At 38.4% G+C, this 72,089-nt stretch overlaps 1 protein-coding gene across 2 annotated transcripts; it reads left to right on the top strand.

Moving 5' to 3' along the window:
- The first annotated feature begins 33,395 nt into the window (after positions 1–33,395).
- Positions 33,396–38,467, top strand: LOC149206205 (uncharacterized). Of its 2 annotated transcripts, none has more exons than XM_089395347.1 (5): positions 33,396–34,245; positions 35,730–35,828; positions 36,038–36,163; positions 36,366–36,453; positions 36,551–38,467. In XM_089395347.1, exons 1-4 carry the CDS (start codon positions 34,028–34,030, stop codon positions 36,448–36,450), a joined length of 528 nt encoding a protein of 175 aa, XP_089251473.1. In that variant the 5' UTR covers positions 33,396–34,027; the 3' UTR covers positions 36,451–36,453; positions 36,551–38,467. The 2 variants fall into 2 exon arrangements, with proteins under 2 accessions (XP_089251473.1, XP_089251474.1); XM_089395348.1 differs by having other exon boundaries at positions 36,366–36,459.
- The last annotated feature ends 33,622 nt before the right edge of the window (positions 38,468–72,089 follow it).

Here is a 72,089-nt window from a genome sequence, read left to right as displayed (position 1 = left end):
TCTTGTATGCCTCCAGATGGAGTGGTAGGCCTACTTCTTTCTTCTTTTGTATTGGTGATCTCAGCTGAGCCTTCAGTGTATTCTTGCTCAGAGGCTGGATTTAGTCTTTGCCTCTTGTTTGATTCCTGCTGTAAATCAAAGGTGGCCATCCTTGAGGTGGAAGCTCCTTCTCTGTTTATTTTTGGGGCCTTCTCCTCATTCTGAGGAGTCTGCATGACTGGAGGAGTGCTCATGGTAGTTTCTGGTTTTTTTGGTACCTGCAGAAAAGAGCTGTCATCAAGCTGCTTTTCTAAATCAATAAGAGCATTCTCAATATCTACTCTGGTGCTATCCTGGTCTGCTAGGGTACCTTCCACCCATTCGGTTTGATTTGCATAAGCTTCTATCTTAGGTATGGGATGGTGAATGAAAGGTCCAAGCTTGACCTTTTGTCTTTTCTTTGTGATGAATTCCAAAGGATCGTATCTCCAGACAAAACTTCTTTGGAACTTCATCCTTTGTAATATTAGGTCTGCCTCTTGGCCAGCCTCTCTAGAGTTGCATATGAAGGGGCCTAGTTGGTCTTTTATTTTGAAATTGGCCTTCTTCTTGGCATTTACAAAATTTATCTCATTTGCATTGATGATTTTCCTGTAATATTCTAAAGCAAACAACCTCATAGGGAGGTATCTTGGCAATTTGTATGGTGCAAGCATGCAACCATATATCCCGATCTCTGTGTGGTTCTGGTAAAGGTACCAGTCACCAACTTTGGTTTGTTTAGATAATTGGAGGACTCTTTTTATTTCTGGACTGATCCTTGGAGGAGGGCTTCCAATCAACATTGTCATGACTGGGTGTACAAATAAATCAATAAAATAAAAGTGAGAGTATGGAGACTGGTACTGGTGGATCAATGGGGTCCAAAAAATGACTAACCTGGGCTGACCCTTGGTATCTAGCTTTTGAAGGGTGAATGGGAATTTCTCTGATTGATAATATAAAAACATGTGGTATAGAACTGAGGAGTACTTGAAAACCCTTTCATTTCCCATTCTTGTGAACTGCTCATGCATTCGGTCAGCTATGAATGTGGCAAAGTCATAAATAGTTGCAGGAGGTTGTCCTGGGGTATAGATGGACATGAAATCCAGGATGATTTCATTAATGTACTCACTTGTGGAGTAACCTAAAACACAAGATATCATGGATACAATATTTCGGCCCCAAGGAGAAAATATAGTTTCTACATATGGAGGGGGGTCTTTGGGGGTGTGCTTCTCTTCTATGATGAAGGTTTGGATCAATTGGGCCAATATTGCAGAGTTGAGTTTGGGATACAAGTCTAACAAGTCTCCAATTGAGAGGGGAGTTAGGTTTGGCCCTAGTTGGAGTTGCAGCATCTCATTGATAGGACTCAGGACTTTCTGGTCATGAGACATGATGGTTCTGTGACTGGGGACGTAGCAAGCATAACACATATGTACAATTTCAGGAAAAATGTGGACTTGGGGGAACTGGTACTTGGGAAAATTTGATTCCCAAAGGCCAATTTCATCAGCATGGTTTAGGAACCTGTCCCTACTTTGGCAATGTATTTTGAGCAGGAGCTCTATAACAGTGGTATCTTTTATCTGGAAATCTCTATCAGCTAAGGGAAGGTGGTCCAGGTCCAAATGGGGCGTGGAGATGGGTCTCACATCCATAGCAATAGGGGCTGCCATTCTCAGTTCTTGTGGATTTGAGTAATGGGGGAGGGTAATTTGCAGTATTTAGGGCAATGATGTTTCAGCAAGGTGTGCAGTTTTTAATTAATTTTTATCTTAACTAAAACACTCAGCAACTGGTTACTTTCGAAATTGACAGGGTATTTGGTGAATTCTAGTTTAAATACCTAGAACTGGGGTGAATTGGCTCTGATCAGGGTGGCTGGCGACTATAAGTGGTTAAATGGCCTTGTATAAGCTGCAAGGCTGATTGGGTTGTCTGCGGCGTCTTTTGAGTAAAATTGTACATAGGTTGGCAGCTTTGACGTTTGCAGGTGTCGTGCATGCGTACAGAGGCTTGCAAATGAAATGTCAGCGAAAATAAACAATTTGGGGCTTTTTGGCTTTTATACGTAAAAAGTTAGTTTTGGTGGGTATGGGGTGAACAATGGTTGATTTGTCGCGTAGCGGGAGGGTGGTAAACGGTTTATATCGCACCACTTTTTGGCGCTTGGTGGTATTCGGGAGGGGCCACCCAATTCCATTCATTGGATGACACGTAGCATTGGGGGCCAGGGGGGAAACCACTTTATCGGGTGGGTAAAGGGCAGACGTCGGGTTGGCCCGATATGGATAAGGGCCGTCAGATGAGGAGGGGGATGATCGCACGGTGATCATGCCGGGAAGCTACACGAAGGCTAGTGTGGGGGCCCGACAGGCACTTAATTATGGTGGTATGAGATTAATTTAGAGTTTAATATCATCAGGGTGCTTTAATGCGGGATTAAGGGCTAAGGTGCGGTTATTTATTTTTGCGGGATATGGGTAGTAATATAGTTCATAATTAAACTAAGGGGTAGGGCTAATTTATACACGGGAATTAAATATATACGGAAATTGGGTATACGGTGGAGGAATAATTTCCTGACTGGATGGACACCCTCAAATGTATGAAGGTTGAATTAAGAAGTTGCAAAGAAGATAATGATAGAATCATCATGACTCAGGAGAAACACACAGAAGTAAACACAATGATCTTGCAGAGCTTGTCAGAATTACAAAGTTAAAAAAATATGAGCATGGTGTCATTTACTTGGACAAACACAAATCCAAGTAAAGCCCCACTAAAATAGGGACGGATGGATTTGAAGTTGATAAAGTAGGAGACAATAAATAAAAAAGGCATCGAAAAGATAGCGAAGATATTATGAGAGGATAAACTCCATTGAATACCCTAGAGAAAAGAGCATATAGCCCTAATCAATCATCAAGAATGATGGCTCAAAGGTATTACCGACATGTAAGGAGTGACAAAAGTTGAATACTAGAGGAAATTAAGAAAGCAAAACCCCCCACCTTTAATGGAGAGAATAATAAAGTTGAAGAGGTAAAAGCCTAATTACTGGGGATGAAGAAGTATTTTAGAGTACATGACTATTTTGAAAACATGAAGGTTAGGGTAACAATATTCAACTTAGAATGAAAGGTGGATATATGGTGGGAGGACTTAAGCAATGTGAAATCCATTCGAGAGAAGGAGCTATTGTGGGGTGAGTTTGAAAAGTACTCCCAGGAGAAGTATATGTCAAGCATATTTTATGATGCTAATATCAAAGAGTTTCACTAACTCAAGTTGGGACAACTTACAACAAATGAGCACAAATTTTTTTCTTGAACTACTGTGGTATGTATCTTATATCAAGGACAAAAAAGTGAAAATTCAAAGATACCTCAATAGGATGCCTCAAACATTCAGAGATAGGATCAAGTTCAATGAACATAAAACATTGGAAGATACTATCTAGAAAACCCATTAATGTTACAAACAATCAAAACATAAGATTGAGAACCAGATTAATTGCAAGAAGAAAGATCATAGAAACTTTAAGGGGAAAGGATCAAAATCCTTCGGGCATAAGAAGATGTGAAAAGGGGGAGAATTTACCACTCATACCAAAGGTGAACTCCAATGGACACATCCCACTAACAGAGAGCAACCCTCCAAACTAGCAAGAGAAGAAGTCAAGGGGTACAAGAAACTGCAACGTTGGAATTGTGGGGGAAACCACCTACAAAGGCATTGCCCTCAACCATAAAAGTAGAATGACAAAGGTTATACAATATGGAAGAGGAAACGACAGTGAATGATGTGGCTCAGAGTGTTCCTCTGATTTAATTTACATTTTAGAATCGACAAGCAGATCATCAGGCCTTAGTCATCAAGATGGAAGGTAAAATCATCAATCAATTAGTTTAAATTTTAATTGATCTAGGAAATTACCTTAGTTAGATTAACCCTAAAGTTGTAAAATATGGCATCATGCAAAATAAACAACATACCAAACCATGGATTGTTTAGTTGGCCACAGGGCCAGCAAGAAAGTAACAGAATTGGTAAAATCATGCCACCTAGAATTGGATGACATGACTACGACAACAAATCTCAACATCCTTCCATTAGGTTCATATGATGTATTAATTGGTATGGAATGGGTGGCAGGCCGTAGGACAAAGGTTGATTTTTACAAGAAATCATTGGAATGCCTTGATGATGAAGACAAGGGAAAAATGTTACAAGGAACGAAGAAGCATGTCTCTGTTAGAAATATTTTGGCATTACATGTAAAGAAGTGCAATAAAAAAGGGCGTACTTTATTTATGATTCAAGTGAATAGTGTATCAGAGGATAAAAAAATAAAACTTGAAAACCACCCCATCTTACAGTAGTACAATGATGTATTTCTATATGGAATACTAGGATTTCCACCTAAAAGAGACATCAATTTCTCTATCGGGGCAATTCTTGGTTCGGTTCTAGTCTCTAAGACACGTTGTTGCATGAGCACCCCCAAAAATGATGGAATTGAAACTACAAATAAGGGAGTTATTGGATAAGGGTTATATCAAACTTAATGTATCACCTTGGGGAACACCGATTATGTTTGTGAAGAAGAAAGGGGACACATTGCAACTATGTATCAACTATCGATAATTAAACAAACCAACAATAAAGAATAAGGCATGTCACCTTAGGGAGCACCAATTATGTTTTTGAAGAAGAAGGGTGACACGTTGCAACCGTGCATCAACCACTGATAGTTGAACAAAGCAACGATAAAGTATTAATATCCACTGTTGAGGATTGATGACTTATTTGACTAGTTAAGAGGAGCTTCCATGTTTTCAAAAATTGACTTAAGGTCTTGCCATCACCAAGTCAGGATCAAGGATGAAGACATTCGAAAGACAACATTTATAAAAATATACATGCACTATGAGTTTGTGGTGGTGCAATTTGGACTTACAAATTCACCAGCCATCTTCATGTGGTTATTGAATAATGTGCTCAACCAATACCTAGACAAGTTTGTTTTAGTATTTTTTGGATGATATTATGATCTACTCAAAAAACATAGAGGAGCATGAGGAGCATTTGAATGTTGTAGTATGGTTACTAAGGGAACACAAGTTGTATGCTATGCTCAGTAAGTGTGAGTTATTTAAGACTCAGGTTCAATATTTGGGGCACGTGATCTCAGAAGAAGGTGTGGTTGTGGGCTTGAGAAAATCAAGGCCATCATGGAATGCCCACCCCTAGGAACATCAGAAAAAGTTAGATAATTTATGGGTTGGAAGGATATTATCGGAGGTTCATTTGAGACTTTTCGAAAATTTGCCATCCAATCATAGATTTGCATAGGAAAGGAGTAAAATTTTAGTGGAAACCAGAATGCACAATCATCTTTGAACAACTCAAGTATCTTCTCACGCATGCGCCCATCTCCAAAATTGTCAATCTAGAAAAAGACTTCCTAGTTTGCACGGATGCTTGTAAAGAAGGATTTGGCGAAGTAATAATGCACGAGGGACATGCAATTAGCTATAAACCAAAGAAGTTAAATAAGCACAAAAGAAATTACATCGCACATGACTTAGAACAAGTAGAAATCATTCATACTTTAAAAATGTGGATAAATTACTTAATCAGGTGGAAGTTCGTGTTGATGTCAGGCCATGTGGGAATGAAATATTTGTTTGACTAGTCTAAGTTGAATACATGACAGGTGAGATGTTTATCCCTCTTCAATGAATTTGAATTCAAGTTCAAGTATATCAAGGGTAAGGAGAACAGGGTGGCTAATGCGCTTAGCACAAGTTTACAAGTGAACCACTTGGCAACCCTACGTTCTTTTGATGTTAGCATCAAGGAAAATATCAAGGGAGCTTTCGCACATGGTGAACACTTCCAGTTTGTACAAGATTGTTTACAAAAAGAGCCAGATGCACCTTTGATTAAAACTACACACTCATAGATGATGGGATGTTAAATTTCAAAGATCAATGTTATCTAGCTAGTGTAGATGACTTGAAGAAGCTCATTCTAGATGAGTTTCATAAAATATCATATTCAGGTCATCTTGGGTATCGTAAAATGATTACTGCTGTCAAGAAGATGTATTATTGGCCAGATATGAAAAAGGAAGTTTCATATTACATTGCCAAGTGTCTGGAGTTTCAACAAGTGAAGGTGAAATATAGGCATATGACTAGACTATTACAACCAATCCCAATGTCGGAGTGGAAGTGGGAAGTCATTTCCATGGACTTTATCACAAGACTACCAAAGAATCCAAAGACAACACGATGCCATCATGGTGGCAGTGGACAAGTTGAGAAAAGCATCTCACTTCATACCTATTAAGTCTACCCACAAGTCCATTGATATCGTAGAAATCTTCATGAAAGAAATATTCAAGCTACATGGCATACCCAAGAAGATAATATGAGACCTGTATGCCAAATTCACATCCAATTTTTGGAAATCATTATTCGTTGGATATGGGACTAAGTTGGCATTTAGTACAACATACCTTCCTTAGACGGATGGGAAATGAAGAGAGTAAGAAAGGTGTTGGAGGACATATTGAGAATGTATGTGATGCACCAATTGAAGAGTTGGGAGGAATATCTTCCCTTAATTGAATTTTCATGCAACAATGGCTATTAGGAATCACCGAAGATTAGCCCCTTCGAGGCTCTAATGGAAGAAGGTGTAATACACCCATTAGTTGGAATGATCCAGTAAGCATGGTAACCCTCAGACCTAATATGTTAAAGGATATGGAACATGATATTATTAGCATCATCTAGAAGTTGAAGGAAACCCAAGAAAGACAAAAAATCTACACAGGTCAATAGAGAATGCATAGAGATTTTCAAGTGGGGGATCACGTGTATCTTCGAGTTAAACCAATGAGAAGCTCATTGAAAGTGGGGTCCTGCTCTAAGTTGGAACCCATGTTTTGTAGACCATTTCAGATTTTGGAGCGAGTGGTACCAATGGTTTATAGACTAGCCTTGCCTCCCACCATAAAGACACACAATGTGTTATGCATATCCTTATTGAAATGTATGTGTGTGATTCTTATTATGTGATCAATTAGTTTGTGATATAGGTGGAGTCAGAGGGAAAATTCCAAGATGAACCTTTGTGTATCCTAGACCAAAAGAAGATTGTGCTATGTAACTGAGTAATGGCACAGGTCAAGGAGCAGTGGAAGCACTTCAAACCAGATGAGGCAACCTGAGAGCATGCAGATCAGATAAAACCATTGTATCTTTTTTTGTTTAATGCATAATGGATGTAAAAGAGTTGTTTCTATAAAGCTCAAATTTTTGTTGTCTTTTCCGCTTTTCCATGAATATTGGGTATGATTTTCCTTTAAGGGGGTGGGGATTGTAACACCCCTACATTAACTACGATCTGTATAAAAAAAATATGTGATTGAGCATCTCAGGATAATGTCATATTGTTTGCATAGAAACTCGGTGTGGTTAACATAATAAAACTATTATTGGTAAAAGTTCATTTCTACCTCGATAATGATACCAAAAGGTATACATAAGTGTTTAAGGTTCATTATGCATTAACGACTAGTCAACACCAAAATCATAGTAATCATGCTAAACTAGGGAATTATGTTTTAAATTAATTAATATAACTAATTAGTCATAATGTTAATTAGTTAACTATGGGATAGTAAATTTAATTAAATATGATTAATTAACTTTTAATGTTATTGATTGATTAATTAAAATTTAAATGTTATAATTATAAACCTAATATGCGATGTAAAACATTTAGTATGTGACGTAAAACATTTAATTATCTGTTAAAAACCTGAGGAAGAGGCACACGGGTCGAGAGTTTGATATGGGCGACCATCAATGCATGTCAGTGTTGTCTAATTGCGTTCCTAAAAGGATAATGTGCCGAGGAGGGGAAGGGGCAAGAGGGACCTTGTAGTCACACTCAAGGGAAGCCCCAAACCACTTCAAAAACACTCATGATGATAAGAACATGAGAAAATTTCTTGGTTTTGGAGAGGACTCTTGGGAAAACTACCGGCGCAAGGATAGTTACATGGAAAATTCTACACGGGAGGATTGTTGCTCTCCTCCCAATTTCCTTTTTTGGATATTTCCAAGCCTGAGTGGGAACAAGTGTGATTGTATGTACAAGTGTTTGTTGGGACTAATAAACATGGGTGCTTCCTAGGAATGATAAACTGCGTGCTTATCCCTGTGTGAGAAATCACCTGCACAATGGGTCATAGGTTCTTGTTGGGACTAATAAACCATGGGTGATTGCTACGATTGATAAAACATTTTGCTTGTCTCTAATTGGTAAATCACCTGCAAGTGACAACACTCCTATAACTAATCTGGTGAATTTGCTCAGGGAATTCAAGATCTTAGACTTTAGACCTAGCACGGGGGTGGCAAGTTATGGATCAGAGTCTCGTGACTACCTATGATTTGGAGGTTAATGTGATGCCTCTTCTTTATATGCCAATACGAAATTGTTTTACTAGATAAGTAGTCCATCCTTGCATGTGAATTTTGAATATTAAATTATATTAAACTTGTGAAGAACCTATGTATAAGATGGTATGGGTCGTGCCTGTGTGTTTCAAATGTGTCATATATATATATATATATATATATATCCCTATTATTTGTTCAACTATGTAAGTCAACCACTTCCATAATCCTATACTTTCCAGACTAAGATTATGTTTTTTTTTTGTAAGCTTAATAGGACCTTTCATTCATTCGTTTTCAAAGCAGGTTACATCCATAAAAGACATTCCGTGGCCTCAAACTTCCCATCAGGAAACCAGGCTTGTTGGCCATTGGAACGCATTATAAGCTATCCAAAATATGAGTTTCTTAAGTTTGTCATACTCAGCCTTATAGGCATGAATGTCTAAAAACTAGTTCACCCTTAACATGCTAACATAAGTACTATTAATCGACATATACATACTCAAAATCTGACAAAAAAGGAAATTACTAAAAACTATTCATCTAAAGACTCCACCGCAGCTGGGTCCTTCGCACTGGAACCTGGTAATTCAGATTGAGGAAGGCACAAAATGTGCTTCTCAATATGATCCAGACAGAGATTCTGCAACTAGATTTGAAATTGAACACTTGGAATTCCTATTGAATTTCCTGAACTCCAGGATCAACTTTGATGGAACATGTTGCATTCATGATAGTTTTGGCTACTATTCTCTTCATCATCCAATAGAGATGGAATATCTTCTTCTATTGGGTGAGCCGACCACGGGTATGGCTTGGATAAGGGACCAGCAAGCGTCAATCCTCCATCTGAATTTCTTGTTCAGCCCGTTGGTTGAGGTCGGCCTCTCAACCCGCAATCATATGTCTTACCTGCTCAAGAGTACTTGTTGTATATTCTTGGGACGCGGAGGTGATATGCTGAGCATCTGGTTTTCGTCTGCTTCTCCTCAGTGGCTTCGACAAGGATGCTCCTTGTCCTCCCTAGGACTCACTCTTACGACTACGCTTGTGACCCGTAGTTCCTGACGGGCTTGTGCCCGTGGATGGTCTAACCATTTCCGTCAACCTCCTCTAATTTACAATAGACTTATCTAACTAGACTGCCAATCGAGTAGAGACCCTCGGCTCGTAGACTAGGCAGTCTCTCCGATTAATGAAACCTGGTACATTTACAGATAATAAGAGCAAGAAACAAGTAATATTAAACCCAAGTGAAGTGAAAGCAGAGCAGGTCATGATGACCAACCTCCATTGGCTCTTTCTTCCCATTACGATAAACCTTTGCTCAAACAACGCACGAAATAGATATAAGCCAGAGCTGGTCTGTCTCCACGAGATGACAGATCTACCCACCGGCTCCTCAAGCCGCTTCCCATATATACAAACATCAACACATTGAAAAACCAACATCGACGACATGCAAAGAGTAATCACAAGAAAATTTAACCAAATATAAAAACAACCATTCCAACCAGGCGGTAAATTATTCCCACACAGACAAGGAGCCCAAATTAAACCATACATTCCCATACATAGCAGTAAGATACCATAAGGAATGGATATTGGCTTGGAAACAATTATTTCAAGATAAAATTGAGCCACACAGACATGCTCATCAGACAAACAAAAATTACCAAGACGCACAATCACCCATTCGCAGGAGGGGGCAAAAATCTTACAGGCAACATTCAAAATATTAGTATGTTGCATGCAGGGATGAATGGAAAGAAATGAGACATAGCCTATTACCAATGCCATGAAGCTGAACTAGATGATCTCCCACAAACACTACCTCCCTGCCAAGCTTGCCACCAAAAGGGAACCCAAGTGCTTCCTCACAACTCTCAAGATCTCGTTAGCACAACTCAATTGCGTGAAATGCGGTGCAAGCATCCACCATCTGGATGGTTATTGCTCGGCGGAAATTAACCCCTGCCTTAATTCCTCCCACGCCTCCTCCCATCACATCAACCCAATCACACATGCCTTGCGACTCCTGGAGCTGCCCCTCCTCAATGTCTTCCATCTAATCACTATTAATGTGAGTCCCAAGTGGGACAGTGAATTGGCACGCACCCCAATCAGGGATAAACTAAGATTATGTCATTTATATGTCAATCATGTTATATACATACACGCAAACAGTGGAAGTTAGTGCATGCTTGGTCAATTTGTTTGTGCATTATTTATATGTCAATCTCGTAGAATACTTATGCCAACAGTGTTGGGAATTCAACGCAGGCTTGGTTAGGCTAATTATGTTATTTATATATCATTACGGAATATATATACACACCAATAATGTTGGGAATTCGACATAGGTCAGGTCAATTTATTTGTGTGTTATTTATATGCTAATCCTATAAAATGCATAAGCCAACTATGTAATTCAACTGCTTCCATTATTGCATACTTTCCAAACTGATACTGTGTTATTTATATGCCAATTACGTAATTACACCGAGAGGCATACCTATTTCAACCTCTAGATGTAGGTTTCTAGAATTTTAAAATTTTTAATTAGTCAACTCATAAGATTAAATGCAAGTTGAATATTCTTCATTGTATAACCATATTGATCGCTGTGATTTCAAAGAGGGTCATCAAAGGGTTTCATCTTGCGCGTTACTCATGAGTTTAATTAATATTTAAATAAAAATATGGTGAGTTGTCACATGTTGATGTGGAATTGGAAGAGCCACCGCTTCCAGTCTCTGACATTTATCCACATGGAAGAGCCACCTCTGCCATTCTCAATGGCTACATTATGGTGATCATGGTGCTTCTTTGGCGGTTACAGCAAGGCGATCATGGCACTTCAAGTGGAAGAGCCAAGGCTTTCATACATGCGGCCACCAAATTTTATGATATCTAGCAGTTCCTATTTCCACCTCCATAGCAAAGTTAATGCTATGTCCTTACACCCTCTGACAGCGGCAGACAGACTCCTTGACATCATGGCGCCCTTACATGCTTGACCATGGATCATGGCATGCATCCCTCTCCGGCGATTACAGGTCATGTAGCTCTGGCGACTCTGCCGTCTGCCGTGCTCCTGTCCATCGACCCTGCCCGCATCCACTTTGGCTTCCACTCTCTCCTTTACCATTTCAAACCTCCTCGGTTTTCAATTTCAAACTGGCATTGGCGTGCATATTACCATTTCAAACCTCCTTGTTTTCGATTTCAAACTGGCATGGGCGCGCATATTTTATTTTCAAATGAATTGAGATCTTAAACAATTTGAATTTTGGCAATAGCACTCAATTTTTTTTTGTTATGCCCCGCTATTGTACCCACTCTCGGAGAACAGCAACTGACGAAGCAGAAACAACCTCAGCAAAATCGGCACCCTGAGGGAATAACAAAGGGGACATCTTCATCACGGGGAGGAGATGCCAAGAGTTGCCAAGCCTGTGCACTCTGTGGATTGCAAGACCATGATCAAGCAATATACCATCTCTCTTTTATCATAGAGCACAACTCCTACAAGGTTCTCATGCTTGAAAAGCTTCTGACACTGAGACTGAAATATAGTTTCAGCAACAATAATGTTAATTCTAAATTAGCAGATAATGAGTTGGCCATTGATGCACTACTTACAGTGGGCATTAGTTTGTTCTGCTCCAAACGACTTTGCTTCTGATTTGGCAATTTGTTTGCGACATCTTTCTGCAGAAAAACCCTGATCATGAAAAAACCGCCGAAATTAGAGTGGGGCTGGAAAATCGAGTGAAACTAGAGGTTATTGAAGTTATTACTAAAGGTGTGGGAGGAAGAGGGCACTGGTATCAATGTCCCAATGGCCATTACTACGTGGTGGGGGAATGCGGAGGACCAACGCAGACATCTCAATGCCCAGATTGCACGGTCACAGTGGGAGGACTATCTCACTGTCCAGCAGATGGAAATCGCCATGCAGACATTGATGGCAGTTCTCATCCTGCCTGGAGCAACAACACAGGTCTTGGAGCTCTTGCCTGACAGATGATGTTGAAATTATGAGTATGTTTGGGAGTTTTACAGTTGCAGCAAGAGGAAAAGGTGTATAAGTACAGTGCGGTAACCCTCAAAGTGGAATAGTTGTCTAGTTTGAAGAGTCTGATCATTTTTGAAATTTTGGCTGAAATGCATTACTATGTTATAAAATATGTGAAAGAATACTCTGGTATCAAATCCATGTCTTTTATCAATTGGTTTTATGATTTATCGTTTCTCAGTTGATATTATCAAGGAATGTGTGTTTGTATTAGCATTTTTAAATTTATAGTAAAAAGAGTAATAGAATATATATTTTCATTGCCCATTGAATGTTTCGAGTAAATTTTTATGGCCCGTTTAAATGTTAAAATTACTATTTTTAAAGGTCAAAATTATCATTTATAGATGGTGAGAAATTTTTTAAATTATGCTCATATAATGATGATTGGATGTGTTTTAAAACCATTTTTCATATCTTTTCAAATGCCAAAATTGTTAATTTTCAACTCTGAGAATGTGCTTTCGTTTCATGTGTTTGTGTTATTGATCAATGTACATAACTCCTAGAGTATGTACTATGCTTTTTCTTGGTGTGGTCATGTATGGTCGTGTATGCCATCAATAATCAATATTAAAGGAATAACTTTCCCCGCTAAAAAAAATCTATCACTTCAATCTGAATTATCACTTCAAGCTATAATTTTGACAAAATGTTATGATGTTTGAAAGGTAATTGTTTCTTATATTTTAGGCAATTAAGTGGTAGTGTAGTAATAGTTATTATGGGTACCAAGACTATAGTTTAAATAAAAGATGATACCAGATGAAACCACAAAAAAAAAAAAAATGACATATGAGAGCAACTTTAATAGATGATAAAAGTGGATGACAGAGAGATGAGAGCAACTCTAGCTGTAGTAAATTCTTAACTAAGTTATATGGAAGCTGGTGCTCTGTTTAACATTATTATTAGTTATATGGAAGTTGGTGATACGTTTAACATTATTAATAGTGGATGGTGAATGTGTTAGTAGATTGTTTAACATTGTTGAGATAAGAGATTATTATTAGTTAATTATAAATAAATTGAAAATAGATTAAAAATAATATTGTAAATGTTATATATTTATTTGAGATCATTTTGTATTGTGCTGGAAAGTGTATTTTGTGTGGGAAAAGTTTTAGACAATTATTAGAAAGGTTTTAGACAATTATGCAATTAGTGTTAATATAGAAATCATAAAAAATTTGTAAAACTCTAAAAATTGGAAAAACTTGAAGAGATATAGCACTCTCCATTTTTCTTGACCATAAACAAATTAAAAAAAAACAATATATAAATGTGGTATATCTGTTTAAGATTTTTGTTTTGTGTTATCACTTTTCTCAATTATAAACCAATAAAAAAACACACATACACAATATACAAATGTGGTATATTGGTTTAAGATATTTGTTTTTTTGTTATTATGAGATGGTGTTCTTTAAGTCATGAGAGGTTTATTTTATTTTATTTTGAACTAATCAAAATGTTAAACAATACATCTCTGCCATACTTGACTAGATATTACTTTTGATACATCTCTACCATACTTGACTTGATAGTACTTTTGACACAAAAAATCATAAAAAACAACTAAATTATTTCTTTATTATTATTATTATTATTAAAAAAATTGATATATAAGTTAAAAATATATACACTTAAAGAAAAACATTTACCAGTATTCTTAATTATAGAAATTCACTCCACTTCATCATGGATATTTTTAATTTGTAAATGAATTTTGTTAGAATACCACGGCATATCAATACTACATGCCCAAAAAACATAATTCATTTCACATTATCTTTTTAATTAATTAATTTAATTAAAAGGAAAAAGAGATATAACTACTTTAGAGCTTATACGACACAGAAATTATATATTAAATTGCCTTATCAACCAATATTACACTAAAATTATATATTGAATTGCTTTATCAACCATAGCAATAAGATTTCTATGATTCAAAACATTTTACTTATAAACTCCACAAAGATAAATTAGCACAACCACATTTACTAATGTGGTTGATATAAGCCTATAGGCATTTATCAACCACATTAATAATTATTAGATATATATTGTAAAAATTGCTATTAAATATTAACCATTTGTAATTATTAATAGTTATATAAATAATAACACACACACACACACACACATCCGATATTCGGTGGAACGGTGTGAGCATGGCGGCTAGGGTTTGAAGAAGACTTGCTCAAGCTGCATCCATAGTACCAACTCTGGAGGAGAACAGTGCCAGAGCAGCAGAGCTTCATAGAAGAGGGCAGGTTCTAACCCTCCAGATGAAAAACACGCGGTCCAGCGGGACCCCATCTTATAAACAGGTAATGATGCACAAGGAAAGAACTGCACTAGACGGGGTGCAAATATCAGGCTCTGTGAAGTCAGGAAAGGAGGATCTGACCAACAAAGGAGAGCTAAACAGTGAGGGCAAAGATACCCCGAAACAAAAAGAAATCATTGGCAGCAACAATATTGAGAACAGAGACAGGAAAAACCCTTCCCCTGAGGATGTAAGAGCACACGAAAACGGGCTTGAGAATGAACGATCAAGAGACAAGGAGGATCTAAACCAAACCAAGGCAGGACAAGAAGGAACAACGATGGGAGGCAAAAAGAAAGAAACCCAGGGACCGTGCAAGCCCAAAGCAACTGACACCCTACGGGTAATAATCTCTGACCCAGAACTACAGGCGTACCGCGACCACATGGCAGAACATGCAGTGCTCTACAAGTTTATGGGTTTCTGGCCAACAGAACGAGCCTTGTGCATGTGGATAAAGTAGCAATGGAAACCCAGAGGGGATGTAAGACTCCACTTAGGAGCCAAAGGATTCTTCACAGTGGTTTTTACCAATCTGGATGACAAGGATCGAATCTTTGATGGAGGCCCATATTTCTTTGCCTCAGCAGGTCTTTACATGAGACCATGGAGACCCAACTTCGCACCGGAACAAGAAACCTTCAAACAGGTATTGGTCTGGATTCGCTTGTTCTCTCTACCAATTGACTACTGGGGACATGCAGCACTTGACCATATAGGCAACAAGTTAGGCACCTTCATCAAAGCTTCAGAGGCAACATTACAGAAAAGATACACCTCCTGTGCAAGGATTTGTGTCGAGATGGATGTTTCGGGAGCTCTTCATGAGGGCCTATGGTTGGAATACAGAGATGAAGTGTATTTTCATGCTACAGACTATGAGAAGATCCCATTTTGTTGCAGAAAATGTCATGAACATGGACATTTGATCTAGAATGCCCAATGAACAGAACGACGGAGAAACCCAAGGATAATAGAGGAGATAAGAATAAGGAGGCCTTTGTTCGACCTAATGCTAGACAGAGAGCAAACAAAAGACGACAAAATAAAGCAAATACCTCCTTCAGAAACACAAGCCATGCTTTTGAGGTGTTGGAATCAGAGACAGATTCAGAGGACAACAATCCAGAGTGGGAGACATTGCGAGGAAGCCAGACCATAACCACACCAGGAACAAAAGAACCCATTTCTATTCCATCCAACAACATCCCACATGCTCAGGGACCAACAAAAGTATTAGAAGAAGACTCAGAGATGATGACTAGTGAAATAGGGCTAGAGGATATGGAACTAAGCGAAATTCTTGAACAAGAAGGTATGGATTTACCAAACATGGTAGAAAATTGGAAGAAGAAATGCATGGAACACATATCGGAAGAGGAGGTGAACAGAATCAACAACTTATTCATAGCAAGACAACAAGCAGAACTGGATTTGCAAAGAAGGAGCTTGGAAACAGAAAAAGGGCTAGGGGTAAGAGCTCAAGGACTGCATCAAACCACTACCAACTCAAAACACAGGAAAAAAACAAGGAAGCATTACAAAAACTTGGTCAGATGCTCCTAAACTCAGGTAAGATGAAAGCCCTTGAGGCATTCACACTCACCTCCTAAAATTTGTTAATTATGAAAGTACTTTCATGGAATGCTAGAGGGCTTAATAGCCTAAAGAAGCAGCGGTTACTAAAGAAAAAAGTCAAAAAGGAACAACCAGATATAATTTTTTTGCAAGAAACTAAATGCTCCAGCAAAACAATGGAAAATATCAGTAAAAAATTGGGTAAACGAATGGAATACCTAGAAACAGCAAGCAGTGGATGGGAAGGGGGCCTGGCCATTCTTTGGAATCCTCAGGTTCTCCAGCTTATATCCTCTGAAGCTGCCAGATCTCATATATCTATAGAAGTCCAAATGGTAGGAAATCCAGCCACCTATCTCTGCACAAATGTCTATGGTCCTCAGAAACTAGAGGCCAAATTGTTATGGCTCAGAGCTCTATCCAACTTGCAGCAGAGATATCCCCAAGCAAAAGCCATTTTCGAAGGTGATTTTAATATGATCACTTCGCTCACGGAAAAAAAGGAGGCATCAGATCACTCAACAAGGATTCTGAAGCTTTCAAAGACTTTATTAAATCAACCAGGCTGGTAGACATCTTCCCCAAGAGTGGAACTTTCACATGGAATAATAAAAGAGGGGGTGATAGGCAAATCGCCTCTAGACTGGACAGGTTCTTAGTGACAGAAACCATTCTTCTGGAAGGGATTACTATGGATTCGGACATTCTACCAAGTGGAGGTTCAGACCACTGGCCCATAATAATGAATGCGGCTATCCTAGGCACACCAAGGAATAAACCCTTCAGATTTGAAAAGTTTTGGCTTAGTCATCCAGAGTTCACAATGAAAATAGAGGCACCGTTAGGCATAAGAAGCACTAAAATGTTCATTCTCCAGGCTAAACTTAAACATATCAAAACCAGGTTAAAATCCTGGAATCAAGAAGTCTTCGGCAACATTTCAAGGAAAAAAAGAAGCTAGAGGAGCAATTGGAACAAATTCACAAGGAATGGATCCAGGGAAATATTAATCAAGAAATAATGAATACAGAACAGAAACTCATGCAGGATTGGCAGATCAGATGCCAACAGGAGGAAACTCTATGGAAGCAAAAATCTAGAATTCAATGGCTTAAGGAAGGTGAAAAGAACACTAAATTTTTTCACAGATCTGCCATTGATCACAGAGGTGCTAATAAAATATTAAGAATAAAGGATGATCAGGGAACCTCGGTGCAAACTCATCATGAAATCTCGAGCCTTCTCATAAATCATTTCAACCAAATTGCATTGGAACCTAATATTGACAGAGAGGTAGCTATTAGGGACCTAGTGACTTCTATTCCCAATATCATCCCAGAGGAGCAAGGCTTTAAATCAAGAAATTACCTTGGAAGAAGTGGTGAAAGATATGCCAAATGGTAAGGCTCCAGGACCGGATGGCTTCACCATCGACTTTTACAAAGCCTGTTGGGAAATAATCAAAACAGAGGTATGGGAAGTGGTGGAGGATTCCCGGCGCTCCTCTTCCATCCTAAAATCCCTCAACTCTACGTTCATAACCCTTATTCCAAAGGAGGAGGAAGCAAACACTCCGTTGAAGTTCCGACCAATTGCATTGTGCAATGTGGTGTACAAGATCATATCTAAAGTCATAGCTAATAGACTAAAACCAATTCTTCTAGGTATCATTTCAGAAGAACAATCTGGTTATGTAGAAGGGAGATAGATTATGGACAACATACTACTAGCTCAAGAGATGATTCATACTCTCCAAACTCAGAAAAAAGCGGGCATGCTAATGCAGTTGGACTTATCAAAAGCTTATTGTAAAGTCAGTTGGAACTATTTGGAGGCTATTTTGGATGCCTTTGGATTTGTGAAGCAATGGATAATATGGATCCAAGCATTGATTAAGTCTACCAAATTTTCCATTCTGGTTAACGAAGCTCCCACAGCCCAGTTTAGACCCTCTCGAGGTTTACGACAAGGGGATCCCCTATCCCCCTTTCTTTTTGTAATTCTAATGGATGGTCTTAGCTGGCTTATCAGAAGAGCAAAATCGGATGGCATAATTTAGGGTATCCAACCCTTGCGCTCAAGCCCTACAATAACTCATTAGCAGTTTGTCGATGACACAATGCTGCATGGTACACCCTCTGTCAAAGAAGCTCTTGGTTTCAAAAACATTCTCAATCGCTTCAGCCTAGCCTCAGGTATGGAACTTAATCTAGCTAAATCTTCCATTTTCTTTTTCAATGCGCACCTAGCAGTCCAGAAAAATCTATCTACGGTCCTCGGTTTCAAGAGGTGTAACCTCCCTTCAAGGTACCTAGGCATTCTGCTGACTGATAAACCTTGGCAAAAAATCCATTGGGAAAAAATGATTGCCAATCTAGAGAAACAGTGTCAACATTGGACTCATAGGACCCTCAACTTTGCAGGCCGCCTAGTCCTCACCAAATCCGTCCTCCAGGCTATTCCTCATTTCATGCTTTCTATTCTCTCGGCACCTAAAGGTGTGCTTCAGAAAATCTGACTCATTCAGAAGGATTTTCTTTGGTCGGGCAACTCAGTGAAACAGAAGTGGTCTTTAATGGCGTGGGATTAAATCTGCAAACCCAAACACCTGGGTGGGTTAAATCTTCAGGACCACTATACCGTCAACTGAGCATGTGGAGCCAAGTTATGGTGGAGATGGGTAAAGGAACCGAATATACCCTGGGCCAAACACTGGAAATCAAAGTATGCTAATCACTATAGCTTAAAGAATTTGATCAGGATACAAGAACCCCCAGACGGATCTCCAATATGGAACCTTGCAAGAACTAATCGGAGCATAATTCAGGAACAGATTTTTTGGTAAGTACGTGATGGACAGACTGCCCTGTTCTGGGAAGACGCTTGGCAGCAGTTACCTAAGCTCGAAAGCCCTGATTTCCTAACCATTCAGAGAAGAAACCAGGAACTAGGGAGGACAATAGTAAGTCATTACTGGAAACCTAACGATAATAATCAAGCATGGAATCAGTGGATATTCAACGATACAGAGCAGCCGGTAGAGGAAGATAACATTATAAGAGCACTACAAACAGAGCTGGCCAAAAGGAAAATAAGGAATGATCGTGATGCAGATCAACTGCGTTGGGGCAAGCTTGAGGGGGGTAATTTCTCCCTCAAAGAAGCAAGAATCTATATTGAAGAAAACGAACAAAGGGAAAAAGTCAATTGGTATAGTAAATTTTGGGATGCTGATCTTTGGCCGAAGATTAAAACTTTCCTCTAGCTCTTGATGCACCGAAGAACTCTTACCTGGGAGAACCTAAGGAAAAAAGGGTTCATAGGCCCCTCACGATGCCCCCTTTGTGAAATTGAGGAGGAATCCATGAATCACCTCCTCAATACCTGTAAATGGACAGAGAGATTATGGAACTGGATGGAAGCCATATTTAAGAGAACAGACAGGGATAGAAACTCAATACAGGAACGCATAGGGAATTGGCGAAGTAATTTTTCCAAAACCCAATGGTCAATACATTATGGAAATTAATCTCGGGGTTTATAGTGTGGATGGTATGGAAAGAACGAAACAGAAGGGTGTTTCAAAATGAAGCTAAAACCATAGAGTTTATTAAAGCCACCATTTTGCAAAACATGAGGGAAACGTCTCTTACTAGAGGGAAAGCAGAATAGAACAAGGATTTCTTAGTCACTGACTTACAAATTCTGTAGGCTGTTGAGATTGCAACAAGATGATGGAGCTTAGTGAAAAGAGTCGCCTTCACTAAGTGGGCCCGCAGGCTATTTTTGGCGCAAGTCTATTTTTAGACATATGGATCATGTCTATGTTTATGGATGATTGATCAAGTTGGGAAAATAGATGGACTTCTATTTTTGATGAAAGTGTGAGTGATCACAGTGTGAGTGATCAAAGTCTATTTTTAGACTGGCTGTCAAAAATAGAAAAGTCAAATATTATTATCTCACAATAATATTTGGACTATAAACTTAATCTTATTCTCTTGGAGCACTTCAGTTTGAGCTACGGAAGTGGCACATGCAGCTGTCAGAAGGAAATTCGTTTTTCTTATGAGTCAGTTGAGTTGTTGCATGCATGACTTCAGTTAGAACTCAAGTGAGTTGAGTTTAGTGGACTGGAGGTACAATTGATGGAGTTGTGTTCAGTTTAACTTAGTTAAACTGGTTGTAGTTAGTCTAACTGCAGATAGACTAATGATGAGTTGTTAAACTAATTATTAACTCATAATACAACTAAAGAATACATCAGTTAACTCAGTTGCATGTCAGTGCATGTTCAGTTCAACAGGGACAGGTGGTAGAGAATCAGATTGCTATCAGTTGTGACTATAGTTGTGCACCAGATCTTGCACAATCAAAGGATTGAGTATGCCAATGAGTTTGCTCATGTATTTGGCCCGCATTTTAGCCTTTGCTCACGTCCACAAAGAGTGAGTGACTATTTTGCAGGTGAAAATCGAGTTTGGGAAGCAATTCTCATCAGTTCTTGAGCAGGTATTGAGCAGTGGAGGCAGGCAAGCAGTGGAAGAGATTTGGAGATCAGATCTGAGCTGTATTGTGTGTAACAGAGGTGGAGATACTTGTGAGAAGTATTATGCTGTGTAATGTTACATGACTCAATCATTAATATACAGATAGTGTGGGGTTTTTAGCGAGATGCTTTCCCCGTGATACATACTGTGTTAATGTGTGAATGCTCTTGATGTTTTATTGTTATTGATGCTGCTATATTCTTGATCAACGTAGAGGAGCTTATGTATTGTGTATGTTTTCCGCATTAGTACATGATCAGGATAATCTCCATTGAATATGTGTTAAATTATTCAAAATTTCTACATGGTATCAGAGCTAGATAATTGTAGAAAAAGTTTCTACATGGTATCGGAGCAGCTTGATTTGTAGAAGAGATTTTTACAGGATATCAAGCGAGGGTTGATCGGAAGCAGTTGAGTTGGTTGCTGGTGGAATTCGAATTTGCAGCAGTGTTGTTGAAAATGTCTTTCAACGGATTGCAAATGTTATTCCAAAGCAAGAGCGACTTGGCGCTCAAGGATAAACTCAGTAACAATAAAGGTGAGAATGGATCTTCATCAAAGGTATCTGATGAAGAGAATTGCGCTTTGGCTGCCAAAGCAAAGAAAGGGAAGAACGAGAAAGCTTCTCAGTCTGGTGCGAAAGGCAAGAAGCAGGATATGTCCAAAGTGAAGTGTTTTCACTGTCACCAGCATGGACACTATGCCACAAATTGTCCGCAGAAGAAGAAGAACAAGCAAGCTGCTGGATCTGCAGGGGGAGAGGCTTTAGCTTCTCAGTTTGAGCTTGATTTTTCATTGATCGCATGCTTGGTTTCAAGTGTGATGGGATCAGTGTGGTTTCTGGACAGTGGTGCGTCTTTTCACATGACGGGAGATAGAGATTTGTTCTCTGATCTGGAGGACAAAGATCTTGGAGTGCACATCGAGATGGGCGATGATGGTAGATACAGTGCGACCGGTATCGGTACCATTTCCTTTGAGAGGGAGTCTGGTAAACCCTTTGTATTGAAGGAAGTCATGCATGTTCCAGGATTGAAGAAGAATCTCATCTCAGTGGCGATGTTAGAAGACAAGGGGTATGATGTTGTTTTCAGCGAGGGAAAGGCCTTCCTGCGCAGCAAGACAACTGGTGAGACCCGGAAGATAGGGGTTCGAGTGAGGAACCTTTATCAGTTGCATGTAGATAGATGCGCAGCAATGGCAGGCAAAGCAGAAGGATTGGTGAGCCGGGATGATGGCGAGTTGTGGCACAGGAGATTGGGTCACCTTCACCATGGAGCCTTGAAGATATTGCAGCAGATCACTACAGGGCTTCCTAAAGGCACACTTGCGCAGTCAGATCAATGCAAGGGGTGTACTTTGGGGAAGTTTGTGAAAGCCACCTTTCACGAGAAGGATAGTCGCGCCACGACGATCCTTGAGAGAATTCACACAGACGTGTGTGGACCTTTCTCAGTTGCTTCGACAGCAAAACACAGGTATTATGTGATTTTTGTTGATGATTTCTCTCGTAAGTGCTGGATCTTCTTCATGCAGAAGAAGAGCGAGACATATTCAAAGTTCTGTGAATTCAAAGCACTGGTCGAGAAGGAGTCGGGGAAGAAGGTGAAGGCTCTTAGGAGCGATAATGGTGGTGAATACATCTCGGACGAGTTCAAGGATTTCTGCAAGGCAGAAGGGATTCGTAGAGAGCTCATAGCTCCCCATAACCCACAGCAGAACGGGGTAGCTGAGCGGAAGAACAGAACGATTGTGGGTGCTGCACGGGCAATGTTGCATGATCAGGGCCTACCCCTTCACTTGTGGGCGGAAGCATGCAATACAATAGTTTATGTGCAGAACCGTTGTCCTCATAGGATACTTGGCATGAGTACACCCGAGGAGGCTTATTCTGGTAAGAAGCCTGATCTTTCTCATTTGAGGATTTTTGGTGCTAACGTTTACATGCATGTGACGAAGGATGCCAGAAAGAAGTTGGAGCCGACTGCAGAGGTTGGGATATTTGTGGGGTACACTGATACGCCCCACAACTATCGTGTGTATTTTCCAGACAGTGGTAAAACTGTTGTGCGACGGGATATAAAATTTCAGGAGGAGAAAGCCATGAAGTGTTCGCTTGAGAGGGAGCTACACTTGCATGCAGATGAGGAGCTATTAGTTCCTAAGGATGAGCTTCAGGACGTGGATCAGCCACAGGACGAGGTTCATGGAGTGGAAGAGACCACTCATGCAGCGCCAACCATCAGAGGGCGAAAGCGCTTGACAGAAGCAGAGCGACTGGCTCAAGATGCAGATAAAGTTGTAGGACCACCTACAGCCCAACGCAGGCAGAGACAGTCACCTGATCGGTACACTGGATACATGGCTCTTATGAGCAAGTGTGTTGTGACTGAGCCATCCTCTTTCGAGGAAGCTGTGGAGGATCCCGCATGGGTAGACGCCATGGTGGAAGAGTATGATTCTATTGTCAGAAACAGTGCATGGGAGATTGTTCCTAGACCGGAAGGGAAATCAGTGGTAGGTTCGAGATGGATCTACAAAGTTAAGCAGGCAGCTGACGGGAGTGTGGAGAAGTACAAGGCAAGATTTGTTGCCCGAGGCTTTTCACAGATTGAGGGGATCGATTATGAGGAGACCTTTGCACCTGTCGCAAGGTATTCTTCCATACGGACGATTCTTGCTCTCTCAGCGCAGATGGGATGGCACATTCATCAGATGGATGTGAAGACTGCGTTCCTCAACGGAGTCATTGAGGAGGAGGTGTACATTGAGCAACCCGAAGGCTTTGAAGTCTTCAGCAGCGAGTCGCATGTGTGCAGGCTCAAGAGAGCGCTGTATGGGTTGAAGCAAGCACCACGTGCTTGGTACACACGGATAGACAACTATTTCACAGGACTTGGATTCTCCAAGAGCGAGGCGGATCCGAACCTATACCAGATTGTGGTGGAGGGTAAGTTGCTTATCATTGTACTGTATGTTGATGATTTGATTCTAACGGGTGATGAGCTGTTGATACTGTCATGCAAGAAGGATCTTGCTACAGAGTTTGAGATGAAGGATTTGGGCCTCCTTCACTATTTCCTAGGATTGGAAATATGGCAGCGCAGTGGTGGACTGTTTGTTTCTCAGGGCAAGTATGCTCGGGAGATACTGGAGAAGTTCAACATGCATGGCTGCAAGCCTGTTGATACTCCTCTTCCTGGAGGTTGGAGGAAGGAGGATGCCACTTCGGGAGAAGAAGTGGATGCCACTGTTTATCGACAGTTGGTGGGGTCGCTGATGTATTTGGTCAATACACGACCTGATATATGCTATGCAGTTAACCAGCTTTCACAAGCTATGGTTAAGCCTACCAAGCTCTTCTGGAAGGCGGGCAAGCATGTATTGCGCTACTTAAGAGGCACATCGGGATATGGTTTGTGGTACAGACAGGAGGATGAGGTGAAGCTATGTGGCTTCACGGATGCAGATTGGGCAGGGAGCCCAACAGACAGAAAGAGCACATCAGGAGGGGTCTTCAGTATCGGATCGACAGCAGTTTCTTGGTACAGCAGGAAGCAGAGATCTGTGGCACTCAGTTCAGCGGAGGCCGAGTATATGGCAGCAAGTTTGGCTGCATGCGAGGCTATATGGATGAGGAAGATCCTGGTTGGTTTGTTCGGTTCTCATTTGGATCCTACTGTGATTTATTGTGATAACCAGAGTTGCATTAAACTCTCGGCTAATCCTGTATTTCATGATAGATCTAAACATATTGACATCAGGTACCATCATATCAGAGATTGTGTGCAGCGGAGGATCATGTTACTTTCGTACATTCCAACGGAGGATCAGGATGCTGATATTCTGACGAAGGCTCTCACCAGGAGCAAATTCGAGTACCACCGAGGCAGGATAGGGGTTGCTGATAATCCATATCTTGTCGAGAGGGAGTGTTGAGATTGCAACAAGATGATGGAGCTTAGTGAAAAGAGTCGCCTTCACTAAGTGGGCCCGCAGGCTATTTTTGGCGCAAGTCTATTTTTAGACATATGGATCATGTCTATGTTTATGGATGATTGATCAAGTTGGGAAAATAGATGGACTTCTATTTTTGATGAAAGTGTGAGTGATCACAGTGTGAGTGATCAAAGTCTATTTTTAGACTGGCTGTCAAAAATAGAAAAGTCAAATATTATTATCTCACAATAATATTTGGACTATAAACTTAATCTTATTCTCTTGGAGCACTTCAGTTTGAGCTACGGAAGTGGCACATGCAGCTGTCAGAAGGAAATTCATTTTTCTTATGAGTCAGTTGAGTTGTTGCATGCATGACTTCAGTTAGAACTCAAGTGAGTTGAGTTTAGTGGACTGGAGGTACAGTTGATGGAGTTGTGTTCAGTTTAACTTAGTTAAACTGGTTGTAGTTAGTCTAACTGCAGATAGACTAATGATGAGTTGTTAAACTAATTATTAACTCATAATACAACTAAAGAATACATCAGTTAACTCAGTTGCATGTCAGTGCATGTTCAGTTCAACAGGGACAGGTGGTAGAGAATCAGATTGCTATCAGTTGTGACAATAGTTGTGCACCAGATCTTGCACAATCAAAGGATTGAGTATGCCAATGAGTTTGCTCACGTATTTGGCCCGCATTTTAGCCTTTGCTCACGTCCACAAAGAGTGAGTGACTATTTTGCAGGTGAAAATCGAGTTTGGGAAGCAATTCTCATCAGTGCTTGAGCAGGTATTGAGCAGTGGAGGCAGGCAAGCAGTGGAAGAGATTTGGAGATCAGATCTGAGCTGTATTGTGTGTAACAGAGGTGGAGATACTTGTGAGAAGTATTATGCTGTGTAATGTTACATGACTCAATCATTAGTATACAGATAGTGTGGGGTTTTTAGCGAGATGCTTTCCCCGTGATACATACTGTGTTAATGTGTGAATGCTCTTGATGTTTTATTGTTATTGATGCTGCTATATTCTTGATCAACGTAGAGGAGCTTATGTATTGTGTATGTTTTCCGCATTAGTACATGATCAGGATAATCTCCATTGAATATGTGTTAAATTATTCAAAATTTCTACACAGGCATTTAGAATTGAGACAGGATCCATCATTATTTCCTCTAACTGCGACAACAACAAAGCCCCTCCATGAATGTTTGGTCACCACCACCAACAGGCTTTCACAAACTCAACTTTGACGGGGCTTCTCGTGGGAATCCTGGTTCGGCAGGTATAGGAGGTGTCCTTCAGGATTACAAAGGAGAGATACAACATATTTTCCGTCAATCATTGGGTGAAGGAACCAACAATGAAATGGAATTTGCGGCTTTAGAGCAAGGGTTACGAATTCTAATACGCCTGGAAACAGGAGCTACAGTGGTGGAAGGGGATTCTCTTTTGGCTATCAATGCAGCAAGGAGAATGAAAATGGGGGCGAAACAGAGTAAGGTAACAAAGCATTGGAGGTTGGCCAAGGTCACAGAGCTCATAGCAGAGCACCTCACAAGACTTGACAGAATCATCTTGCAAGCAGTGAGAAGAACGACAAACGCAGTGGCTGATTGTCTGGCCAACTATGGGATCGATCATCACTTCACATACCCGGACACCTGTTGGCATGATGTCACATGCACAGAACTTCGGGATAAGTGTTTACTTCTCTCGAGACAAGACATTCGTTAAAGGGAGGAGTGATGCAGAAGTACGATGGATCACGCCTTAATAGCGAATGAAGATAGCCAACCGAAGGAACAACGGGTGACAGGCCCATGAAGTACATGAGGAAGAGTGGGAAATCATAAACAAGGACAAAGTGTAGTGAACGAGGAGGACAATCAACAAAAAATATGATCGATGCCGTCAGCAAAACACAGGGGAGGACACATGGCGTTCAACCAATAGCCCCAAGCGTCGCAGAGTTAAGGCTCTGGATACGCATCATGAACAGGAATTGGGAATTCGTAATGACAGTTATTATGGCAGGAACAACGCCTATCCGATGATGAAGTGGGAGATCTCAATCCAGACCTTCCCACCCTAAACTATATCTAAAACATCCAACCAGAGGATCAGAACACTGCTCTCTCCCGGCTCGCCTCTTAACATTCGTAGTGCTGCTAGAATTTTCAGTGATTCCGCGACCTACAATAACATTATGGTGCGTGAGGGAAGTCGAAATGTTTCCGCTAACCGGGATCTGCAGAAGGCCCGGGAGGCTTATGAAACCCGAACAACCCAGAAAGAAAAATGCAAAATCGAAGAGCTCGAAGCTACAGTAACAGAGGAGGAAGAACGTTTGGACGCGGAAGCTTTGGAGAAGGAAGTGGAATGGCTATCTGATCTAGGCACAATGACTACAAGAGCTACTCAATTTGTTCGAACCCAGGGAGAAATGTGGAGGATGAAAACCATGCTAGCCAAGGCACTCAACATGTAGGCTGAAGACATCACAAAAGCTCACCAGGCCATATCTCTCATTTCAGCTGAGAATTTGGCTAAGCTTAATGCCATGGAATTCAATTTCAGTACTCAGGAAGTCAGAATCCTTTCGCAAAAACTAAGTTTCCTCATCAGTCTCCTCAGGCTCTCCATGCATCAGGGATCCACGGCTGCGTTGGAGGCCACGAAGGAGGCAACTGACACCAGTCAGGTGAAGCGCCCCACTTAATAAAAATTACTAAGTCACTAAGCCAATCATTGGCCAATGACTCGTTGTTAAGATTTGTCATTAACAGACATGCCCATTCATGATTTGTTTTCCAATGATTCCATAGCCCCGACTGCAACAGGCTCCACAGCTGCTCCGGAAGTTAGCTGTTGTGATGTACTTAATGCAACTGGTGCATGTAGTTAATGCGAAGGGTTGATAAGATGTGCAGCTACAGACATTCAATGAAACCTTCGCCGTCAAGATTTCAAATTCGACAATCCTGCGCAAAAATTTGAAAGGTTACAAGGAGGGAGTATAATGCTATCGCTAATGCTTCTCAAACACCATTTCGATAAAATGAGTAGATACTATTCGACGATTTGTGCGGCTTCACAGCGTTTTAATGGAAGACAATAATTTGAAAACCCTAAAATTCCTAGAGCAGGTGCAGGAGATGACAAATTAGCTGCTGGAACGCTTGTTTGAGGTAGTGGAAAATATACTAGGTGTCACAAGAGAGCAGAACGACTTGGAAGAAAAGGAAAGGAGCCTTCATCTGCCACTGGTGGACAAAATATATGAAAAGTTGCAAAGTAAAATGAAGGATTCCCGATTGCCATAGAGTCTGAGCTAACTATCTTGAATATCAGTTTGGGAAAGGTGCAGGTAGATTATAGTATGTGGGCAAAAGGAAATCAGGATGAAGTCCATCCGAAGTAGGAAGCATGGTTGTGGGGTTAGTCCAACATTGTGCAAGAGTCGGTGGAAGCAGGACTAGTGATGGAACTATTTGCCTATCATCGCAAACCCAATCTCTCCCAGAATTTGAATGAATGGGGGAGCGTATTGTTGCAGAGAAGGCGGCTCCTTAGTTAGTTCTTGTTGTACACGAGCCTAAACAGTCGTACAGAATTTAGAGGCACTATTTACATTGATTCATAGTAAGGCCTCTCCAACATTGCGCCAGAGAATAAACCCCATAATCACTTAGTGTACTGAAACTCACATTACTCGACCCAGCATTCAGCTTAACACTGGTCAATAAAGAGGAAATATTCCAATCTTTGGAACCCCCAATGTTTCCAGCTGCGCCCTTTCTTGAAGTGTTATCGAAAACTGTAAAGGTGTCCGTTGATGCATTCTGAAAATTTGTTGGATAAAATTTATCAATGGCATATCTCAAAAAGAATCTGCTGAGATGAGCGGTTCCAGAAATACATTTGGTAAACAAATCAATGCAAAGCTTCGCAAAGTTTGAAACGCATGCCCGACAAGCAGAGACATTGAGGTCTCCCCTGCACTGAGCAAGACCGTACATCACATCTCCATTCTCTCCATGAGATGAAATACTGTAGCACGTCTTATTAACATTCTCCACCAACGAATTCAGAACCACCATCAAATTCCTTTCCAAATAACTTGAGCTTCCACCCATGTTATTACCGTCATCACAAAGGGTTCCGTATATGCGCAATTTCCGTATATGCGCACATCTTCTGTATATGCACAGTTTCCGTATATGCGCAATTCCTGTATATAGAAATTGTACATATCTTCGTTTATGTATCTGCGCATATACGGAAACTGTGCATATACGGAAGATGTGCGCATATACGGAAAGATATGTATCTGCGCATATACGGAAACTGTGCATATACGGAAGATGTGCGCATATACGGAAACTGGGCATATACGGAAGATATGCGCATGTCTTTCGTATATCCCTAACTTTTCTGTATGTGCATATCTTCCATATATGCACATCGTTCATGTATCTGCATCACAGATGCGCAGATTCCATATACAGGAATTGCGCATATACGGAAACTGTGCATATACGGAAGATATGCGCATATACGGAAATTGGGCATATACAAAAGATATGTGCATGTCTTCGGTATATCCCTAACTTTCCTGTATGTGCATATCTTCCGTATATGCACGTCATTCATGTATCTGCATCGCAGATGCACAGATTCCATATACAGGAATTGCGCATATACAGAAACTGTGCATATACGGAAATTGGGCATATACGGAAGATATACGCATTGCTTCCGTATATCCCTAACTTTCCTGTATGTGCATATCTTCCGTATATGCACGTCGTTCATGTATCTACATCGCAGATGCACAGATTCCATATACAGAAATTGCGCATATACGGAAACTGTGCATATACGGAAGATGTGTGCATATACAGAAATTGGGCATATACGGAAGATATGCGCATGTCTTCCGTATATCCATAACTTTCCTGTATGTGCATATCTTCCATATATGCACGTCGTTCATGTATCTGCATCGCAGATGCGCAGATTCCATATACAGGAATTGCGCATATACGGAAACTATGCATATACGGAAATTGGGCATATACGGAAGACATGCGCATATCTTCCGTATATCCCTAACTTTCCTATATGTGCATATATTCCGTATATGCACGTCGTTCATGTATCTGCATCGCAAATGCGCAGATTCCATATACAGAAATTGCGCATATACGGAAATTGGGCATATATGGAAGACATGCGCATATCTTCCGTATATGCCCAATTTCCGTATATGCGCAATTTCTGTATATGGAATCTGCGCATCTGCGATGCAGATACATGAACGACGTGCATATACGGAAGATATGCACATACAGGAAAGTTAGGGATATACGGAAGACATGCGCATATCTTCCGTATATGCCCAATTTCCGTATATGCGCACATCTTCCGTATATGCACAGTTTCCGTATATGCGCAATTCCTATATACGGAATCTGCGCATCTGTGATGCAGATACATGAACGACGTACATATATGAAAGATATGCACATACAGGAAAGTTAGGCATATACGGAAGACATGAGGAAAGTTTGGCATATACGGAAGACATGCGCATATCTTCCGTATATGTGCACATCTTCCGTATATGCACAGTTTCCATATATGCGCAATTCCTGTATACGGAAATTGGGCATATACGAAAATTGTGCATATACGGAAGATATGCGCATATACGAAAATCGGGCATATACGAAAGATATGCGCATATCTTCCGTATATGCCCAGTTTCCGTATATGCACAATTTCTGTATATGGAATCTACGCATATATGATGCAGATACATGAACGACGCGCATATACAGAAGATATGCACATACAGGAAAGTTAGGGATATACAGAAGATATGCGCATATCTTCCATATATGCGCAATTTCCGTATATGCGCACATCTTCCGTATATACACAGTTTCCGTATATGCGCAATTTCTGTATATGGAAATTGTACATATCTTCGTTTATGTATCTGTGCATATACGGAAGATGTGCGCATATACGGAAATTTGGTATATACGGAAGATATGCGTATGTCTTCCGTATATTCTTAACTTTCCTGTATGTGCATATCTTCCGTATATGCACGTCGTTCATGTATCTGCATCGCAAATGCGCAGATTCCATATATGCACAATTTCTGTATATGCACAATTTTTGTATATGGAATCTGCGCATATACGATGCAGATACATGAACGACGTGCATATACGGAAGATATGCACATACAGGAAAGTTAGGGATATACAGAAGATATGCGCATATCTTCCGTATATGCGCAATTTCCGTATATGCGCACATCTTCCGTATATGCACAGTTTCCGTATATGCGCAATTTCTGTATATGGAAATTGTATATATCTTCGTTTATATATGGAAATTGTATATATCTTCGTTTATGTATCTGCGCATATACGGAAACTGTGCATATACGGAAGATGTGCGCATATACGGAAATTGGGCATATACGGAAGATATGCGCATGTCTTCCGTATATCCCTAACTTTCCTGTATGTGCATATCTTCCATATATGCACGTCGTTCATGTATCTGCATCGCAGATGCACAGATTCTGTATACAGGAATTGCGCATATACGAAAACTGTGCATATACGGAAGATGTGCGCATATACGGAAATTGGGCATATACGGAAGATATGCGCATGTCTTCCGTATATCCCTAACTTTCCTGTATGTGCATATCTTCCGTATATGCACGTCGTTCATGTATCTGCATCGCAGATGCGCAGATTCCATATACAGGAATTGCGCATATACGGAAATTGTGCATATACGGAAGATATGCGCATATACGGAAATTGGGCATATACGGAAAGACATGCGCATATCTTCCGTATATCCCTAACTTTCCTGTATGTGCATATCTTCCGTATATGCACGTCGTTCAAGTATCTGCATCGCAGATGCGCAGATTCCATATACAAAAATTGTGCATATACGGAAATTGGGCATATACGGAAGATATGAGCATATCTTCCGTATATGCCCAATTTCCGTATATGCGCAATTTCTGTATATGGAATCTGCGCATCTGCGATGCAGATACATGAACGACGTGCATATACGGAAGATATGCACATACAGGAAAGTTAGGGATATACGGAAGATATGCGCATGTCTTTCCGTATATGTCCAATTTCCGTATATGCGCATATCTTCCGTATATGCACAATTTCCGTATATGCGCAATTCCTGTATATGGAATCTGCGCATCTGCGATGCAGATACATGAACGACGTGCATATACGGAAGATATGCACATACAGGAAAGTTAGGGATATACAGAAGACATGCGCATATCTTCCGTATATGCGCACATCTTCCGTATATGCACAGTTTTCGTATATGCGCAATTCCTGTATATGGAATCTGCGCATCTGCGATGCAGATACATGAACGACGTGCATATACGGAAGATATGCACATACAGGAAAGTTAGGGATATACGGAAGACATGCGCATATCTTCCGTATATGCCCAATTTCCGTATATGCGCACATCTTCCGTAAATGCACAGTTTCCGTATATGCGCAATTCCTGTATACGGAAATTGTGCATATATGGAAATTGTGCATATACAGAAGATATGCACATATACGGAAATTGGGCATATACGGAAGACATGTGCATATCTTCTGTATATGTCCAGTTTCCGTATATGCATAATTTCTGTATATGGAATCTGCGCATATACAATGCAGATACATGAACGACGTACAGATACATTCTTCCCCTGGTTTCACAAGCAGACCAACTGTGTTTTCGGGATTTCAAAGTGGAGAAACAACTCCAATCCATGGATCTTCTCCATTGCATTTGCTCCAAAGATACAAAATAGCAGGAGACATGGAAACTGCAGATGCCTCTGAGAGATATGACCACTCAGAATCCAGCGCATCAGATTCGGAAATTGATGCATCTTCTTCTTATCCTCCCCAGCATAATCAACCTGTTTTGGTTACCGAGGCCCCTGAGGATATAGAGACTACAGAATATCCCAGTTCAAAAGATGCACACACAAATGATGACAAATTTCCCTTTCCCAGAATATAAATGTTCCATCCACATCATACAAAAGCCTGGTTCAAAACCAATTTATATCTAAATTTGACTTATCTTCTTCGTTTGCCAGTTGTTGTTGCTGTTCTTCTTCCCTGGCTTTTGGCCATCACTGATTAGGATTAAATTATCATTGTTCTATTCATTCGTTGGAAATTTCAGACAGATTATATGCTTATAATGCTCACGGCACCATGATTTGAGTTTGACAGGCGGTCACTCGGTAAGCACTTGCTATGTAAAGCATGATTTGAGTTTGACAGGCGGTCACTCGGTAAGCACTTGTTGTGTAAATGCGCTCTTCTGCTTTTTAATACGACAACCTAAAAATCTGCGTCTTACTCATTAATGGCTATCGATTATGTCAAAAACTGTGTTTAAATGGTTTTAACTTCTAGGTTTTCAAGGCTTTTAGGGTTTTCTAAGCGATTCTTAGACCGACTCTGCCGTTTTACTGTCGTTCTTTAACCCGCGCATAGCCTGCAAACAAATGTGCATATACTGCATCTGGTCTTTATGATTAGTTTCTGTCGGCCTCGGCCTATTTTTCAGCTTTCTTTTCCTTGCTCATCTTCTGCAAGATAATTTCTCTGTCATTTTCGGTTTAGGATTAATTTTTCTAAAATATCGCGAATTTCTTTTACGTTTTATCTTACCAGTTTAGCAGTTGTGCCCTCCCATGTGCCTTCAAAATCTCCAAGGTGGATAGCATTTTGGAGTGATTTTGCATAAGAGAGGTCCAATTCTTCTCTCCACATCATTCCTGACACATCTGGTAGCTTTTTTTTCCTTGAGCTTTATTGTGTTATAAAAAATCCCGATTTCTTTTCAAGTTGGGTTTTTTTGATGTTATAACTTATTTTTCAACTTGTATGGCTGTCTGGGGATTGGCATAGTTTTTGGGCTGGTGACATGTTTACACAGCAGTTGTGTAAAGGCAAAACACTCTTCTGCTTTATATGTGTTGTAACTTGTTTTATGGTGCATCTACAGGCTGCAATAGTCAGTGCACAAAACTTCTGGAAGCAAGCCAATTATTTACACAGCAGAAACTTGAACAACACAGACGATCCCATAATGCCACTACACAACATATGCCTTGCTTCATTTGTCTTGAGGGCCAAGAGCCAGTAAGACATGTTTCCTTTCTAATTTATGGAAAACTATACTTTAGGAACTATTGAAACTGTAGAAAAATTTGGAACGTTAAGAAGGCATTCAACAGTTAAATAAGCCACCTTTGATGCTATACATGAGCTTCCAGTGTTGGTTGGCAGTTTGACTTCTATTATACCTTCTGACAAAAACCTTCGATGCTATTTATGAGATTCCAGTGGTGGTTGGTAGTTTGACTCTATATTATCATTCTCCAGCAAATGTGAATCAGTGATTCAGACCTTGATTCCATGTTGACCCATTTCAATTCCCAAATAAAAATGTATTACAAATCCTGGCAGCCCAAATTAACTTAGGCAGTGGTTATGAAGGTACCATGCAGTGATTGTGAATCCAACCTCCACTTCAATGACTTATCAGGAATGCAAAGTGTTGGAGTTGATATTCCTTTGTGAGGTACCAACATGAATCCTTGACTGTTTCTCTTTTTCCAAGGTAATGGTTATCAGAGTCTAATGACTATCAGGAATACAAAGTGTTGGAGTTGATATTCCCTTGAGAGGTCCCGACATGAATCCTGGACCATTTATCTTCCTCCATGGTAATGGTTATCAGAGTCAATCTTGCCTCTGCAAGTGCCACACACTACCTCCCAACTATGAGGACGCATGTGGATCGTCAACCCAACAGTAAATGTTACAAATCACAATTGTTGACAGAATGTAATCCAATTCAAAACGTGATGCAAACCCTGGGAGTGTTGCACAAAACCAGAATTTTATACAGGGTATGATCTATATAACTAAATCCTGATCACAACATAAAAATTCTGAGCTCAGTTAAGATCAGTGAAGAATCTATCAAAATATTAACTGGAAACAAATTTTGTTTTTGTTTGTGAGGATTGCCCATGAACCAGTGAGGCTCCTGTATCATTTTGCATACCATAAAAACCCTGTTTACATTGATTCTGTTGTCAGAGGGCAACATGTCATGCGTGACAGATGATTCTCGAGACTTGTACTGGTACTGCAGCTAGCAGGAAGGGTTGGTCCTCGAAGGCATGGAGTGCAGTGGATAATCCCTGTATATAAAATGACCCTATATATGATGACTTTTTGTTCTGGCACTAATTGCTGCTGCAGACCTGGAATGCCACCCTTTGGAATTGTGGAAAAATCTCGTTGTATGATTTAGGTTCTAGGGATTCTAGCATTTTTAAGGTTTATGTTTGTTTAACTTAATTGTTCAGTATCTCTGTTAAATATATGCTGTATTTTATTTTAAACTCTGTTTGGCCATAATATGTGTTTTTTAAGTTTGATGGACTGTGTCAGTTCTGGTGCTACTGGACTTTGCTCTAGTCTTTAAAGTGATTAATTGCTATGGAAGTAATTTCTGTATTGAATGGTCAGTGCACATGGTCCCCAATCTTATAAGTCAATATGTTTCATCTCTTAATTGACAGAAATTACCTTTGGGTATGTTTTATTGACAGATTTGGTGAGTCAGTAAATGGTACTCCAAAGCCTACCTCTCCTGGTCTAGGAGAAACAAAAATATCGGAAGAAGAAAAGAGGAAAGCGAGGGCTGAGAGGTCTGTTCTTTGAAAATTCAGGAATTTATTCTCTATCTTCAGATTCCTGAGATTATGATGCTATTTTCCTTATCTTCTGTTTTCCTTATCTTGTGTGTGTCTAATTTATTGTCAGTTTAATTTGCTTAATATTTTTATCCAAAATTATGATACACATTTGTTTTACTTCAGAATAATTGGAATCTGACAATGCCCAAATTATTAAACAGGTTTGGACTTACTTTGCGCTCATCTGCTGATGATGAAGCAAAGAAGAAAGCTCGTTTGGCTAGATTTGGAGTGGATGTGAAATCTGCTTCCTTGGAAGATGACAAGAAAAAGGCAAGGGCTGCAAGGTAAACTCCTATTTCAATGATTGTGTCTGAAAAGTATTATTTGTTTGCTTTGTATGTTATGATGAAGATCACATCTGTTTCTTGCCTTTGTGCATTTCATAAATTAAGCTTTAATTGAAACTTTATTTTATATGGATGCATACCTGAGGGCATTTCTTGTTTAATATTGAAAAAATGATTATAAATTGTTTGTTTATCTCAGGTTTGCCTCGACATTGGATGGAAGCACTTCAGAGGTAAACAAAAAACTAAAACCAGACCTGGCAGACACTGTGGCATCAACATGAATGGTGAGTGTAAGTTCCTCGATCTCTTAAATCCTAATTTGGTTTGATTTTTGTTGCATGATACAAAGAAACACAACTGATTACTTTATTTATGATTCAGGCTTGGGATTCTAAGGCAAAGATGCTGTCCCTGTTGCAGCACAGCACAATCAGGCAATGTTAGATACTGGATATGATAAAAAATAGGCTAGTGGGGCTACAAATTGCATTAAATTTTGGTTGAGGATTAATGCCATTTTGGTAAAATCATTAATTAGTTTTGCTTTTATGTTTTGTCTAGCTTTCTCGTTTCTGGTGTCTTTCTTCGCTACATTTTGATTTGTTGTTAGCCTCCCCATTTACCCTTTTTATAGCCTTCTCTGTTAGCATTCTCGTTTAACTTCACTCTTTTCTGTCCCCTCTTAATTTAATATTTGCAGTGCTTACATTTACATGGAATCTTATTTGTGTTTGAATTTTTTTTTTTGTTATTGTTGTGGTCGCTTAGGCTTTAACCATCCATTTTACAGGTTTAAAATTTCTCTCATCTGCAAGGTCAAATTGTCTTTGGTTTTGCTTTGAATTGCTCATCTATCCACCCTCTGGACTTTCTTGAAATGCCCTAACCAGATTGGGAATGTCAATTGACAGGCAAAACTTATATAGAGGATTTGAAACAGAGCATGTGAACTTCGAAATTTGATGTTTTGCTGGTCACTTAATTTCTGTGGTGCTTCACATTTTCTAATTGGTGCTTCTAAATTCTGCTAATTTTCACTGTTGAAATCTGCTGAAATTTTATCATCAGTTATTTCACTTTTCATCAGTTATACTCAATTTCTCCTTCTCTTATTTTTCTTTTCCTCTATATCTGTTAGGTTCCCCTACTTTTCTTTGTCTCTCTTTGTGTCATTTTTGTGTTTTTCAATTGTTTCTCTTTTATTTGAAGAGTATCCAGTGCCTTCATGTCTTTTTGGTCGTTTTAACCCCAAAGCATTTCGTTGTGGTTGCTGCATTTTCTTGGCTGATGGTAGGATTTTGGGACCATTTTAATGTTTTACTAGGTCTGCTAATAGTATTTTAGGAATGAAGCTCATTTGACCCGCATAGACATGCAGTTTTGTGTTTTACTTAAAATGGCAGGGATGCAAATTCCTCATCTTATGATCTAGTTGGACGGTTTATTTGGTCAAGGGGGCCAGGCAGTCTTCGTTTTGCTTGGCAAATGACAAAATGCAATTTCCTATTTTTGACCTAGGTGAATGATTCATTTGCTCAAGGTGGCCATGTGTTGTATAGATTTATAATTGTAAATGGGCGACTTAATTGTATATGATATTTTGATAAAGCTTATGTTCATCTCGATCTGGGTTAGACTGTGATGCAGTATATTTTGCCTTTTTTTCTGAATCTTTAAAATGTGGACTAGCTGTCAACTTTGACATGAATACAGTTGCCCAAATCTATCTCATGTATACAACATACTGTGCTGACTACGAAAAATGCAGAATTTATAGGATTCTGTTATACAAAATAAAAACACATGTATGCTTTGGGAATTTGATTTTGTGGTAAAATTCTGATTTGAAGGTAATTTTGTTCTCTCGTTCTCTAAGAATTGGGAGATTTGTAGATCATGCATTGTGGGTGAAAAACACAGAAATTCAACGATTGAGTGAAACTGAATTATGCAACTTGCACGACGTTGTGGGGAGCTAAGTCAAAGGGTTCGATGAAACCTTCAGGTTTGGAATTTGGCGAACGTGAAAAAATTCGAAATTCAGTGGTAATGCTTGGTACTAGTGGTAATGCTTCCGAGGACAAGGGCAGTCCTTTGACAATAGCTCATATACAAAGGTTTCGAAGCTTCTATATCTTAAATGGCTAAACAAGATAGCTTCTATATCTTAAATGGCTAAACAAGATTTGTTAGACCTGTGGATTTTAGTATATGAAACCATTTATACTTATGTTACCTCACTAATTGGCTCTCTTATGCAGCAATGTTCTTGGATCATATGCCCATTTCATATGGAATGTCTACTAAGTGGTTCTAGTTAATGGGGCATTGATTTGAGTGTTCAATATATTTTTATTCTTTATCAATTTATGCCTTACGGTGTTTCCTTTGCAACATCTGGTGCAAATGCTAGTTTATTTTTTTACAGAATATACTATAAAAAATGTTTAATTTTAAATTAAAAAAATACTAATAAACTAAATAAGTATTTATATTTATAATTATATATAATTATTATTATTATTTAAATTACACTAATTTCATATTTATTTTTAAAAGTTTTCAATATGAGAAAACAATTTTTTTTAAAACTCTAAAGAAATCAATTTAATTTAAAATGTATTATTTTAATTAATTTTATTAAAAGAATATTTTAATTAGAAAAAATATTGTTAATGCTATAATCTTAATATTTAAAATTAAAAATCCATATTTAATAAAAATATAATCATTTAAAAGAACATTTAAAATACATTGCTTTTTAAATATAAAATTAAAAAAAATATATTAAAAACTTCTTCACTGTATAATACTTTTACACTAACATGGACCCCATTTCTTTACCGCTGAAAAGACCATTTATATTACAATCATGCATGCTTCTGTTTTAGTCTCTCTGCTTTTAAATTGCGAATTTAACACTTTCATTTCAACTTCGATTTGGTTCCTCCAACCTAAATCCAGAGCCGCATTGCTAGCACAGCCTCTCCACTACGGCAATTCCTATTTCCACCTCCATAGCAAAGTTAATGCTATGTCCTTACACCCTCTGACAGCGACAGACAACCTCCTTGACGTCATGGCGCCCTCACATGCTCGACCATGGATCATGGCATGCATCCCTCTCCGGCAATTACAGGTCACGCAGCTCCGGTGACTCTGCCGTCTGCCGTGCTCCTGCCCATCGACCCTGCCCGCCTCCACTTTGGCCTCCACTCTGGCGTATTGATGAGGCACATTTACGAACCTGAGGCACATTTACGAACCTTACCAACCATCCTCCAGGCAATTCAAACTCCCGACAATTCACGCATTGAACTCTGGCGAACAGAGGAGAGGTTACAACCATTGAACTCCGGCGAACAGAGGAGAGGTTACAGAAGGTGATTCAGTGCATGCAGCGCTTCGAGGACAGAAGATTTCAAACGCTCTTTCGACCTCTGTCTTGCGCGTATACAGGTATTATCGTATACCCCTGCATACCTTTCTTTTTCAGCATGGTCTAGCAGTGGCAGTAGCAACCTAGCCGGCCCGAAATTCCTCCCAATCTTCAGTAATTTCAGCGCATATAGCCCAATTGACATTCCAAGATAGGGCAATTTCATATATTTCCCAAATTCTTCATTAAATTTTACTTCTGCAATTGTAATTCCTATCAGATGTAACACTGGCTGCGTTTTAACTTGATTTATTTACTGTAATTAAGACTAGAATCGATCTCCAGCGATTTGGATTCATAGCACAAACTCAATAGGTGAAACGATCCTAGCAATTAAGCATTCTGCAATTCAACGCAATCAACGTCGATCCAGCACATAAAATCTCCATTTAATCAGCGTACAACACATAAAATTTAGAATGCGACACCCGATCTGGAATTGGAACTGTAACTGTGAGGGCTCTCCAACGGGTTATAGGAAGGAACAAAACCAAGGCCCATCGTTTTAATAATGATATAACTTTTACTGAAATTTTGAAAATGTAGTATACAACTCAGAATTTCAATAATAGAGGAGCTTTTACTGAAAGTTTGAAACTATATGCAGCTGGCCATTGGTGATCGAAAATTGCTTTTCGCAAGGTTAGTGCGCATCCTTTTCATGCCTCGAAGCCGTATTTTAAAAATCCATATGCAACGCGACAAAGCCCTAACATTTCGAATAGATTCCAAACGGCATTTCATGTTTTATGAACTCTTCCCTGGTTAATGATCTGTAATTTATTTAGCACAGGAGGTGTATCTTTTATGTAATGTTGCCTCTGAAGCTTTGATGAAGGTGCCTAACTTGTTGCCTATATGGTCAAGTGCTGCATGTCCCTAGTAGTCAATTGGTAGAGAGAACAAGCGAATCCAGACCGATACCTGTTTGAAGGTTTCTTGTTCCGGTGCGAAGTTGGGTCTCCATGGTCTCATGTAAAGACCTGCTGAGGCAAAGAAATACGGGCCTCCATCAAAGATTCGATCCTTGTCATCCAGATTGGTAAAAACCACTGTGAAGAATCCTTTGGCTCCTAAGTGGAGTCTTACATCCCCTCTGGGTTTCCATTGCTACTTTATCCACATGCACAAGGCTCGTTCTGTTGGCCAGAAACCCATAAACTTGTAGAGCACTGCATGTTCTGCCATGTGGTCGCGGTACGCCTATAGTTCTGGGTCAGAGATTATTACCCGTAGGGTGTCAGTTGCTTTGGGCTTGCACGGTCCCTGGGTTTCTTTCTTTTTGCCTCCCGTCGTTGTTCCTTCTTGTCCTGCCTTGGTTTGGTTTAGATCCTCCTTGTCTCTTGATCGTTCATTCTCAAGCCCGTTTTCGTGTGCTCTTACATCCTCAGGGGAAGGGTTTTTCCTGTCTCTGTTCTCAGTATTGTTGCTGCCAATGATTTCTTTTTGTTTCGGGGTATCTTTTCCCTCACTGTTTAGCTCTCCTTTGTTGGTCAGATCCTCCTTTCCTGACTTCATAGAGCCTGATATTTGCACCCCGTCTAGTGCAGTTCTTTCCTTGTGCATCATTACCTGTTTATAAGATGGGGTCCCGCTAGACCGCGCGTTTTTCATCTGGAGGGTCAGAACCTGCCCTCTTCTATGAAGCTCTGCTGCTCTGGCACTGTTCTCCTCCAGAGTTGGTACTATGGCTGCAGCTTGAGCAAGTCTTCTTCAAACCCTAGCCGCCATGCTCACACCGTTCCACCGAATATCGGATGTGTGTGTGTGTGTGTGTTATTATTTATATAACTATTAATAATTACAAATGGTTAATATTTAATAGCAATTTTTACAATATATATCTAATAATTATTAATGTGGTTGATAAATGCCTATAGGCTTATATCAACCACATTAGTAAATGTGGTTGTGCTAATTTATCTTTGTGGAGTTTATAAGTAAAATGTTTTGAATCATAGAAATCTTATTGCTATGGTTGATAAAGCAATTCAATATATAATTTTAGTGTAATATTGGTTGATAAGGCAATTTAATATATAATTTCTGTGTCGTATAAGCTCTAAAGTAGTTATATCTCTTTTTCCTTTTAATTAAATTAATTAATTAAAAAGATAATGTGAAATGAATTATGTTTTTTGGGCATGTAGTATTGATATGCCGTGGTATTCTAACAAAATTCATTTACAAATTAAAAATATCCATGATGAAGTGGAGTGAATTTCTATAATTAAGAATATTGGTAAATGTTTTTCTTTAAGTGTATATATTTTTAACTTATATATCAATTTTTTTAATAATAATAATAATAATAATAAAGAAATAATTTAGTTGTTTTTTATGATTTTTTGTGTCAAAAGTACTATCAAGTCAAGTATGGTAGAGATGTATCAAAAGTAATATCTAGTCAAGTATGGCAGAGATGTATTGTTTAACATTTTGATTAGTTCAAAATAAAATAAAATAAACCTCTCATGACTTAAAGAACACCATCTCATAATAACAAAAAAACAAATATCTTAAACCAATATACCACATTTGTATATTGTGTATGTGTGTTTTTTTATTGGTTTATAATTGAGAAAAGTGATAACACAAAACAAAAATCTTAAACAGATATACCACATTTATATATTGTTTTTTTTTTTTTAATTTGTTTATGGTCAAGAAAAATGGAGAGTGCTATATCTCTTCAAGTTTTTCCAATTTTTAAAGTTTTACAAATTTTTTTTTGATTTCTATATTAACACTAATTGCATAATTGTCTAAAACCTTTCTAATAATTGTCTAAAACTTTTCCCACACAAAATGCACTTTCCAGCACAATACAAAATGATCTCAAATAAATATATAACATTTACAATATTATTTTTAATCTATTTTCAATTTATTTATAATTAACTAATAATAATCTCTTATCTCAACAATGTTAAACAATCTACTAACACATTCACCATCCACTATTAATACTGTTAAACGTATCACCAACTTCCATATAACTAATAATAATGTTAAACAGAGCACCAGCTTCCATATAACTTAGTTAAGAATTTACTACAGCTAGAGTTGCTCTCATCTCTCTGTCATCTACTTTTATCATCTATTAAAGTTGCTCTCATATGTCATTTTTTTTTTGTGTGGTTTCATCTGGTATCATCTTTTATTTAAACTATAGTCTTGGTACCCATAATAACTATTACTACACTACCACTTAATTGCCTAAAATATAAGAAACAATTACCTTTCAAACATCATAACATTTTGTCAAAATTATAGCTTGAAGTGATAATTCAGATTGAAGTGATAGATTTTTTTTAGCGGGGAAAGTTATTCCTTTAATATTGATTATTGATGGCATACACGACCATACATGACCACACCAAGAAAAAGAATAGTACATACTCTAGGAGTTATGTACATTGATCAATAACACAAACACATGAAACGAAAGCACATTCTCAGAGTTGAAAATTAACAATTTTGGCATTTGAAAAGATATGAAAAATGGTTTTAAAACACATCCAATCATCATTATACGAGCAGAATTTAAATAATTTCTCACCATCTATAAATGATAATTTTGACCTTAAAAAATAGTAATTTTAACATTTAAACGGGCCATAAAAATTTACTCGAAATATTCAATGGGCAATGAAAATATATATTCTATTACTCTTTTTACTATAAATTTAAAAATGCTAATACAAACACACATTCCTTGATAATATCAACTGAGAAACGATAAATCATAAAACCAATTGATAAAAGACATGGATTTGATACCAGAGTATTTTTTCACATATTTTATAACATAGTAATGCATTTCGGCCAAAATTTCAAAAATGATCAGACTCTTCAAACTAGACAACTATTCCACTTTGATGGTTACTGCACTGTACTTATACACCTTTTCCTCTTGTTGCAACTGTAAAACTCCCAAACATACTCATAATTTCAACATCATCTGTCAGGCAAGAGCTCCAAGACCTGTGTTGTTGCTCCAGGCAGGATGAGAACTGCCATCAATGTCTGCATGGCGATTTCCATCTGCTGGACGGTGAGACAGTCCTCCCACTGTGACCGTGCAATCTGGGCATTGAGATGTCTGCGTTGGTCCTCCGCATTCCCCCACCACGTAGTAATGGCCATTGGGACATTGATACCAGTGCCCTCTTCCTCCCACACCTTTAGTAATAACTTCAATAACCTCTAGTTTCACTCGATTTTCCAGCCCCACTCTAATTTCGGCGGTTTTTTCATGATCAGGGTTTTTCTGCAGAATGATGTCGCAAACAAATCGCCAAACCAGAAGCAAAGTCGTTTGGAGCAGAACAAACTAATGCCCACTGTAAGTAGTGCATCAATGGCCAACTCATTATCTGCTAATTTAGAATTAACATTATTGTTGCTGAAACTATATTTCAGTCTCAGCGTCAGAAGCTTTTCAAGCATGAGCACCTTGTAGGAGCTGTGCTCTATGATAAAAGAGAGATGGTATATTGCTTGATCATGGTCTTGCAATCCACAGAGTGCACAGGCTTGGCAACTCTTGGCATCTCCTCCCCGTGATGAAGATGTCCCCTTTGTTATTCCCTCAGGGTGCCGGTTTTGCTGAGGTTGTTTCTGCTTCGTCAGTTGCTGTTCTCCGAGAGTGGGTACAATAGCGGGGCATAACAAAAAAATTGAGTGCTATTGCCAAAATTGAAATTGTTTAAGATCTCAATTCATTTGAAAATAAAATATGCGCGCCCATGCCAGTTTGAAATCGAAAACAAGGAGGTTTGAAATGGTAATATGCGCGCCAATGCCAGTTTGAAATCGAAAACCGAGGAGGTTTGAAATGGTAAAGGAGAGAGTGGAGGCCAAAGTGGAGGCGGGCAGGGTCGATGGGCAGGAGCACGGCAGACGGCAGAGTCGCCGGAGCTGCGTGACCTGTAATCGCCGGAGAGGGATGCATGCCATGATCCATGGTCGAGCATGTAAGGGCGCCATGACGTCAAGGAGGCTGTCTGCCGCTATCAGAGGGTGTAAGGACATAGCATTAACTTTGCTATGGAGGTGGAAATAGGAACTGCTAGATATCATAAAAATTTAAATTGATAATTAATTTGGTGGCCGCATGTATGAAAGCCTTGGCTCTTCCACTTGAAGTGCCATGATCGCCTTGCTGTAACCGCCAAAGAAGCGCCATGATCGCCATAATGTAGCCATTGAGAATGGCAGAGGTGGCTCTTCCATGTGGATAAATGTCGGAGACTGGAAGCGGTGGCTCTTCCAATTCCACATCAACATGTGACAACTCACCATATTTTTATTTAAATATTAATTAAACTCATGAGTAATGCGTAAGATGAAACCCTTTGATGACCCTCTTTGAAATCACAGCCATCAATATGGTTATACAACGAAGAATATTCAACTTGCATTTAATCTTATGAGTTGACTAATTAAAATTTTTAAAATTCTAGAAACCTACATCTAGAGGTTGAAATAGGTACGCCTCTCGGTGTAATTACGCAATTGGCATATAAATAACACAGTATCAGTTTGGAAAGTATGCAATAATGGAAGCAGTTGAATTACATAGTTGGCTTATGCATTTTATAGGATTAGCATATAAATAACACACAAATAAATTGACCTGACCTGTGTCAAATTCCCAACATTATTGGTGTGTATATATATTTCATAATGATATATAAATAACATAATTAGCCTAACCAAGCTTGCGTTGAATTCCCAACACTGTTGGCATAAGTATTCTACGAGATTGACATATAAATAATGCACAAACAAATTGACCAAGCATGCACTAACTTCCACTGTTTGCGTGTATGTATATAACATGATTGACATATAAATGACATAATCTTAGTTTATCCCTGATTGGGGTGCGTGCCAATTCACTGTCCCACTTGGGACTCACATTAATAGTGATTAGATGGAAGACATTGAGGAGGGGTAGCTCCAGCAGTCGCAAGGCTTGTGTGATTGGGTTGATGTGATGGGAGGAGGCGTGGGAGGTATTAAGGTAGGGGTTAATTTCCGCCGAGCAATAACCATCCAGATGGTGGATGATTGCACCGCATTTCACGCAATTGAGTTGTGCTATAACGAGATCTTGAGAGTTGTGAGGAAGCACTTGGGTTCCCTTTTGGTGGCAAGCTTAGCAGGGAGGTAGTGTTTGTGGGAGATCATCTAGGTCAGCTTCATGGCATTGGTAATAGGCTATGTCTCATTTCTTTCCATTCATCCCTGCATGCAACATACTAATATTTTGAATGTTTCCTGTAAGATTTCTGCCCCCTCCTGCGAATGGGTGATTGTGCGTCTTGGTAATGTTTGTTCGTCTGATGAGCATGTCTGTGTGGCTCAATTTTATCTTGAAATAGTTGTTTCCAAGCCAATATCCATTTCTTATGGTATCTTACTGCTCTGTATGGGAATGTATGGTTTAATTTGGGCTCCTTGTCTGTGTGGGAAGAATTTACCGCCTGGTTGGAATGGTTGTTTCTATATTTGGTTAAATTGGCTTGTGATTACTCTTTGCATGTCGTCGTTGTTGGTTTTGCAATGTGTTGGTGTTTGTGTATATGGGAAGTGGCTTGAGGAGCCGGTGGGTAGCTCTGCCATCTGGTGGAGACAAACCCTCTCTGGCTTATATCTATTTCGTGCGATGTTTGAGCACAGGTTGCTAGTAATGGGAAGAAAGAGCCAATGGAGGTTGGTCATCACGACCTGCTCTGCTTTCACTTCGCTTGGGTTTAATATTACTTGTTTCTTGCTCTTGTTATCTGTAAATGTACCAGGTTTCATTAATCGGAGATACTGCCTAGTCTACGAGCCGAGGGTCTCTACTCGATTGGCAGTCTAGTTAGATAAGTATATTGTAACTCAGAGGAGGTTGACGGAAATGGTTAGACCATCCACGGGCACAGGCCCGTCAGGCACTACGGGTCACAAGCGCAGTCGTAAGAGTGAGTCTCGGGAGGACAAGGAGCATCCTTGTCGAAGCCACCAAGGAGAAGTAGACGAAAACCAGATGCTCAGCATATCACCGCCGCGGCCCAAGCATATACAACAAGTACTCTTGAGTAGGTAAGACAGATGATTGCGGGTTGGGAGGCCGACCTCAACCAACGGGCTGAACAGGAAATTCAGATGGAGGATTGGCGCTTGCTGGTCCCTGATCCATGCCATACCCGTGGTCGGCTCACCCAGTACAAGAAGATAGTCCATCTCTATTGGATGATGAAGAGCATAGTAGCCAAAGCTATCATGAATGCAACATGTTCCATCAAAGTTGATCCTGGATTTCAGGAAATTCAAAAGGAATTCCAACTTGTTCAATTTCAAATCTAGTTGCAGAATCTCTGTCTGGATCGTATTGAGAAGCACATTTTGTGCCTTCCTCAATCTGAATTACCAGGTTCCAGTGCGAAGGACCCAGCTGCGGTGGAGTCTTTAGATGAATAGTTTTTAGTAATTTCCTTTTTTGTCAGATTTTGAGTATGTATATGTCGATTAATAGTACTTATGTTAGCATGTTAAGGGTGAACTAGTTTTTAGACATTCATGCCTATAAGGCTGAGTATGACAAACTTAAGAAACTCATATTTTGGATGGCTTATAATGCGTTCCAATGGCCAACATGCCTGGTTTCCTGATGGGAAGGTTGAGGCCATGGAATGTCTTTTATGGATGTAACCTGCTTTGAAAACGAATGAATGAAAGGTCCTATTAAGCTTACAAAAAAAAAAACATAATCTTAGTCTGGAAAGTATAGGATTATGGAAGTGGTTGACTTACATAGATGAACAAATAATAGGGATATATATATATATATATATATATATATATACATATATACATATATATATATACATATATATATATATACATATATATATATACATATATATATATACATATATATATATATATATATATACATATATATATATACATATATATATATATATACATATATATATGACACATTTGAAACACACATGCACGACCCATACCATCTTATACATAGGTTCTTCACAAGTTTAATATAATTTAATATTCAAAATTCACATGCAAGGGACACATTTGAAACACACAGGCATGACCCATACCATCTTATACATAGGTTCTTCACAAGTTTAATATAATTTAATATTCAAAATTCACATGCAAGGATGGACTACTTATCTAGTAAAACAATTTCGTATTGGCATATAAAGAAGAGGCGTCACATTAACCTCCAAATCATAGGTAGTCACAAGACTCTGATCCATAACTTGCCACCCCCGTGCTAGGTCTAAAGTCTAAGATCTTGAATTCCCCGAGCAAATTCACCAGATTAGTTATAGGAGTGTTGTCACTTGCAGGTGATTTACCAATTAGAGACAAGCAAAATGTTTTATCAATCGTAGCAAGCACCCATGGTTTATTAGTCCCAACAAGCACCTATGACCCATTGTGCAGGTGATTTCTCACACAGGGATAAGCACACAGTTTATCATTCCTAGGAAGCACCCATGTTTATTAGTCCCAACAAACACTTGTACATACAATCACACTTGTTCCCACTCAGGCTTGGAAATATCCAAAAAAGGAAATTGGGAGGAGAGCAACAATCCTCCCGTGCAGAATTTTCCATGTAACTATCCTTGCGTCGGTAGTTTTCCCAAGAGTCCTCTCCAAAACCAAGAAATTTTCTCATGTTCTTATCATCATGAGTGTTTTTGAAGTGGTTTGGGGCTTCCCTTGAGTGTGACTACAAGGTCCCTCTTGCCCCTTCCCCTCCTCGGCACATTACCCTTTTAGGAACGCAATTAGACAACACTGACATGCATTGATGGTCGCCCATATCAAACTCTCGACCCGTGTGCCTCTTCCTCAGGTTTTTAACAGATAATTAAATGTTTTACGTCACATACTAAATGTTTTACATCACATATTAGGTTTATAATTATAACATTTAAATTTTAATTAATCAATCAATAACATTAAAAGTTAATTAATCATATTTAATTAAATTTACTATCCCATAGTTAACTAATTAGCATTATGACTAATTAGCTATTATTAATTAATTTAAAACATAATTCCCTAGTTTAGCATGATTACTATGATTTTGGTGTTGACTAGTCGTTAATGCATAATGAACATTAAACACTTATGTATACCTTTTGGTATCATTATCGAGGTAGAAATGAACTTTTACCAATAATAGTTTTATTATGTTAACCACACCGAGTTTCTATGCAAACAATATGACATTATCCTGAGATGCTCAATCACATATTTTTTTTATACAGATCGTAGTTAATGTAGGGGTGTTACAATCCCCACCCCCTTAAAGGAAAATCATACCCAATATTCATGGAAAAGCGGAAAAGACAACAAAAATTTGAGCTTTATAGAAACAACTCTTTTACATCCATTATGCATTAAACAAAAAAAGATACAATGGTTTTATCTGATCTGCATGCTCTCAGGTTGCCTCATCTGGTCTGAAGTGCTTCCACTGCTCATTGACTTGCGCCATTACTCAGTTACATAGCAAAATCTTCTTTTGGTCTAGGATACACAAAGGTTCATCTTGGAATTTTCCCTCCGACTCCACCTATATCACAAACTAATTGATCACATAATAAGAATCACACACATACATTTCAATAAGGATATGCATAACACATTGTGTGTCTTTATGGTGGGAGGCAAGGCTAGTCTATAAACCATTGGTACCACTCGCTCCAAAATCTGAAATGGTGTACAAAACATGGGTTCCAACTTAGAGCAGGACCCCACTTTCAATGAGCTTCTCATTGGTTTAACTCGAAGATACACGTGATCCCCCACTTGAAAATCTCTATGCATTCTCTATTGATCTATGTAGATCTTTTGTCTTTCTTGGGTTTCCTTCAACTTCTAGATGATGCTAATAATATCATGTTCCATATCCTTTAACATATTAGGTCTGAGGGTTACCATGCTTACTGGATCATCCCAACTAATGGGTGTATTACACCTTCTTCCATTAGAGCCTCGAAGGGGCTAATCTTCGGTGATTCCTAATAGCCATTTTGCATGAAAATTCAATTAAGGGAAGATATTCCTCCCAACTCTTCAATTGGTGCATCACATACATTCTCAATATGTCCTCCAACACCTTTCATTCTCAAGATCCATTAGATGGATGTGAGGACTACATTCCTCAATGGCCATATTGAGGAAGAGGTGTACATAGAGCAGCTGGAAGGTTTTGAGACCTTTGATAGTGAGTCGCATGTGTGCCGACTCAAGAGAGCATTGTATAGGCTAAAGTAAGCACCTCGTGCTTGGTACACCAGGATAGACAACTACTTCACCGGGTTGGGCTTCACAAGGAGTGAAGCGAATGCGAACCTGTACCACATCGTGGTGAAAGGTAAGCTGTTGATCATAGTACTTTATGTTGATGATCTCATATTGAATGGTGGTGATCAGTTGATCGTGTCTTGCAAGGAGGACCTTGCAAGAGAATTCGAGATGAAAGACATGGGTCTCATGCATTACTTCCTTGGCATGGAAGTGTGGTAGAAGGATGGGGAGTTGTTTGTGTCTTAGGGCAAGTATGCCAACGAGATACTCAGGAGATTCCACATGGAGAAGTGCAAGCCCATGTAGACTCCTCTAGCAGGTAACTGGAGGACGGAGGATGCTACTTCAAGAGAAGTGGTAGAGGCTACTGTGTACAGGCAGCTTGTGGGTTCACTGATGTACTTAGTGAACACACGACCAGATTTGTGCTATGCAGTGAACTAGCTAAGTGAAGTGATGGTTTAGCCTACCAAGATGTTTTGGAAGGCGGAAAAGCATGTATTGAGATACCTCAGAGACACATCTCAGTATGGATTATGGTACAGACAGACAAAGGGAGTGAAGCTATAGGGCTTCACTAATGTAGATTGGGTAAGGAGTCCATCAGATCGGAAGAGCACATCAGGAGGGATTTTCAACCTTGGGTCAGCGACAGTTTCTTGGTACAACAGGAAACAAAGGTCGGTTGCACTCATCTCGGCAGAGGCAAAATACATGGCTGCAAGTCAGGCAACATGTGAGGCCATCTGGATGCGGAAAATCCTAGTTGGTTTGTTTGATCAGAGGATGGATCCAACTGTGATCTATTGTGATAATTAGAGTTGTATCAAACTCTCCGAGAATCTAGTATTTCATGATAGGTCCAAGCACATCAACATCCGATATCATCATCTTAGAGACTGTGTAGCGAGGAGGATCATGTTGCTGCAGTATATTTTGACAGAGGAGCAAGATGCTGACATTTTGACAAAGGCATTGTCAAAGTGTAAATTCGAGTTCCATAGAGACAAGATCGAGGTGGCAGATAATCCCTTTCTTGTTGAGAGGGAGTGTTGAAATATGGAAACAAGAATATTCCAATTTTATTTGTCCTTGAATTAAATTGCTAATCAAAATTGAATTTAGTCTTAACAACTACTTGGAAATAATTAATTAATTTGTTTCAAATTAATTAGTTGGAGAAATTCAATTTAGAAGTCTTTTGAAGTCATGCAAGAGTTATCCCTCAAATTAAGGAGATAAGATTGAGTTATATTTGAGTTGTAATTAGTTAACTCAGTTTACTGAGTTAAGTCTAGTTAAATTAGTTCCAAACTGTTTGACGAACCAATAGAGAGTTAACAGTCAGTTGATGCATGCATGCACTCAACTAGTGCTACTCCAGTTAACTGAAGGTTCCCTCATCAGAAACTCATGTATGTCTATTCTAAGAAAGACCGAGTTGAGATTAAAGTCAAGGACAATGTACTATCAGTTGCATGTGTTTTCTGAAAGAGAAAACTCATGCATGCAATCAAGGATTTATTCCTTGAGGATTGCGCAGTTCTGACAATGTGTGAGAGATTTTTTCCACTTGGTGAGGTGAAAATCATCCACAAGGAACAACGCAAGGAAATAGGATCTTGGAGGGCAGAGAGGAAGGTTGGAGAGAAGCCAAGATTTCCTGTGAGCATCTGTGAGGATTGTATTGAGAGCTGGCTAGTTGTGAGAGCTAAGGCTTTGTATAATTCCTATGTATTTCCACTTGTATGATAATACAATAGTGTGGGGTTTTTAGTTGAGGCTTTCCCCAAAGTATTTTCATGTGTATTGTGCGATTGATTCTTCTTCTTCTGGTTATATTGTCGAGCTCGATCTTTAAGCTTCCGCAAATTGATAGTAGAAGTAGGTTATAGTATTTTGCTTTGATATATATTACATTATTGGGTTAACCTACACCGTATTTTCTACATGCATTGTGACATTACAAAATTAGGGTTTATAATATTGTGTTTATAATTATTGAAAAAATAATATTAGGGTTTTTAATATTGAGTTTATATTATTACAAAAATGTGTCAAACATTGCACTGTGACAAACATTGTCTCAATGTGGCAGTAAATCATTATCGTAGTGTTACATTGCATCACAATTCATTGAACATCACAATGACATAAAAAAAATGGGGTTTAAAATTATGGTTTACAACATTAGAGTTTCTAATATTGGGTTTATAATATTAGGGTTTAATATTGGGTTTATAATTTATAATAATGTGGTTTAATATTACTGTTTATAATATTAATCTTAGGGTTTTGTATCAAGGTTTTATGTTTTGACATTGGAATGGCACAAAAATGTATCGAACATTGCATTGTGACAAACTTTACATCTCAATGCAACAGTCAATCATTGTCACAATGTTACATTACATTGCAATTTATTGAACATCCCATTGAGACATAAACAAATTGAGGTTTAATATTAGGGTTTATAATACAAGTTTAATATTGAGTTTATAATTTATAGTAGTGTGGTTTAATATCACAGTTTATAATATTAATCTTAAGATATTTTATATTGGATTTTATAATATTAGGGTTTAATCCTATGACGTTTCAATGGTAGAAAAATGTATCAAACATCACATCGTGACAAACATTGTCTCAATATGAAAAACAATCTAACAATCATTGTTTTCATGTTACATTATGTTGCAATTTATTCAATGTCGAATTACTACAATACAAAACTTGGGTTTAGTACTAGGTCTATAATATTAGGGCCTTTTGATATTGGGTTTATAATATTAAAGTTTAATATTGGATTTATAATTTATAATATCTTAGAGTTTAATATTAATCCCTTGGGTTTAATAATCTTAGAGTTCATATTCCTAGGGCTTAATATTATTTATCAAGTTTATAATATTAATCCTAGGGTTTAATGTTAATCCATTGGGGTTTATTAATAACTTAAGTGTATAATATTAAAAATACCTTGTGTTTATTAATCTATTGCATTTTTAATATTATTCCCTTGAGTTTATTAATCCCTTGGATTTATAATAATAATCCCTTGGGTTTTTAATATTAATCCCTTTGGTTGATCAATCCCTTGGGTTTATAATATTACCCCTTGGGTTTAACATTATTGCTATGGGTTTATAATCCATTGATTTATAATATTAATCCCTTGGATTTATAGTATTAATCCATGGGGTTTAAAATATTAGTCCTAAGGTTTATAATATTAATCATATGGGTTTATATTGTTAGGGTTTAATATTAATCCTAGGGTTTAATGTTATTCCCTTGGGTTTATAATCCCTCGAGTTTTTAATATTAATTCATTGGGTTTATAATATTGATCCTAGGGTTTCTAATATTAATTATATATTGGTTTATATTCCTAGGGTTTATAATATCGATCACAAGGTTTAATATTAATCCCTTGGGTTTATTAATCTTAGGGTTTATATCCCTAAGGTTTAATATTAATCCTAGGGTTTAATGTTATTCCCTTGGGTTTATAATCCCTTGGATTTTTAATATTAATCCCTTAGATTTTGTTAATCCTTTGGGTTTATAATATTAATATTAATGCTTATAATATTGATTTCAGGGTTTAATGTTTAGTTTAGGGTTTATAATATTTATCTTAAGGTTTATATCACTTGAGTTTATAATTTTAATACCTTGGGTTTAATATTATTCCCTTAGATTTATAATCCCTTAAGTTTCTAGTATTAAACCTTGGGTTTATAATATCAATCCCTTGGGTTTATTAATCGAAGTCTTCACATTGCTAGGGTATAATATTATTCATATGGTTTATAACATTAATTATAGGGTTTAATATTTAATGTGGATTTATAATATTTGTCCCTTGGCTTTTTAATATTAATAAGCCCTTGGATTTATGATATTAATCCCTTGGGTTTTTAATATTATTCATTTGGGTTCCCCCGATCAGGGTGTGAGCCAGCTAAGGATCCGTCTAAGGATCGTTGACATGTTTAATCACATTTATGAAGGGGCTGTTGGGTGGCCTCACCCACGCCCTCGCACGATTTGTCACCTTAAGGGAAGGGAAAGTTGTAGTTTTCAACATAATTATAAAGTGAGGTCTGGTAGAGATTTAACAATCCAAGTGGTGGGAGATGGGTTCATGAACCCATTTGTCCGGTATTTAGTCTGGCTTCAAAGCGGTCTCAGTGGTATCATATAATTTTGCTCTGGTTCAAGGAGTCTTGAGTGCAGGGAGGAACCTTACTGCGACTGGTCTCTACAAGCGGATGGAAAACTCGGCCTGGTATGTCCTTATCCTTATCCTTTTCCCTGGGTTGGGGACCGCCATTTTCTATGTGCCTTGCATAAGGAGGGGAAAAGGCTTACTGGTGGACTTAAAAGTTTTTGTGACTATCTATAATGGAACTCTCATTCTCATTATGTCGGTTTCAGTTTCTGTGACTGTTATATTCCTAGTGTAGATGACTTAAAGAAGCTTATTCTAGATGAGTTTCATAAAATATCATATTTAGGTCATCCTGGGTATCACAAAATGATTACTGCTGTCAAGAAGGTGTATTATTGGCCATATATGTAAAAGGAAGTTGCAGATTACATTACCAAGTGTCTGGAGTGTCAGCAAGTGAAGGTGCAATGTAGGCATATGACTATACTATTACAACCAATCCCAATGTTAGAGTGGAAGTCGGAAGTCATTTACATGGACTTCATCACAAGACTACCAAATAATCCAAAGACAACATGATGCCATCATGGTGGCGGTGGACAAGTTGAGCAAAGCAACTCATTTCATACCTATTAAGTCCACCCACAAGTCCATTGATATTGTAGAAATATTCATGAAAGAAATATTCAAGCTACATGGCATACCCAAGAAGATAATATGAGACCGGGATGCCAAATTCACATCTAACTTTTGGAAAGCATTATTTGTTGGATATGGGACTAAGTTGGCATTTAGTAAAACATACCTTCCTTAGATGGATGGGCAACGAAGAGAGTAAGAAAGGTGTTGGAGGACATTTTGAGAATGTATGTGATGCACCAATTGAAGAGGTGGGAGGAATATCTTCCCTTAATTGAATTTGCATACAACAATGGCTATTAGGTATCACTGAAGATTAGCCCCTTCGAGGCTCTAATGGAAGAAGGTGTAATACACCCATTAGTTGGGATGATCCAGTAAACATGGCAACCCTCAGACCTAATATGTTAAAGGAGATGGAACATGAGATTATTAACATCATCCAGAAGTTGAAGGAAACCCAGGAAAAATAAAAGAGCTATACAGATCAATAGAGATTGCATAGATATTTTCAAGTGGGGGATCACGTGTATCTTCGAGTTAAACCAATGAGAAGCTCACTGAAAGTGGGGTCCTATTGTAAGTTGGCACCCATGTTTTGTAGACCATTTCAGATTTTGGAGCAAGTGGTACCATTGGTTTATAGGCTAGCCTTGCCTCTTACCATAAAGACACACAATGTGTTATTCATATCCTTATTGGAATGTATGTGTGTGATTCTTATCATGTGATCAATTAGTCTATGATATAGGTGGAACTGGAGGGAGAATTCCAATCTGAACCTTTGCGTGTCCTAGACCAAAGGAAGATCATGTTATGTAACTAAGTACTTTGACTAGATGAGGGAACCTGAGAGCATGCAGATAAGATAAAACCATTGCATCATTTTTTGTTTAATACATAATGGATGTAAAAGAGTTGTTTCTATAAAGCTCAAATTTTTGTTGTCTTTTCCGGTTTTCCATGAACATTGGGGATGCTGTTCCTTTAAGGGGGTGGGGATTGTAACACCCATACATTAAATACAATATCTATAAACATTTTTGTGTGATTGAGCATCACAACATAATGTCATACTGTTTGCATCGAAACTTAGTGTGGTTAACATAATAAAACTATTACTGGTAAAAGTTCATTCCTACCCCGATAATGATACCGAAAGGTATAAATAAGTGTTTAATGTTCATTATGCATTTTTTGTTAGTCAACACCAAAATCATAGTAATCATGCTAAACTAGGGAATTATGTTTTAAATTAATTAATAATAGCTAATTAGTCATAATGTTAATTAGTTAACTATGGGATAGTAAATTTAATTAAATATGATTAATTGAATTTTAATGTTATTGATTAATTAAGTAAAGTTTAAATGTTATAATTATAAACCTAATACGTGATGTAAAACATTTAGTATGTGATGTAAAACATTTAAGTGTCTGTTAAAAACCCAAGGAAGAGGAACACGGGTCAAGAGTCTAATATGGGTGGCCATCAATGCATGGTAGTTCTGTCAAATTGCATTCCTAAAAGGGTAATGTGCTGAGGAGGGGAAGGGGTGAGAAGGCCCTTGCAGTCACACTCAAGGGAAGCCCCAAACTGCTTCAAAAACACTCAAGTTGATAACAACATGAGTAAATTTCTTGGTTTTGGAGAGAACTCTTGGGAAAACTAGCTGTGGAGGGATAGCTACATGGAAAGTTATGCACGGGAGGATTTTTGCTCTCCTCCCAATTTCCTTTCTTGGATATTTCCAAGCCTTAGTGGGAACAAGTGTGATTTTATGTATAGGTGTTTGTTGGGACTGATAAACATGGGTGCTTTCTAGGACTGATAAACTACTGTGCTTATCCCTAGGTGAGAAATCACCGGCACAATGGGTCATAGGTGATTATTGGGATTGGTAAACCATCAGTGCTTGCTACGACTGATAAAACATTTTGCTTGTCTCTGATCGATAAACCACCTGTAAGTTACAACACTCCTACAACTCATATGGCAAATTTGCTAAGGGAATTCAAGATCTCAGACTTTAGACCTAGCATGGGGGTGGCAATTTATGGATCAAAGTCTTGTGACTACCTACAGTTGGGAGGTTAACGTGACACCTCTTCTCTATATGCCAATAGGAAATTGCTTTACTATATAATTAGTCCATCCTTGTATGTGAATTTTGAATATTAAATTATACTAAACTTGTGAAGAACCTATGTATAAGATGGTATGGGTTGTGCCTGTGTGTTTCAACTATCATATATATATATATATCCCTATTATTTGTTCAACTATGTCAGTCAACCACTTTATAATCTTACACTTCCTAGACTAAAATTATGTTTTTTTTTTGTAAATAAGATAGGCTATATTACTTCAAAAAAGAGGTATTTACAATATGAGATGGATGGTTAAAGCTATGTGCTTCAACGCCAAAGCCATGCTTTCATATCCCAAAAGGTATACAAAACAAACATTCTTAGCTTATGCGAAACAAATTTTTACAGTGATTTTTACAAAAAGTGAGTCTCATTGACTGAGATATTTTTATTTTTTACATTTGGGGCAATCAACAAGAGACTTATTCCTTTGAATCTGTGAATAAGGAAGGGAATAATTTATGGAAGAAAGTGGCAAAAATGTCCCTCGAGCTGTTGATTGGAGTGTTGAGGGACTTGAGTGTTTGCAGACACGCCTTGATGTCGTTATCTTGCGAGTTGCATATAGCTAACAGCTTCCCGAGAGCTAGAATTAGGTGCATAGGTGACATTGAAAAAAGAGTGTTACCCAAGGGCGCTAAGCAGTGACCTCCACAACGTCATTGTCAAGGCTAATAGGTTGTTCCTGAGTACTACCAACTTGTGCTTTAGTTACTGTCGGACGGCTCGAGGAAGCTCCGACACTTCTTTTTAAACGCTGGGAGGACCCCCACCGCTAGCCATTCGATTCTTGAGTAGAGAGTAGTGAGGTGAGTCTCTAGTAACGAATCGACAATGGTGAACAAACTCTACGTACACAGTGAACTTGTCAGTAAGCCTCTCGATTTTGTTCTCTAGAGCCTTGGAGTTTTCCACTTGTTCTTGGATAGCAAGCCTCGAGATTATTTTTAGTTGCCATGACAGATCAATAGTTCGACTGTAGAGGTTTTCCCTAGCCTTGGTGGAACCCGGGTTATGGATCCACTCGAAATCAGTTGTGACCTCCTCCAAGGAAACCCTTCGCCAAATGATGTGTGCCTCTGAGTCCAAGTTGGAGATCCTCCCTCAAGTCTCCGGGTTAACCGCAATAGCATAATTTAGAGCTTCCTTTCTAGACGAGGACTTGACTCTTGTGGTGGGCGACATACTAGGTGTGTTCGAATTGGAGGGATTATGACTGACCGTGACTGCGCTGGGGAGCCGGGTTGGAACCATTCCTGGAGGCCATAAAGGGGAGGGAGCTTAGAACAGGGCAAGACAACAGAAGAGGGGCAGGGAGAACTGGGGCGATGGAACGAACAAGATGGAGGGGAAGAGCGGAGGGGAGGGGTATTCATAGGGGTGAGTGATCATGGAGGGGCGGGATAACATATGGCGGTGAATAAATGCAGGTAGAAAGGGGTACGAAGGATTGATGAGGGAGGATGTACAAAAGATGCATAAGAGGATCGAAAGGTGACGCCGGGGAGGGAACACACTTCTCCTATTCGTGTTCACATCATGCCGAGCCTTGGGACGACTGCTCAAGGAAAAAATCATAATGATCAACCACTGGAGGAGTGACGACTCTGATCATGAGCGCGACAGGATATTTCATTACAGTTGGAGCCCGTTGTGATGTTGTAATTTTCATTAATGATTTCGCAGTCCTAACGCATCAAACCTTGTTCCATGTCCATCCAAGCGAGTGAGCATAATCTAAGGTTGCTAGAAGTACCCTCATTTGTTAATCTGTCTACCAGGGAGTTCCCTTTGCGCATGACAGCCTGGAAGTGGAGCCCTTTGGCTTCGTTTATGTGTCATTTGATTCGTTGAAGGATTTTATTAAGGCGCCAGTTATCAGAGACCCGCGAGGCTTTTGTTCCTTGTTGTAGTTTGTGACATGCTTGGGTGGCAAGCATGGAGTCACCTTCAATAATCAACGACCAAAAACTGTGAACTTTGGTGATATCCAACCCGTGCTCCAATGCATGTAGCTATGCAACATTGTTGGTGGTATTGCCTAAGTTTCTGGCATAAACCCAGATTATTTTCCCCTGGGAATTTATAAAGACTCCTCCGAAGCCTGCCACCCTCGGATTTCCCTTAGCTGCTTCATCATAATTTAATTTTAGAATTCCTTTCTCCAGAGGAGACCATTGATTAGCGACATCCTGAATACTAGGTCCCTTTGAAATGGAGATATTAGAGGGGAGATGAAGATCCAGGAGGGAAAGGATACGCTGATCTGCTTGACTTGGAGGGTCTCCGAGGATCTAGAGATTAGAAGATGAGACTTTCTCTAATCATTTGCTTGATGAGGGTTAGGATGAATTCTTCCAGCCTGTGAATGCCCCTGAAGATTCTAGCGTTCCTTTCTTTCCACAGAGCCCAACATAAGATGCCTGGGATTAAATTCCAGGCTCTATTCACCATAGGATTGAGGGAGAAAGAAGTTCTCCAATTCTCGATGGTGTTGAGGATAGAGGAGATATCCCTGTCCGAGTCATTGAAAACCATATTGACCCAATCCCATAGATTATTAGAGTAGACACATTCATTCAACAAGTGGTTGGCAGTTTCTTCACTTTTTCCACAGAGGATACATCTAGAGGGACCGATGAAACCTCTTTTTCTTAAGTTGTCCCATGTTAAAATTTTCAGAGTAAGATTATGTTATTTATACGTCAATTATGAAATAAACATACATGCAAATAGTGGAAGTTAGTGCATGCTTGGTCAATTTGTTTGTGCATTATTTATATGTCAATCCCGTAGAATACATATGCCAACAGTGTTGGGAATTCAATGCAGGCTTAGTTAGGCTAATTATGTTATTTATATATCATTACGTGATATATATACACACCAACAATGTCGGGAATTCAACACAAGTCGGGTCAATTTATTTGTGTGTTGTTTATATGTCAATCCTCTAAAATGCATAAGCCAACTATGTAATTCAACTGCTTCCATGATTATATAATTGCAAATTGATACTGTGTTATTTATATGCCAATTATGTAATTACACTGATAGGTGTACCTATTTCAACCTCTAGATGTAGGTTTCCAGAATTTAATTTTTTTTAATTAGTGAACAAATAAGATTAAATGCAAGTTTAATATGCTTCGTCATATAACCATATTGATGGTTGTGATTTCAGAGAGGGTCGCTAAAGGGTTTCATCTCGCACGTCACTCATGAGTTTAATTAATATTTCATCTCGTAGTTTATTTCTGGAGCTACGATGCAGCATATAACAAGTTTCTTGTATGATGCGATGGATGTGTCAGATGCCAGCTTGTGGCTGATATGTATATATGTATTAAAAAAGAGGGCCAATAAAGTTTCTGATGGGAACTAGCCCCTCCCTTTTTAAAAAAAAGATTTTCAAAGATAGACCACCATATCGCCTCACTATTTAAGCATAGTTCCAATCATGTTGGGAGGCATGAGAATCAAGCCTAAAGGACCAATAAATATATAGAAATAAATTGGTGTGGAACATAATATGTTAGGTAATTAATTAAACATATATTTTGTCTACATAATACACTCAAAGTAGCATTGATTAATGTGATCCTGATGGAAATTTACATCTAACATTGCGTCCTTGAAGTGCATATTGTTATGTTCACCCTTAGCAAATGTATATTGATCGAAGCTAAGAACTAGCCAAAGGAGGTCATGGTTTGTATTGTCCACCATATTGTATGATGAAAGCGCCACAAATTTCTTTTTTATACAAACTACCTTTGAAAATTATCATCTGTGCTAAAAAGAGAACGCTTAATGTGATAAGCTGTTGAAATATACTACATTATATAAAGTCTGCATAGAGTTTCAATTATAAGTTTAATACATATAAAATTCCTTATTACATATAAAAATATGTTTGAAAAAATATGATGTAATTAAATTCCTTAATACAAATAGAAATATGTGTTTTAAAAAATATGATGTAATTAATTTTTTTAATACATATAAAATTATGTGTTTGAAAAAATATGATGTATGGTTTTTTTAAGAAATGCATATATAGTAAACTACTTTCAATTGTGATGACAATGTCTTTTTCCATGGTACTTATAAAATATAATTTATTCTAAGTTTTATGATCATTTTAAAATGTGCAAATTATCATTCTAAGTTTTATGATCATTTTAAAATGTGCAAATTATTATATGTAATCGCTAATTTTTTTTGAATGTTTTGTTTTTAGTGTCATAATCATCATCGTTTTAATTTTTTTTATCCGTCATTATAGTTTTTCCTACTTTAACATTAATTATGAATTTAATTTTTTATGAGATCGAACATAGTGTCATAGAACAATTTCGAGGCATTGCAAAAATAAATCTTATGTGAACACCCTATGACATTACGAAGTAATATTAATAACCGATATTTCCGTAACCCGCGTTCATTTGAATTCCAATACGTTTCATTATTATAGGTCCCAATAGGCAGTGTTATTATTACTAGCATTTGTACCATAAGGGCTCAAAGACATGCTGATAAGACTACAAAATGAAAGTTCTTATTGTTAATGATACATCAGATTGAATCTTTCTAGATAAAACATTGGAAAACATTGCTAGGACATATATGTTTTATTTGGTGGTGTTGATCGGGAAAAATGTCTCGATCAACATTTGGGGAAATCCATGAAGTCAAGATTTGTAACTTAGATTTATATTTGTTTAAGTGGTGGTTCCAACTAGTATAATGGGACTAGTTATATTGCACAACTTTGTAAGGGGCTACCTTGTGTCCTTTACTACATTGCCAGCGTGTTGTGGGAAAAACACAACCCCACATTATTCACTTAATTTTCACTATGGGGACCTTTAATTGAATGGTTGGTCATATTACTATTTGATTTTGAGAATCTGGATTGCTTCAATGAGTTCAATATGTTTCTATTTTCCTACCATAATTTTTTTTGGTTTCATTTGGACGTTTGGTCTATGGCGCCTAATTGAAGATTGGACATTTTTCATTGCCTTGGCCTGTTAAAATGTATAAATTGTACATTACTTTTGTTTCATAAATTTATTTATCTGTAAAAATTTAAATTTAAATTGTAAATATTTTGTAAATAATTTATTTTTATTTTATACATAGCCCTCGAGACCAAGAATCATTCATAGGCTTTAAGCCTTAATTAAAAAAACAAGTGGTGCACATATTAATATATCAGAGCTTTGGTATCAGAGGAATTCATTTGAAATCCTTGATATCCAAAAGTCTCGAACCTCATACCAAGTGGCTGTAGTTCATTTATATATTATAAAGTGGTTGAAGTATTATGGAGAACCCACTTTTTGTTATATTATTCCCGCCTCCCTTTACGTTACATGTGACCACTTCCGCTCAACGTAGAAAAAAATCATACGCCCCTCTCATCAAAATTTTCCAATCAAAGAATTAACATGGGAGTTGTGATATTTAACACTTTCGATATGGCCCATATCTCTTGGTGCTCGGCCCCATCTTTTCACCTTTAGTTCTTTGAGCCTTAGCAGCCTCTTTATGCCCCAAAACCATATAAAACATGAATTTTTAAATTTATACAACAACGACCCGTAGGAGGTGACAAGTGGAAGATGTTAACAAGTATTGGAGAAATGGATATCACAACTTTTAACAATGGAAATAATATAAAACTTGTGATGTAAAGAAGTCCCGATGAGGAGCAGACACAATATCAACATTAAACCATTGTTTATATGCTCATTGAATTTGGAGGAATATCAGAAATTAGAGGTTTAAGATATTGGAGGTTTTATTACTGTTACCATATAAAAAGTTCTGATGTAAGGGGCGGATGCGATGTTCCGATTAGACCATTGTTATTACATATACCAGGTTCGGATATTAGAGCCTGGAAGATATTGAAAGTCGGAGGGGAAGATTAATGGAGATCAGAGCGGGAGGTTATATCGTTATCGAAGATAAGAGGGATATGTTGTATCAGAGTATTGGCGAGATTGGAATATCGCTATCAGAGGTCGAGAGGAGTGTTGTCAGAGTTTTTTAAATGTGTCTCGAAAGGAAATATCCGATATGCACTACCTTCGATATGCGGGAGTGGAAACAATGACGTGGAATGTCAGTCCTCCGATAATCGCTTTATTATATAGTTTCGAAAGTTATATGGCCACTTAATATATTCATTTGATTCTTGAAAAACAACCACTTTATGGATCATACTTTTAATATCGACGATTTCAAATGAATTCCTTCGATATCAAAGCTCCAACATTAGATTTGATACATGCATTCTTTTCATTATATATATATATATATATATATATATATTTTTTATTTTTTTGCTTTTATCAATAAGACAATTCATAATATAAAAGCCACTTTGTAATATAAGACTTGGTCTTGGTCTCAGGGGCTATGTAATGAATTAAATAAATATTAAAAAAAAAAATATTTACAAAGAACTATAACTTATAAAACAAAAAGGTAATATACATTTTAATAGGCCAAGGCAGTGAAAAATATCCAATCTTCAATTAGGCGCCATTTACAAACCAAACAACCAAATGAGATAAAAAAGTTATGATAGGAAAATAGGAACATATTGAACTCATTGAAGCAATCTAAATTCTCAAAATTAGATAGTAATATGACTAACCATTCAATCAAAGGGTCCCCATAGTGATAATTAAGTGAATAATGGGGGGGTTGTGTTTTTACCACAACATGACACATTATGCATATCACAACTATTTAAAGGTTGTCACCTTAAGAAGTTACGATGTTGCGATGTGCTGATATGCCTGATGCTCCGATATTGCGACCGCCAATATCTCTGGACCTCAAATATGTGATCTCCGATATTTTGGACCTCCGATATGCGTTCTCCAATATTCTTTCCTTCCTCAGGCTTCAATCCTTGAAACTTCACCAGACCATATATTTTGATCCAGGAGTCCATTTTTGGACTTCCACATATCGTTGGAAATCTTGTTTAGAGCACTTTCCAATGGAGAGGGTACGATATAGGCTTTGATTCCTTTTGATTCTTGGAAAATGACTGCAAAATTCTCTTCTCATTTACTCTTTCGACAGCTAAAAACACATTTTGCAGTAAGTAACAACAGATTTCCAATATTTTTTGTCAAGCATTTTGAGAGTATTTGAATTGAATCAGAGTTTTAAAATGTTGGTCACATCAACTACTGAAATTTGAACTTCTAAAGATTGTTTATTGTTTTTTTTCAAAAACATATTAGACCGTAAATGATGATTTTTAAACATATTTGACCATAAATGAAAATTTATGCAGACCTTATGAGGGGGCTCTATTTGTGCATATAATATTTCCAAATATTTTATTCCTTCGGTGTATTTGCACATAGAGGTGCAAAGGAATGCGGATAGGGGGAATTGGCTAATGTGGAAGGAAATAATCCTAAAATTCAGATGTTCCATTCTAGAAAGAAATCAGTGGACACAAGAACTCCTCAGAGAATTACTCTGTTGTTTTCAGGAAAGATAGTTATTCAATTTAATTTCATTTTTGTTCTCTGGAAATTAAATTAGATTGTTGTAACATAACTTAAATTTAAAGTCATATGGAATGAAAAGTAACATGGGCTCTTAGATATGTCAAATTCACATCCCCTCAAATAAATTCAAAGTCTTTCCGGAATGCTATTTAAAAAGAAAAATATAACAATTATATTATATCAAAGTTGGTAAGCAATTAAAGTGTTTGCTTCAATATTGGGGTTATTTAGCAGGTATCTTGTTAGAAAGTTCTTGGAACTTTGTGGTGTATGGAATTGTTGGGAATTCATGTTGCGACTAGCCAACCTCCTAGCCCATTCGACCATTCGACCCCCGCTCTCCAATGAATTTTAGAAACCCTTCTATTTCGATTGTTATATATATATATATTCGAAAAAGTGAAAAAAACCCAAAACACAAAGATAAATCAATCGCAAAGAAAAACCACAACAGATAGCTTGAGAACCTTATAATAGTGACTTTCCAAAACTTTATAGGAACGATCAAATAATAGTGAAATAACAGTGAAATGATTGAGAATAAAATCAAATACAACAAAGGAGCATGTAACATCAGTATAATGAACTTGAAATGAACATGTAACAATACTATAACGAACTTGGAAAGAGTATTTAATTGAAAAGAATATAAAACCAGTTAGAGAGAGACAAGTATAACAAGCAAATATTTGAAGACATGATGAGTAGATGCCTTTACATTTAATAATGAACCTTCAATTTAAAGGTTTAATAATAATAGTAGGCCTTATCAAATTGAAAGAAGTTATGACTTGATATTCAAATTAACAGAAGGAAGGATTATCCATTTATAATATTAAGAAGCTTATAAAATTGTTTGTTTGAGTCCCAGATATATTTGTTTGACGTGTACTAAAATAGAGGAAGAGGTGCAAACAAAATTGCATAAATGTTGGTGACGGAACATGTACAAAGAAAAGTGCAATATTTTGCATCCACTGCTATTCATATATACAGTGCGAGCAATGGCAATGACAACACCAATTTGTATCTACAACAATATGAAGATGAGAATTGCAGGACTGCCAATCCATCAGAAAGTTTTTTACATTATGTCTTTGATGAATATGTACAATGTGTTGCAGGAAGGTCTTCAACTTATTGAGAAGGTTAATAGTTGACTGTAGACGATGGAGAAGGAAGACCGGGCGCGGAAGGTGTCTGGCCCTTATGTCAAGAAGAGCAAGTTGCTCGGCACGTATCTCTTTACAATATCCATATAGTAGGGACATGTACTCATTATCCATCTTGATAGTCTACAAAAGGGGAAAAACAAGAGCTGTTGAATTATTTGAATGCCATAAGTGGAAATCATAATCATAATATTATTAGTACAAGTAAAGGAGAGTGTAAAACATTGATGAAATGCAAAAGAACTACAAGGATAGGAAGTTGTGGAGGAGGAAGATTTTATTTATTTGAGAAAGGGGAAAAATATTGAAATTTCAAGTGAGTTTTGCAGCAAATATTTGTAAAAGAAAGAAAGTATATTGAAATTGAATCAAAATTATGCTTACTGAAAGGGAATCAGAAGGGACTAGATGTAGCAATCAGACTGTAGCTGGTTGTAAATACTTTGATGCTAACATGGATTCCTCTTGTTTCCTACATTTGACGTAAGCATTGCCTTGCATGCGGGAGTAGCGACTAAAGGGAAATGGTGGAGAGATGCGAAGATCAGCCAAGGTTCTAACTCTGGAGATGGAAGTGAATGTTAAGCCTTGCTCGTCTGTGTTTCCAATGTCCACTGTCGCCTTTGGTAATGTCATGCCTTGCGATTTATGTATTGTCAAGCCCCATGCCATTCAAAGGGGAATTTTCCTATGAGACCCTCGCATTATTGGGGGAAGTGGAACATAATATGGGTTGAAGGTATCCCATGGAAGGCCTTTGTATTGGAAGAATTCAACAACAACAAAGGATGGAAACTGAGGGGGTTTTGATCCAGGTGCATAGAAAATGGAAACTACTTTTCCAAGTGCTCCGTTGACAAGACTTGCTTCAACCCACAAGTTGCATGTGAGGAAAACCTGTTGTTCATTGCAAATAAGAACTTTTTCATCCAACTGTTCATCTTCTTCGTGTGTACCAATAGGATGGTGGTTCCTTTTCTCTGCGTAGCATCATGCAATTGGCATGTTCAATTTTTTAGCATTTGTTTTTTATGCAATGTGACAACTAGGTTGGTTGGATATAGGTGCATTTCATTGTCAAAATCCTACTGCACATCGCTTGACAAAAACGAATGTCTTTGACATGAGAAGGTTCCAGTCCTCCATAGTTTTTGTTGCATTCTTAAGATTCACGAGCAATTGGTAGAATGAAATTTGAAGAGGGTCGGTCCCCTGTTTATGAAATATGGTAGATAGTGTGACAATCGTGTCAAAGTTGTGCCAAAGGGCATTGTCACATGATGTGACGACATACATGGGGATGTCCTTCACATGAGGTAGTTGGCCAAGATCACCAATAAGTATGATAGACTAATTTCTGAAAGGCACATTCTAATACGAAGGGAATACCTCCCTTAAACAATCGTCTATGTGTCAAATAAGTTTAGGCCCAATAAATTTCATTTCATCAATTAAAATGTATTTGACATGACAAAGTTTCTCTTGGAGATGTAGAAGTGGTTGGCCCTTAAGAGGATGCATTGAAAATAAAGGAATGCGAAGGGCATAATGGATTGTAAGCACCTTTATGTTAAATGCCATGTTAGGATATTCCGACACATAGGAAATAGTTAAGTTCAACTTGGTCTAGTATAGAGTTAGGTAATGTGTGTTTCTTTACCGTTGTACATTTTGTAACTTACAATCCGACGGTCACGATATGTAGTGATCCGACGGTTCATTCTCTCCTCGGTATTACGGACACTTGATCCGTGGCTTGACACCCGATTGGTCCATGAGTTCTATTTAAAGTGCATGGAGGGTCATTGTTCGGGTAATCCGTGCATGAGAGAAGCTTATGTAAATTTTCATTCTTTGATTAATAAATTGCCTGTAGTACCCACATTGGGACAGGCCGTGGACTGTTTCCCTCTTTGAGGGTTTTAACCACGTCAAAAATACTGGTGTATTGATTTGTGATCTGGTTGTGAGCGGTGTCCTTTTGGTATTATTTCTGAGGAACTTACCCTGTAAATTCCTACATGGTATCAGAGCTATTTGAGGGCCGCGTCCGTTGGTGATCCAAATCTGAAGCCGGTAGAACTGCATGCAGTTGTCGTTTCCTAGATCTGCTGTTTCTGACTGCTTTCGGGCCGAGAGGACTGCTCTGTTGCGTTCGGAGCATCTGTTCCAGTGAGGAACCCCTTTCGTTTCACGCGAAAAGGTTTCCGGTAGCCCTAGCTGCGTCATTTTTCAGATCGGGAGGTATACAGTGTTTTTTGCAGTTTACTGTTATTTTTCTCTCTGCTTATTTCGGTTTCGGTTTATTTAGCCCTTTTTTTTAACCGGATCTATACCTTTCATTTTTGCGTATGCTCTTTTCCCTACGACTCTGTGCGATCTGGGCAAATCAGAAATAGAAAGGAAGGATTTTTCTCATGCGTATGCTCTTTTCCCTGCACCTTAGTGTGATCTCGGAAAATCAGAAACATTGAGAAAAATATTTAGTTTTTCGGCTAAAGCTAACTTTGAGATTTTTTAATTTTTTTCTAGTTTTTTGGCTAAAGCTAACTTCAAGCCGCAAGGTTCGTTTTTCTTTGCATATTCGTGTTGGGTTTTGTGTTTTGTGTTTTGTAGGGAAAAAAAGCTTTCTCAAGGCAAGCACGCAAACCAAGACCCCCCCCCCCCCCCCCCTCTCTCTCTCTCTCTCTCTCTCAAATTTTTTGTATAGATCAATTGGTTCAAAGCTATTTTAAGAGAGTAGAGGTCTTGGGTTCAAGTCTCCATTTTGTGGGGGCGGATTTTTTCATTCCCGCACATTCGCGCACTTTGCCGGCAACGTCAACAATTTTTCTTCAAAAAGCCATAACTTCTTCATCCGGAAGCCTTTTTCATAGCCGTTTTTTTTAAAACCGCCTATTTTTTCGAGATCTATCCATTGGAACACTTACTTTCAGCATCTTTAGCTTCAATTTAAAAAAAAAAAAATGGAAAGTCCATGCCAAGTCATTCTTGACAGCACTAACTACTTCCAATGGGTAGCCTACATGGAAGATTTACTCAGAAGTAAAGGTCTCTTCAGAATAGCCACAAACCAAGAGAAGAAACCAAAAGATGAAGACAAGGCTGCAAAATGGGAAAATAGACAAGATCAAGCACGTGGTTTGATAGGGACGTCTATTTCTCCTGATCTTAGATTCCACATTGCAGAACTTGAGACTCCTCATGAAGCATTAGAAAAACTCGCTAAAGTTTTTGGGATTAAAAATGAAATTAGAGCCCATCAACTTAAAAATGAGTTTCTTACTTTGGATCCTAATAATTTTTCTTGCATTGAAGATTTCTTGTCCAAATTCAAGACCCTTAGATATCTCTTGGAAGGTGTTAAAGTTAAGAAAGAAGATGGTAACCTTATTTATTCCATCCTTACTAAGTTGGGACCAGCCTACTCTGTATTTGTTTCCACTTTCCATTCTACAAGGGAAGCTTTCATTTGTCAAGGAAAAGACTACAAGGCCCCTTCCTTTGACTCCTTTTGTGATTCCTTAATAAGAGAACAAGAAAAACTCTTACACCTTGGTCTTCTTAATCTTGGAAACTCTTCCACGAAAGCGTTAGCCGCCCAGCAGCAACCAAATTCAAAGAATCCTAAGAAGTCATATCCTCAAAAAAATGGTCCTAAACCAACTCAGCCTCAAAATGAAAGATCATTTCAGCAAAATGATAAGACCAATAAAAACAAATGGAAGAAGACTGATAGACATTTTAACTTTTGTAATCGAGATGGCCACTTAGAATCTAAATGCTTTAAGAAGATGGAAGCCTTGGAAGCCGCAATGAAGAAACATAACATCCATGTGGAGCCTACTTCAACTTCAACTTCCGGAATGGCACTTTCTGCATGTCGTTGTCAATCATCTCAGTCTGGTTATGCATTAAATGTATCTTCTTCTTCTTCTCATTCTCATGAGTGGCTCATTGATTCTGGAGCCTCTTATCACATGGCCAAAAACCAAGCCATGTTTTCTTCTTTAAATGATTGTAACACCAAAAATATATATGTTGGTGATGATAGATCTCTTAATGTTGTAGGGACTGGAACTGTTCATCTAGACAATGGTCAGTTTAATGATGTATTATGTGTTCCAACCTTATCCTGCAACCTTCTATCTGTCTATCAGATAACTCATTCAGGTGAAGGTAAAATTGTTGAATTTTCACCTCATGATGTTGTAATCAAGGATCTAAAAGATCCTAAACAGATTCTAGCTACTGGTCTTGCTGATGATTCCACAAGGTTGTATAAGTTTCACAACTTTGGGTCATCAAATCTTCCCTCAGTATTTGTTGCTCATAATGATGAAGTGAGCAAACTTTGGCATGAGCGATTTGGTCACTTAAACTATCGCTCCCTTCAGCATCTATGTAAAGAAAATATGGTGACAGGTCTTCCTATGGTATCTTGCAGAGATGGTGTTTGTTTCGGATGTGTACTCGGAAAACATCATCGGGACAGTTTTGACAAACGTGCCTCTTGGCACGCCTCAGCCCCTTTACAGCTTGTGCACAGTGATTTATGTGGTCCTCTTCTTGTTGCTTCATTCTCTGGCTGCAAGTACTTCTTAACTTTCATTGATGATTTCTCCAGACGCACTTGGGTATACTTCTTAAAACTCAAGAGCGAAGTATTTAACACATTTTTGGCCTTCAAAGCCTTTGTTGAAAAACAATATGGACATCAAATTCTTAAGCTAAGAACTGATAATGGTGGAGAATATGTTAAAAACACATTCATCAACTTTTGCACCGAAAATGGAATTCAAATGCAACATACTGTTCCATACACTCCACAACAAAATGGTGTAGCTGAAAGGAAAAATCGCACCTTAAAGGAAATGGCTAATTGTATGCTACAATCTAAAGGACTCATTCTTAGTTTTTGGGCCGAAGCAATTAATTGTGCAAATTATATAATCAATCGCACTCCTACTAAGTTTCTAGAGAATATCACTCCAGAAGAAGCTTGGAGTTCCATTAAACCAGATGTAAGTCACTTTCGTGTGTTTGGAAGTGAAGGATGGGCCCATATTCCAGATGAAAAGCATAAAGCTTTAGAACCTAAGAGTGAGAAATGTACTTTTGTTGGATATTCTGAAGATGTAAAAGGTTATAGACTTATTCCATTTAAGTCCAAAAATGTTATCATTAGAAGAGATGTAAAATTTGATGAAAATAAATCGGCCTGCGAGCCTAGTCCGGCGGATGTGCCACCTCTTCCTATCTCTTCTATTTTTGAAAACATTTCTTCTTCAGATGATGAAAGCGAGGATGACAATCCTCCCCCACCTTCTCAGGATCCTCAACTTCCAAGATGGGTCTGTGCTACTCGGGATGCAGCAGGTGATCTTGCCGGTGATCCTACAGATCAGCGACGTACACGTTCTCAGTTTGAAAGAGCCTCTTCTTTATTGGCTCAAGCCCCAGTAAATCATGATCCTGACACTTTTGCAGAAGCTTCAGGCCATCCACATTGGGAAGCAGCTATGAATGAAGAATATCATTCATTGATGACAAATGATACATGGGATCTTGTTCCTCTACCAAAGGGATGCAAACTTGTTAGATGTAAATGGGTTTACAGAACCAAGTATGGACCAGATGGGAAAGTTGATAAACATAAAGCTCGTCTCGTTGCTAAGGGCTTTTCACAAGTTGAAGGCATTGACTACACTGAAACCTTCTCCCCTGTTGCCAAAATGAACTCTATCCGCCTTGTTCTTTCCCTTGCTGCCTCTTTAAAATGGGAAGTCCATCAGATGGATGTTAAATCTGCCTTCTTGCATGGGGACTTGCAGGAAGAAATCTATATGGAACAACCCATTGGCTTCATACAAACAGACTCCAGCCTTGTTTGTCGACTTAAGAAATCCCTTTATGGCCTCAAGCAAGCTCCTCGGGCTTGGTATGCCAAAATGGATAGCTTTCTTTTAGAATCTGGGTTTTCTAGGTGTCATTCTGACAATACTGTCTACACCAAGAAAGTGGGCAACTCTCTTATCATCCTTGTTCTTTATGTTGATGATCTTATTCTTACTGGTAGTGATCCCAACCTTATAAACCATGTGAAGTCCAGCCTTAAAAAGAAATTTGAAATGACAGACTTCGGACACTTACACTATTTTCTCGGTCTTCAAGTCTTGCAATCCAAGGAGGGTATTTTCCTTTCCCAGTCCAAGTATGCTTGTGATATTCTTCGTCATTTTCACATGGAAGACTGTAAGCCAACCCCTTCTCCCTTTCAGTCTGGAGTCAAACTTTCAGTCTCTTGTACTTCTCCTGAAGTTGATGCTACCTTATACCGTCAACTTGTAGGAAAACTCTTGTATTTAACCCATACTCGTCCTGATCTTTCCTTTGCTGTTGGCCTTGTTGCTCGTTTTATGCAAAACCCCCGTGA

The sequence above is a fragment of the Pinus tabuliformis genome, chromosome 1_2, assembly GCF_031772625.1.
Source record: "Pinus tabuliformis cultivar Carrire ecotype Pingquan chromosome 1_2, CPIR1, whole genome shotgun sequence".
Taxonomy (NCBI): domain Eukaryota; kingdom Viridiplantae; phylum Streptophyta; class Pinopsida; order Pinales; family Pinaceae; genus Pinus; species Pinus tabuliformis.
The sequence above is the reverse complement of the archived record's forward strand: the minus strand, read 5'-3'. Positions and strand labels throughout refer to the sequence as shown.

Bases quoted from the DNA above. Each gene is read 5' to 3' on its own strand.
- LOC149206205 (XM_089395347.1), top strand. From the start codon at position 34,028: ATGTTTACACAGCAGTTGTGTAAAGGCAAAACACTCTTCTGCTTTATA. The intron at 34,246-35,729 runs GTAAGACATGTT...TTTTATTGACAG, and splicing joins GTCTTGAGGGCCAAGAGCCA to ATTTGGTGAGTCAGTAAATG. The intron at 36,164-36,365 runs GTAAACTCCTAT...TGTTTATCTCAG, and splicing joins AAAAAGGCAAGGGCTGCAAG to GTTTGCCTCGACATTGGATG.